The sequence below is a fragment of the Leucopleurus acutus genome (genome assembly GCF_964270905.1).
Source record: "Leucopleurus acutus genome assembly, chromosome: 15".
NCBI lineage: Eukaryota > Metazoa > Chordata > Mammalia > Artiodactyla > Delphinidae > Leucopleurus > Leucopleurus acutus.
The window spans coordinates 7,796,849-7,854,855 of record NC_139157.1 but is presented as its reverse complement, the minus strand read 5'-3'; the positions used below and the strand labels follow the sequence as shown (position 1 = coordinate 7,854,855).

The 58,007-nt window shown below is 48.7% G+C and overlaps 2 protein-coding genes across 4 annotated transcripts; one reads left to right on the top strand and one right to left on the bottom strand.

Annotated features, from left to right (window-relative positions):
* The first annotated feature begins 8,744 nt into the window (after nt 1-8,744).
* LOC309972258 (solute carrier family 22 member 1) lies at nt 8,745-42,020 on the top strand. Of its 3 annotated transcripts, none has more exons than XM_082855872.1 (11): nt 8,745-9,254; nt 14,082-14,185; nt 19,680-19,834; nt 22,184-22,352; nt 23,524-23,638; nt 23,876-23,982; nt 27,545-27,759; nt 31,102-31,210; nt 37,633-37,745; nt 38,928-39,027; nt 41,544-42,020. In XM_082855872.1, the coding sequence occupies exons 1-11, from the start codon at nt 8,844-8,846 to the stop codon at nt 41,650-41,652; spliced, it is 1,707 nt and encodes a 568-aa protein (XP_082711998.1). In that variant the 5' UTR covers nt 8,745-8,843; the 3' UTR covers nt 41,653-42,020. The 3 variants fall into 3 exon arrangements, with proteins under 3 accessions (XP_082711998.1, XP_082711999.1, XP_082712000.1); XM_082855873.1 differs by having other exon boundaries at nt 37,633-37,790; XM_082855874.1 differs by lacking the exon at nt 37,633-37,745.
* Nucleotides 33,252-34,189, bottom strand: LOC309972265 (ribosomal protein eL42-like; the record flags this gene model as incomplete). Its single annotated transcript, XM_082855880.1, has 1 exon — nt 33,252-34,189. Exon 1 carries the CDS (start codon nt 33,570-33,572, stop codon nt 33,252-33,254), a length of 321 nt encoding a protein of 106 aa, XP_082712006.1. The 5' UTR covers nt 33,573-34,189.
* Nucleotides 42,021-58,007: the final 15,987 nt, after the last annotated feature.

Here is a 58,007-nt window from a genome sequence, read left to right as displayed (position 1 = left end):
TGTTTATTTGTTTTGTTTTTTTTTTTTGCAGTACGCGGGCCTTTCACTGTCGTGGCCTCTCCGTTGCGAGGCACAGGCTCTGGACGCGCAGGCTCAGCGGCCATGGCTCACGGGCCCAGCCGCTCCGCGGCATGTGGAATCTTCCCGGACCGGGGCACGAACCCGTGTCCCCTGCATCGGCAGGCGGATTCCCAGCCACTGCGCCACCAGGGAAGCCCTCTATTTTGTTTTGACCAGTTTGTGAATCAAATTCAGTGAAATTCATACTGTTACTCTGATACTCGCGGAGTTAGAGGGAAGCACAGCTGAGTGGGGTCTTGTTGGCCGTCGCCCCTGGACAGGGTGACAGTGCAGGTCACTCGACAGCTGCTCTCAGCGCCGTCCTGGAGAAAGCGGCCCGGGGAGCAAGGCTCATTCCACCAGAGCAGGGAAGTGACGTGGGCGCTGGGTCCCATGGGGTGGGTGCGTAGAGGGTCAGGTCCCAGGCAGACCCTGTGACCCTTGGCTTCAAATTTTAAAAAAAGGTTGACAAAACACAGAGAATTTGAACATAAGGACAAAGAACTTTTTTCCCGCAACTGCGAGAGTGAGCTGCCTCCCTGGTGCCTTGTCATCCCAGGCCCCTCAGGATGTCACCCCCCACGAGCACAATGCACCCTCTGGACCCAGAACACCCACGTGGTCCTGCCAGTTGTCATGGCAACACCGTTTTCACTAAGAGGACCCCGTTCAGAATCCTGTCCAGTTCAGTTGCCCTGTCTCTTTTGAGTTTCCCTCAGTCTGGAAAGTTCCTCAGCCTTTGACTTTGGTGACCTTGACACGTGAGGTCACCCTCCTCATCCTGACGGCGCTCTGACACGCCTGATGGTCACTCTCCCCTCAGGGACGCCCTCGCCCACCCTGTCGCTGGGACGAGGTCTGTCCTGCTCTGCCCACCTCACGGCTTTGAGACTCGTTCTAGAAGCACAGGGCAAGAGGCGAGGGGCTCAGGATGAATGAAACCACACCTGAACTAGAAGATCGCGTTGGCATGCAGACGGATTGTCGTATAGTGGCATTTCCCGAAGTGCGCCCCACGGAACACTTGTTCTGTGTGATTGTGACAGATGTTCTGCAAAAATTGGAAACGACTTATGTGCAAGAAAGTTTGGAAAATGCTGAATGAAAGGTAAATGCCTTTTCTTGCTATGAGGCTTCCCAGAGAGTCTTTAGAAGAAGACACTGCTGGGCGAAATTACAGTAGGAAACGTGGCCGGTGAGTCTCCGAGCAGGGGAGCGGCACGCGGCAGTCCCTGGATGCTGGCCCGTGTCCCCTTGGGGGACCGGGCGGGGTGTGGACAGCCCACTGAGGGTGCTGTCACCATGGGCATGGCTTTGTCGTTCTCTGGACAGTCCCAAGGAGCAGGGTCGTGGGTTGTCTGTTCGAGAACACACCGCTGCTGATTAACGACCACAAGGCCAAGTGGGCACCCACTACCTCAGACCTGCCCTCCCCAGAGGAAGCCTCCGCTGCCTCCCCCACCCTTGCCCCCGCCATTTGTGTCCCCCCAGTACTTCTCTCTCCTTGGGGTCAAGTTCCCCAAGAAGTTGACCCTGAGCCCTGATCTTGAAGTACAGTTGACCCTTGAGCAACACGGGTTTGAACTGCACGGGTCCACTTAGACGCGAGCTTTTTTCAATAGATACCACAGTACGACATGCTCTGTGGTTGGCCGAATCTGTGGATGCAGAGCTGTGAGTGTGGAGGAGGGTGACTCGGCTTGAGCACCCCCGGATTTCAGGACACGTGGGGGTCCCTGGCACCAGCCTCCTGTGGATACCAATGGACCACTGTACTGGAACCACTGAAATGGTGCTCTGACCCCATCCTTCATCTATTTCCCCTCATTTGAATACTGGGGTATAGACGTTGTTACGGGTTGAATCTCGTCTCCCCAAAACCCACATGTTGAAGTACTAACCCCAGTACCTCTGAATGTGACATGGAGACAGGGTCTTTACTGGGGTGATCAAGTGAGGTCAGTGGGGTCAGTCCTAACCCACTAGGGCTGTGTTCTTATAAAAAGGGGAAATTTGGACACAGGGACAGACGGCACCGGGGGAAGAGGTGTGAGGAGACAGGGAGGAGCCCGCCATCCACGGGGCAAGGACGGAGGCCTGGGACAGCCTTCGCTCGGCCCTCAGTAGCAGCCAACCCTGCTGACACCTGAATTCTGGACTTTTGGCACCCAGATCTGTGAGGCCATGTATTTCCGTTGCTTAAGCCACCCAGCCCATGGTGCTTTGCTACAGGAATTAATCCAGAGATCAGAGGCCCAGCCTCTGGCCTCCAGGAGCTCACAGCCTCCCAGAGTGGCCGGGCAGTGATGAGACTCGTGGAGGGCGACCCCATGGCTGTGCCGGGCGCTGGCCCCTAGGCCAGGCTGCCCTACGTGACCTTTCACTACCTTTCATGCCCGTCATGGCCCACGCCAGTTGCCTTTCCTGGAATTTCCTGAAAACACTATGCAGAAGATCCATGCAAACAGTCCTGAAAGTCTTTCAGGCCAGGTACCATGAGAGATGCTAGCACACCTCCTGAGTCACGATGCAGGTTACAGTCTTGCCCACAGGTGCAGGGCCCTGGGGTGGTAGCTGGCACGGATACACCTTTAACTGTGTGCCAGGCAGTTGACAGATACCAACTCATCTAGTCCTCATGGCAACCCTGTGGAGTGGATACTCCTGGCATCCCATTTTGCAGATGGAAAACTGAGGCCCTGAGGGTTAGGCAGTCAGTCTAAGGTCACAGCTGGTGAACGACGGAGATGGCATTTGAACCAAGTTCTTCTGGCTCAGGATTTGCGCCCTTAACTGCCTGTGTATACTAGCCCCTCAGAGGCCAGTTCACGGGTGGGAATGAGGCTAGAGGAGGCCGGTGGGTAGGTTGTGAAGGGAGGGGTCAGGCTTGGCGTTGGCTTTGCATCCAAGTAGCTCCTGCAAGTTAGTTAGTTACTTAGCTTGGCTTCTCAGGTGAGGAGAGTGCTTCCTGCTTTACCGGGTTAGCATGGAGACTGAGAAGTAACAGCTGGTGCTCGGTCCGCGCTCAGTGTATCAGCAACATTCTTGGTGGGAGAGAAGGGCCCACAGACTGGGGCTTAAACAACAGAAATTAATTTTCTCACAGTCCTGGAGGCTGGAAGTCTGAGGTCAAGGTGTTGGCAGGGCTGGTTCCTCCTGAGGCCTCTCTCCTTGGCTTGCAGACGGCCACCTTCCTCCGGGTATTCACATGGTCGCCCTGCCCTCTGTGTGTGTCTGTGTCCTAATCTCCTGTATATAAATAAGAAACTCTATGTATAAGTTTAGGGCGCAGCCTACTGACCTCATTTTAACTTGATTACCTCTTTAAAGACCCTGTTTCCAAATTCTGAAGTACTGGGGTTAGGGCTTCAGCATGTGAGTTTGGGGTGAAGGAGAGCACAGTTCAGCCCCTAACTGGGAACAGAAGCTACAGTCCACTCAGGAGGTGGGGAACACAGACGCTTTTCAGGCCAGGCTTCTGGGAACCTCTGAACACCCTTTAGGGGCACCCCTACGTGTGTACACACATGCACACATACACACACAGTGCTGGCACACCCGTCAAATTAGATCCAGTCATAAATGTAAGAACTGTTTCTTGAATGCTTTCTATCTGCTGGGCACAGTGGACCTTGGCAGTTGTGAGCAAAATAGAGTGTTTCTGAGTCCCATGGTCCTGAGTCTCTTCCTTTAACTGTCTTTTCTTTTTTAAATTTAATTTAATTTTTTTTTTTTTTTGGCCCCATGGCACGCGGCATCTTAGTTCCCTGACCAGGGATTGAACCCATGCCCCCTGCAATGGAATCAAGGAGTCCTAACCACTGGACTGCCAGGGAATTCCCTTAACTGTCTCTTCTTTTTTTCTGTTTTGGATTTTCACCAGAGACCAGTCTGGGAAATGCATGTTATCCAAGAGGGGGAAGTTGTGCATTTCTGCACAGCCAGGAGGAGTCATCGGACTCCCTCCCCTGCTGTCATAACAACAGCTCACCCCGACCCAAGGCCTGAGCTTTAAGTCCATCTGCTGTGTCCCGCCTGAGTTGGTTCGGCCCACAAGCTAAGCATGGGGTTTATGTTTTTAAATGGTCGAAAAAAATTAAAAGAAGAAGAATATTACATGACACATGAGAATTGGATGAAACTGAAATTTCCATGTGCCGAAATGAAGCTCTGTGGGGAGCTGGGCGCACGTGTTCATTTACGTCTCATTCAGGGCTGCGTTAGCGCTTGGACTGAAGGGGAGCAGCTGCAGAGACCAGACGGCCCAGAAAGGCCGCTATGCCCAGGCATTTACCACGGGGCCCTTTACAGAAAAGCTTGCCTCCCGCCCCAGGCTTTCTGATCCGCAGAGCCGCGCCATGGGGTGGGCAGGTGCGGACCCATTTTGCAGTCGTGAGGCTTAAGGCTTAGAAGATGAATAGCGCACAGCTCGGTGCTGACGGAGGCAGGCTTTGAACGGGCTCGCTGACTCCAAAGCCCCTCTCCCATGTGCTGTCCACACGCTCTTTGGACGTGGCCCGGTTCACAGCAGCGCCCAGACTAGTCCCCTCGGTTAAGGGCAAGCCAGTCCTTCCAGATGCTCAGGCCAAACGCCTGGTACCTCGGGACCCCTCCCTTGCTCTCATACCCACACCCAGTCCGTCAGCAAATCCTTTCCTCTCTACCTTCAGTCATATCCTGAGTTTGCTTCCTTCCATCCCGGCCTCTTGCTCAGGCTCAGACTGTCTCCGGGGGCCCGCAGGGTAAAGCTCAGTCCCGGCGGGGCCTGCAGAGCCCTGTGCCCTGGCCCATGGCCCCTCCGGCGTCCGTCATTTTGCTCCCTACGCTGGCTCTCCGGCAGTCCTGCTGGCCTCCTCGCTAAGCCCGCCGGGCCCCTGCTCTTGCCGGCCCCTCTCTCTGGAACACTCTTCCTCCATCCACAGGGCTCGCCCTTCTCCCTCCCTCAAGGCTCACATCACCTCTGAGAGGCCATCCCTGATCACTGGTTCTGCGGTCACAGCCCACACCTTCCTGCTTAAGACCTTCTCCGTCGCTCTTCCCACCTACTGTGATACAGTCTAGCATGTCCCTTGCTAAGTACAGACCTCTGCTCTGAGATGTTTGTTTCTTCGTTCACTGCTGCGTCCTCAGTGCCCAGAGCAGAGCCTGGCAGACAGTAGGCGCTCTACTTTGTGCAGTGGGGGAGTGAGTGGGTCCCTTTGCGGGGACAGGGCGGTGGGTAGCTGAGGGCTGAGCGGCTTCCCTTGGACAAGGCTTCCACACAGTGTCTCGAGGCTACCCCGCCCTGGAATGTTGGAGCCTCATCAGGGATAGAACCGAACCGGCTCCTGCCTGCACTCGTGGGCTAGCCCACGTCCCAGGAGCCCCAGCCTCAGTGGTGGCGTCTGTGCGCACCCGGCCCTCTGAGCTCTGGAGGTGGGGAGGGTAAGTAGGGATTTAATAATGCCCTGCTGCCTGTGTCCTGGGACAGGTGAGGACAAGAAGACTGTCATGGGCAGCTGAGGCAGATGCAGGCCATGGGGAGGACAGCCCCGGTCCCTGGAGGACAAGGTGGAGGCCGAGGACGCCTCTGCTTTGTCCTCTGATTGAGACCTGGGTGGGAACATCCTTCCCGGCAGCCTTCTGTGTCAGTGGCTTGGGTGCAGGCAGAGCAGAACCGTCGGAGCTGGCCGCCGGCTTTGGGGAGGAGCCTGGGGTGTGAGGGACAGTCCGTGCCCCTAAGAAAGGCTGGGCCTTTGATGGCCAGGCTGGAGCCTCACGGCGGCCTCCCGTGCTGCTCCCATGCTTCTGGCCGTTTCCGTGCTTCTTGGTGTAGTTAACACCTGTCCCCTAATGGCCTTACTGAGCGGTGCTGCTTTGGAAGAAGGTGCCGGGGTCAGGGGCTGAGAGGAGAGGTCTGCTCCACCAGGACGGTCCCCTCCTGACAGCACGGAGAGGGAAACAGCGACCCTGGGGTTCGGTGCCGGGGCAGCGGCGGCCCACCCCGTCCCCGCCCCACTGCAGCACAGCCCGGGGGGCGGGGGATGCCCAGTGGCAGCAGGGTCAGGAGCTCCAGGGCCGGGATCGCAGGGTGGCAGGCAGGCCCGTTCTCCCACAGCCCTTCTGGAAAGTCAGCCCGGTCGTGGTGAAATCACGCCACTGTGAGGGTCACCTGAACCTCGGGAGCCCTGGTGGCCGGGTTTTCACCTGCAGATCTAGGCTTGCCCCTAACGCCTCTTCCTTCTCTGTTTTCCCGGAGGGGAGCCCGGCCTCTCTTCTTACCTCTGAGGCCTCAGGAGGTCCCAAGGCCTGGGGTGAACAGTCCTGGAACAAAAGAAGCATATTTGCGTGAAATCTGTGTTTCATTGGCCGTTGGGCAAGTTGAGTGGCAGCGTAAGAGTCCTGGAAACTTGGTCGCTGGTCACTGGCCCTGGGGCTTTCGAGCCAGCAGCGTGACAGTGGACAAGGGACTGACCTCTGGGGCCTTGGTTTCTTGTCTCTAACACGTGGATAACTCGAGGGTTCTCGCAATATCACGTAAATATCAAGATCAGCGAGGAGCCTGGCCGTCACCCGAGGGGCCAGTGAGGACGGCGGCACCGGCCTTTCCCAGCTGGCGCTTACCCACGGGCCTTGTCGCTTCTGCCCTCTGCGACCTGAGCCCAGGAGGACCCGGCCACCCCGATGTGAGCCTGGACCAGGGGCTGGGAGACCGGGGGAGGGAGTGATGCAGGGCAAGGGGAGGGCCTCCCTGCTCTCCGGTCCAAGAGGAAAACAGAGCTCCCAGGCCACGGAGAGCCGGAGGGCGCTCTCTCCCCGGAGAAAAGTGGGTGTCGGCCTGGCTGGGGAGGCGGGGGCAGGGAGGGTCCTGCTTCCTCCCCAGGCTGTGTTGGGGGCAGGATCGCACCCTGGCTGCTTCCCAAGCCAAGGACTCGTGTCAGGGGAGCCCGTGCATTTGGGGCTGGTTGTGTTAGAAAAACCCAGTCGCTTCCTCCAGTGCAGGGAGAACCCAGCTCTCCCTTCTCCAGGGAGTCCCCTTCACTCCTCACACAGGACACTTCACTTTTGGTCACCAAATGTGGGGTGTCTGCCCCACGCCAAGCACTTCTCTGCAATACCAGCTGAGTGTCCCACAGTGTAGCCCAATTCTGACGCCATCTACCTGGAGAGAGCGTCAGACCCTGCAGGTTAAGGGCTCGGACCCATGACACTGCCCCTGCCCCTCAGATGCCAATCACTGTTAGGTGCCCAGGTTACCCACACGTCTGTCCGACATAGCCGTAAATCAGGGTCCCGTGACCTCTTCCCCCTTTGGATTCAAGTGATTTGCTAGAGCGGCTCAGAGAAAACAGGGAAACATTGATTCGTTCACCAGTTTATTAGAGGATGTGGTGAAGGATCGGAAGACAGCCGGAAGAGGAGATACACAGGAGAGGTCGGGGAGGCTCCCAGTGCAGGAGTTGCCGTCCCCGTGGGGCTGGGGTGTGTGGGTGTGTTCACTCCGAACCCCAGCTACTGAGATTCTAATGGACACTTCACCACGTCGTCAGCACGATCCCCAGTTTCAGCCCTTCTCCCCGCTCAAGAGAATGGGGGCAGGGCTGGAAGTTCCAAGTCTCTAACCACGGCTTGGTCTTTCCTGTGGCCAGCAGCCATCCAGGAGCACACCTGGGGCCACCTCGCTGAGCGGAAGACACTCCTATGGCTAGGAAATGTCAAGGGTTTCAGGGGCTCCGTGCCAGGAACAGGGCGGGTGGGGGGAGACTAAGATATAGTTTCTATTATCTCACTCAGCGCCTGGCCTGGGTGTGCCGAGGCCCTGCCTTGGGGAGGTTTGCCCCCAGCACTCTTCCTTCCCTCCCCAGCAGTGAGCGCTCAGTCCAGGTGAGGGGGGGTGGTTTGCAGAGCTGCAGCTCCCTGAGGCGGGCTGTATTACCAGGCCAGCCGGTGGCCAGCTCCCATTGTCCACGGAGTGAAGAGGCGGGAGTCCCAGGAACGAGACGGTGCATGGGCAGCCCCTGCATCTGTTATCTGTCCCTCCTGTGTGCACAGGGAGGGACCTGGCCTGAAGGTCCGGGCTGAGCTGGGGGGAGGGGGAGGTGTTTTCTGCCTGGGGCTCTTTGAGGTCTTCTATCAGCACCTCTGGCCGGGGCCATGGAGGTCTGTGCCCAGATGGCCCCGTTGGCCCTCTTTCCTGGGGATTCAGGGTGCAGTCCAGCAGCCGGGAGCCTGCCTGGGGACGCAGTGAAGCTGGGTGAAGTCCCACGTGGGTCCCAGAGAACACGGTCGTCCTACGCTGGGACAAGGAGGTAGGGAGACGGGTCTGTCTGGAGGGCTTGGCTCTCCCATCACCCCAGCCAGACCCTCACTCCACCCTGCATCAGATGCCAATCACAAGTAGTAGGTCCTGTAGCTGTGCCCGGTGGCCAGCTGCTGTCTTTGGTTTGTCTGGGTGATAAAGAGTTTTGAAGTAGGTAATCCCTTTGGAAGAGAGTGCGGGGAGGCTCGCAGCGCCCTCGCTCACTGCTCTTGCGCTGTGAACTCCAACTCGACAGAATTAGGCCCTCAGCCCAGGGGACTCCCTGGCCCAGCAAACAGTTTGGCCCGTCATCCTCCCGCCCTTGCCTGAAACCCGTACCGCAGGGTGAAAGATTATTTCCAGTTGGTTGGCTTCCAGGGCTGTTACGCTTAGACAGCAAGTTGATTTCAGACCAGCCCATTGCACAGAAACCCACATGAGACCCTGACCCTGGGCCCTGCGGCCGAAGAGGTCTGGTCAGAGCTATGAGGGTGGTGCTTCAGCCATGCTCACCGTGGACGACGCTCTGGAGCAGGTCGGGGAGTTTGGCTGGTTCCAGAAGCAAGCCTTCCTGACGCTATGCCTGCTCTCTGCCGCCTTCGCCCCCATCTACGTGGGCATCGTCTTCCTGGCCTTCACCCCGGACCACCGCTGCCGGAGCCCCGGGGTGCCCGAGCTGAGCCGTCGATGCGGCTGGAGCCTGGCCGAAGAGCTCAACTACACGGTGCCGGGCCCCGGGCCCGAGGGCCAGGCCTTCCCCCGCCAGTGCCGCCGCTATGAGGTGGACTGGAACCAGAGCGCCCTCGGCTGCGTGGACCCGCTGGCCGGCCTGGCCGCCAACAGCAGCCTCCTGCCTCTGGGCCCCTGTCGGCACGGCTGGGTGTACGACACGCCCGGCTCCTCCGTCGTGACCGAGGTACGCGCAGGCCCTGCGCTGGGCCGAGCCTGTGGGTTTCAGGGCCAGGGAGGAAATAGATGACGAAGACTACAGGGTTCAGCTTCACGGCAGGAAAGAGGGAGCGGGGCTGTGTTCACTGAACTGTAGCATCAGCAGGCTCCAGGCTGGGCACTCGGGATTCTTCCCTCGTTTAATCCTGCACAGACTCTGGGTGTTAAAGGAAGAAACTGAGGAGAGACCATCGAGAGCCGGGCTGAGCTGGGTTGTTTGGACGCGGGTCTCTGGGGAGACCGGGGCTCCTCTTCTCTCTGCCCCGCTGGCTCCTCGGCAGGCCTGCGGAATTCACCTGGGGTCTAGCTTCCCCACTATTAGAATTGTGAAGCGCCTCCCCCTCGCCCCCACCCCCCCACCCCCTCCCCCGCTGCATTCAAGAGCCATGGACACGTGACAGCTGGACACTGGCCTCTGAGCTGGGTGGAAGCTGCCCTGCAGTCAGACAGAAACCCAGCCGTGCCCCGGACTGGCTGAGCGAAACTGAGTAGGTTACTCAACCTCTCTGAGCCTTAGTTTCCTCATCAGTAAACCAGCGATGACAATGCCCTGCCCTCACAGGGGTCAGCATGAAGGTGTTGACCAGACAAGCCGAGCTACGCTGGGTGTCCCACGGACGGCCCACGGGGGATGGGATGGCGGCAAAGGCTTTGCCTGCACAGTTTAATGAGTTATCTTTGTAAATATTTTAGTAAAAAGGCACCAGGCTTTTTTTCCTTCACGGACCCTGTGGAAAGTGTTGTACCGTGACAAGCGTGGGCACTGGGAATCTAGAAGCAGACCAGGACGGGGAAGTATTGTTCTCTGTGTCTGCAGTATACTCTGCTTGGAAAGGGTCAGATGCAAGAATTCATCCACTCACTCCTCCATCTGTTCATTCAGCAAACGTATTCCGAGCTTTTCCTCTGTTCGGGCACTGGGTGTGATGCCAGGAGGGAGACAGAGAAGAAACCTATGAGGTTTAAGGAGTTTGCAGTCTCCAGGGAGTGAGGGACAGATGGCAGTGGTGAGAATAAGACCGGCATCCCAGACCATGTGTGGGAGATGCGGAGGGGCCAGTGGGCTCTAAGGAGGGGGATCTTAGCTACTGAGCTGATCATGGGGGTCTTCCAGGAGGAGGTGGCATTTTTTAAAAAATTGAAGTATAGTTAATGTACAATGTTGTGTTAGTTTCAGGTGTACAGCAAAGTGATTCAGGTATACATACCTACATATCTATTTTTTTTCAGATTCTTTTTCCTTTAAGGTTATTACAAAATATTGAGTATAGTTCCCTGTGCTAGACAGTAGGTCCTTAGGAGGTAGCATTTGAATGGAGCCTCGGGTGGTATTTTGAGCAGTAAGGAGGGGGAACAGAGTGGGCGGGGAAGCGTGAGCCAAAGCTCAGGGGAGAGGGAGCCGGTGCTACATTCGGACAGCAACGAGCTGTTAAATTGATTGGAATCCAGGGTCCAGTAGAGGAGTCCCAGGGGAGAATGGTGGTACCAGCTCACCTTCAGGCCAGAGCACTGAGTCCTTACGCAGGTCACCAGATGAAATACAGGACGCCCGTTAAATTTGAATTTCAGGTCAACAGCGAACACTTTTTTCAGGATAATTAAGTCCCAGGTATTGCACAACATTTGCTACAATTGTTGTGCAATACCTGGGAATACAACCGAGGCTGAGAATGCAAATACTGCAGGGGGCATCCTTATACTAAAACAAGAGTTGTTTATCTGAAATTCCAATTCAACAGGGAACCATGTATTTTTTTTTTTTTTCTCTAAATCTGGCCACCCTGCCTTCGTGCCAAACAAGGGAGCTCGCTGGTCAGGCAGAGGACAAAGACCGTCCTCGCTGGACCTTGGGGATGGTCCAGGCGCTGATGGGCGTGGGGCTGGGGGCTTCGTCAGGCCGGGAGAGCCTGAGGAGGCCGAGACATGAGTCCCGGCGGGACTGTCAACCAACATGGTTGTCACAGGAATGAAAAGAAGAACCGATTTAAGAGATACAGGCCCGGCAGGGGCTGGGGGCCAATTTGCCAGAGGGCTCTGGCTGGGAAGGAAGGGGAACCGAGCTCCTGAAAACTGAGGCTGGAACACAGGGCAGCGGCAGTCTGTGCAGGTGTGGGAGCCTGGCCAGGTGGTGGCCTGAGCGGGACCGTGGACTTGGAGAGGAGGGGACACAGAAACGACGGGCCAACCGTGGGCTTCCAGTTGCCCTGTGATCCAGCGTTGGGGAGGCCTGGGAGGGCGAGCTGAGGGGCTGTAGGGTAGAGCTCATCTGGGGACCTGCGGAGTGTGAGGGCCGGTGGGGCCCGGCTGGAGGCGATGAAAGGCCATGAGAGCGCGGGCCTTGAGGTCAGCAGCGGGAGCACAATTTCTCCCGGAAGGAGTGGGCTTCCCTCTAACTCTCCCTTGCCACTGCCTCAAAACCCCTTTTGCCCCCTCTTCTCATCCAAAGCTGAAGCTTAATTTGGGGAGAATTCACCTTTGTTGTTCATTTCTGCAGAAATAATCTTTAACTTGGCCTTGCCTTGGACATTGGAACCGGCTTAGGGGAGGACGATGAGGCAACCTGTTTGAATACCCGGCTCCGCTACCCCCCTCGTCCTGGGGGCGGAGGTCAGGGTCCATCTGGGGCAGGAATGTGCTGTTTCCACCCTCGCCTGCTCCCAGGGATCACCTGGATTCTGATCCATATCTGCTGAGACAGGATCCACGGGAACCTGTGTTCTAACGAGGACGCTGGGCGATTCTGCACTCGGGCGAGCTTGGTGAATACCATGCTGCTCTGTAGGTTGTATTCCCACCACACGGCCTGGTCCCAGTGAAATTCCAGCAGGGACGGTGACCCGGCCTAGGACACCCCATCCTGCACTCCCCCTGTGCAGCCCCAGGCTTTCCCCAGGGGCCAGACTTGTCTTCCTGGTGGCACAAAAGTGTCTGGGGGCAGTGGCAGGGTTTGGGAGCACAGGGCCAGGCAGGCTCACGAGCCTTGCAGATGCCTCCAGACTGAGACCCTCAGCGCAGCTGGGGGCAGAGTCCTCGGGGAAGGCGGGGTTAGCAGGGAAGGCCGGGTGCCCCTTCCTTGAGCTCCGTGAACACTCTGGCTTCTGCACGTCCCCGGGGAAGGATGGTACCCAGGGCATTTCAGGAGGGGTGGCAGGGACATCTTACAAAGATGCTGACTGCAAAGAGTAGAACAAACCCAGGGCAAAAAAACCGGTGCCCTGCGGCTTTGGTGAAATCTAGAATGCACAGAAAGTCGTCTTGGCGGAGTGGGCGGAGGCTGCAAAGAGGCAGCTGCCGGTGCAGACCTGGGACAGCTAGATAACACCCAGGAGTGGCCTCCCCCGCATTCTGCTGACAGGGACCAGGGAGCAGGAAAGCCAAAGATCTGCAGGAGGAGCTTCCTGGCGAGGGCGTTTTCAGCTGAATTTTAAAGGGAATAAACACCCGGACCGGCAGAGAACGGGAGCGACTGGTATCTCATCCTGTCTCTCAGATCTGAGCTACTCTTGCGAGCAGACAGCGGGCTCCGGGCATGAGACAGATGGTAGCGCGAGCTCAGTATTAGTTTCTGAAAGTCCAGTGGTAGCAAGGAGTTTTCCTGTGTTTTTTTAACAGTGCTCATGACAGATCCCCGGGACCAGGAAAAGGGCATGGCTTGTGTAGGCAACTTCAGATTTTTAAAGGTGGTGGGTACAAAGCCTCCACTGAGAAAGTTAAATGGTTTATTATCTACCAAACCATGTGCACATGATTCGTCCCTGCAGTGCCTGCACTAGCTCTGTGACGGCGACAGGACGGGCACCACACACCTATCAGACTGGGAAACTGGGAGACTAAGGCCCAAAGTTGCTAAGTGACCTCCCTGCATCACACCCCACAGTGTCGCCTGGTGGGGCGGAACCATGAATCCAAAGTGTCCCTGGACACCACCCAGCTGGTGCTGTGCCAGGAATGGGGAGGCGAGGGCCCCGGCTGCTACCCCCCAGCCCCTCTCGCGTCCCTGGGGCGCCGTCCTGCTTTCTGCACCGCTGAGCTCTAAGCGGTGATGCTCCCGCATTCGGGCCCCCCAGCTTGCCCAGGCGTGTGGGCATCACCACGCGTGTGCCAGGCATGGAGGGAACCCCGCACACACCAGTGTCCTTCCCCAGGGGACCCGCTCCTGCCTCTGCCTAGGTCTTTCCCCCTCAATCCCTCCCTCTGAGTCTCCTGCCACCCCTGGGTCCCCCTCACCCCACTCCCTGCACACTGTGCAGCACACAGGCTGCTCCCTAGAAGCTCCCACCGCCGGGCCTGTGTGTCTTTGCTCAGCGATTCTCGTGTTGACACTCACAGCTCCATCAGTCATGACCAATTTACATAATTATGGGTAGAATTTACATAATTAAACATATAATTAATATGTACTTAATTAAGGGCCTTGACCAACTCTGGAAGACATTTATTTTACCACATTTATGTCTTTGGATAATTACTTTGCTGTATTTCCTTTAGAAACCTTCCCTTTTGGCCATGCTGTCTTTTGATAACTGTCAGCGGCCCTTGACAACAGCCTGTTTAGTGTATATTGAGGGTAAAGCCACGATAAAGATATTAGGCATATAATGACATTGACTGAGATTCACCAGAAACCTTGAATTTGTCTTATGAAAATGTGGTAAAGAGGAAAAGGTGTGAAGCACCTGGGGGATCCACATTTTGTGTTGTACGTTTACATTGTCCGGAGGGAGGATGGAAGGTGTAGTTTGACTTACAAACGGTCTTGTGTTTCCGGCCCCTCCGACCGCGGTGTGACCCGCAGTTTAACCTGGTGTGCGATGACTCTTGGAAGGTGGACCTCTTTCAGTCCTGTGTGAATGTGGGCTTCTTCCTGGGCTCTCTGGGCGCCGGCTACGTTGCAGACAGGTACGTAAAGGCCGATCCGACTGAACAGCACCAACACCGTGGAGAGAACGGACTTTAGGGGCCAATGGCGGGAGAACGCGGCCAGTGGGAATCTTTGCAGCAGTTGAGGGAGACAAGACATGACAGCGAGTGCTTTGGACTTTGTGGGGCAGCAGGACGGAGGCAGGTGGGGATTTAGGATGGGTTTCAGAGGTTGAAACTGCACGCAGAGTGTATAGCTGGGGTGTGGGGCTGAGAGGAAGGGGGACAGAGCCACTGTTTATGCTTCTAGCTGATGGGTGGAGGCGGGCAGGGCCATTTTTTGAGATGGGACAGAACAGGTTAGGGGCAGCCTCGGTTGCTGCTTTTTGGGGTGAAGTGGGTGGGAGCAAGCAAGAGTTCTGTCTTGGGGCTTCCCCGGTGGCGCAGTGGCTGGGAGTCCGCCTGCCGATGCAGGGGACGCGGGTTCGTGCCCCGGTCCGGGAAGATCCCACATGCCGCGGAGCGGCTGGGCCCGTGAGCCATGGCCACTGAGCCTGCGCGTCTGGAGAGGCCGCGACAGTGAGAGGCCCGTGTACCACAAAAAAAAAAAAAATAAATAAAAGAGTTCTGTCTTGGAAGTGGTAAGATTGGAGATGTGTTCAGAGTAGCCTGTGAGACAGAGAAGAGGTGCCAAGAAGGCAGCTGGATTATGAGGTTTGGGCTAGAGTTAAATACTTGGGCTTTGTCACCGGCAATTGGTATTTAAAGCTATAAACCATGTCTGAGATAAGCTAGGAGAGGGCATATGGAGAGAAGAGCCACATGTAGAAGTTGGTGGGCAATGGCAGTGTCAGTGGAAGGTTGAAGGTAAGTGAGAGATGAGAGAGTGGATTTTTGTGTGTGGACGACTCTTCCCCACACACCCCCCCACCCCGTATTTCCTTAAAGCACCCCGTATTTCCTTAATTTCATCTTTACATGTGGGAAGAAGTTGGAGTGAATTTTTCAGTCACAATAGATTAGAATATTTTTAGCATTTATTTATTTATTTTCAGGAGTAGATAATTTTCATGTATGAGTTTAAAAAATATATATTTGTTTTGTTTCTTAAATTCCACATATGAGTGAGATCACATGGTATATGTCTTTCTCTGTCTGACTACTTTCACTTAACATAATACCCTCTACGTCCATCTATGTTGTCACAAATTTATTCTATTCTATGGCTGAGTAATATTGCATTATTATATATATATATATATATATATATACACACACACACACACACACACACACCAAATCTTTATTCATTCATCGATTGATGGACATTTAGGTTGCTTCCATATATTGGCTATTGTAAATAATGCTGCCATAAACATAGAGGTGCAGATATCTTTTTGAATTAGTGTTTTTATTTTCTTTGGAAAAATACCCAGATGTGGAACTGTTGGATTGTATGGTAGTTCCATTTTAAATTTTTGGAAGAAACTCCACACTGTTTTCCATAGTGGCTGCATCAATTTACATTCCCACCAACAGTGTACTAAGGTTCCCTTTTCTCCACATCCTTGTCAACATTTGTTATTTATTGTCTTTTTGATAATAGCCATTCTGATAGGTGTGAGGTGATATCTTGTAGTTTTGATTTGCATTTCCCTGATTATTAGTGATGTTGAGCATCTCTTCATGTGTTTGTTGGCCATCTGTATGTCTTCATTGGAACAATGTCTATTCAGATCCTCTGACCATTTTAAAATCTGGTTGTTTGTTTTTTTGATATTGAGTTGTATGAGCTCTTTATATATTTTGGATATTAACCACTTATCAGATATATTGTTTGCAAATATCTTCTTCCATTCTGTAGACAGCCTTTTCATTTTGTTGATAATTTCTTTTGCTGTGCAAAAGCTTTTTAGTTTGATGGAGTACCATTTGTTTGTTTTTGCTTTTGTTTTCCTTGCCTGAGGAGACATATCCAAAAAATATTGCTAAGACTGATGTCAAAGAGCCTACGGCCTATGTTTGCTTCCAGGAGTTTTGTAGTTTCAGGTCTTACATTTAAGTCTTTAATTCATTTTGAGTTTATTTTTGTATATAGTGTGAGAAAGTAGTCTAGCTTGATTCTTTTGCATGTAGCTGTCCAGTTTTCCCACCATCAGTTATTGAGGAGGCTGTCTTTCTCTTATTGTATATTCTTGTCCCCTTTTTCATAGATTAATTGACATATAAGTGTGGGCTTATTTCTGGGCTCTCTATTCTGTTCCACTGATCTATGTGCCTGTTTTTGTGCCAGTACCATAGTGTTTTGATTACAGTGGCTTTGTAGTATATTTTGAAATCAGGGAGCCTGATACCTCCAGCTTTGTACTTCTTTCTCAAGATGGTTTTGGCTATTTGGAGTCTTTTGTGTTTCCATACAAATTTTAGAATTATTTGTTCTACTTACATGAAAAATGTTATTGGTATTCTATGGTATTGTATTGTATTGAATTCAATACACTGTATTGAATCTGTAGATTGCCTTGAATGAAGTATTCTTCCAATCCATAAGCACAGTATATCTTTCCATTTTTTTGTATTGTCTTCAATGTTTTCATCAATGTCTTGTAGTTTTCTGAGTACACATCTTTTACTTCCTTGGTTAGATTTATTCCTAGGTATTTTATTTTTTTTGATGCAATTGTAAATGGGATTGTTTCCTTAATTTCTCTTTCTGATAGTTTGTCATTACTGTATAAAAATGCAACAGATTTCTGTATATTAATTTTGTAGCCTGTAACTGCTGAATTCATTGATTAGTTCTAATAGTTTTTTTGGTGGCATCTTTAGGATTTTCTACATTAGTATGTCTTCTGCAGTGACTGTTTTACTTCTTCTGTTGGATTCCTTTCTTCTTTCTTTTCTTTCTTTCTTTCTTTCTTCCTTCCTTCCTTCCTTTCTTTCTTTCTTTCTTTTTTTGTCTGATTGCTGTGGCTAGGACTTCCAATATCATGTTGAGTAAAAATGGTGAGAGTAGATATCCTTGTCTTGTTCCTGATCTTAGAGGAATTTCTTTCAGCTTTTCACCACTGAGTATGATGTTGGCTGTGTGTTTGTCATATATGGCCTTTATTATGTTGAGGTATGTTCCCTCTATGCTTACTTTCTGGAGAGTTCTCCATTATAAATGGAGGTTGAATTTTGTCAAAAGCCTTTTCTGTAACTATTGAGATTATCGTATGGTTTTTATTCTTCAATTTGTTAACGTGGTGTATCACATTGATTGATTTGCAGATATGGAAACATCCTTGTATCCCTGAGATAAGTCCTGCTTGATCATAGTGTATGATTTTTTTTAATGTATTGTTGTATTTGGTTTACTAATATTTTGTTGAAAACTTTTGCATCTATGGTCATCAGTGATATTGGCCTGTCATTTTCTCTTTTTGTGGTGTCTTTGTCTGATTTCAGTATCAGGGTGATGCTGGCCTCTTAGAATGAGCTTGGAAGCATTCCTTTCTCTTCAATTTTCTGAAATAGTTTGAACAGGATAGGTGTTAACTCTTCTTTAAACGTTTGGTAGAATTCACCTGTGAAGCTGTCTGGTCCTGGGTTTTTGTTTGTTGGGAAATTTTTTAAAAAATTACTGAGTCCATTTCATTACTGGTAATTGGTCTGTTCATATTTTCTATTTCTTCCTGATTCAGCCTTGAGAGATTGTATATTTCTAGAAGTTTATCCATTTCTTCCAGGTTGTTCATTTTATTGGTGTATAATGATTCGTAGTAATCTCTTATGACCTTTGTATTTCTGTGGTATCAGTTGTAACTTCTTTTTCATTTCTGATTTTATTGATTTGAGCCCTCTGTCTCTTTTTCTTGATGAGTCTGGCTAAAGGTTTATCAATTTTGTTTATCTTCTCAAAGAACCTGCTCTTAGTTTCATTGACTTTTTCTATTGTTTTCTTAGTCTCTATTACACTTATTTCTGCTCTGATCTTTATAATTTCTTTCCTTCTACTAACTTGGGTTTTATCTGTTCTTCTTTTTCTAGTTCCTTTAGGTGTAAGGTTAGGTTGTTTATTTGAGATTTTTCTTGTTTCCTGAGGTAGGCTTGTATCACTATAAACTTCCCTCTTAAAACTGTTTTTGCTGCATCCCATAGGTTTTAGATCATTGCGATTTAGATCATTAGTCATCATTAGTCATCATTGCGATTTAGATCATTAGTCATTTAGATCATAGTCATCATTTAGATGACTCTTTAAAACAAGATGGCTGTGAAGGAAATGTGGAAGTGGAGAGGTGAAGGGTCCAGGAAGATGAGAACAATATCATGGAGAGAGCAAGGAACCAAAGGGGCTCAGTCAAGGGCTGGACCCAAGTGCAGTGGGTGAGGCTGCCTTTGGGAGGAGACACAGGAGAAAATGGATGCTGGTACTAGTATGTCTGAACATTCTTGGGTAAGAAGATGTGGGCTTCAGACAAGAAGTGTCTCTATATAGAAGTTTGAGGCAAGAAGACATGGAGTAGATAAATGAAGTAGACATGCTGGAAGCCAGGAAGGAGGATGACAGGGAAAGGCAGAGGGCTTGCTGGGCCTGGTGGGGAGAGATCCTGGGTGTGGGCAAGTTCAATGTAACCACATAAGAGGTTGGTCCCTTCCTTCCTTGCCTTACTGCCAGAGAATGTGGGATAAGATTTAAAAGATCGAATCAATAAAGCACAATTATGGGATGAAGTTTTAGCAAATAATTTGCCCATTTTATTCATGAAAAAGGAAGGGAAAACCGCTTTTCAATAGTTATCCTATTAGGGGCTTTCCTGGTGGTGCAGTGATTAAGAATCCACCTGCCAATACAGGGGACATGGGTTTGAGCCCTGGTCTGGGAAGATCCCACATGCCGCGGAGCAACTAAGCCTGTGTGCCACAACTACTGAGCCTGCGCTCTAGAGCCCGTGCTCCACAACAAGAGAAGCCACCGCAATGTGAGGCCCACACACTGCAACAAAGAGTAGCCCTCGCTCACAGCACCTAGAGAAAGCCCACACGCAGGAACAAAGACCCAATGCAGCCAAAAATAAATAAAATAAAATAAATAAATTTATTAAAATATATTTATACTATTAGAACTGAAGGTTTTCCCAGAAAAACTAGTATGACCATCGATAAGACTAACTATGTGGGGGAAAAGCCTGGCTTCTGGTGCACCCTGTTAATAACAATACAGTCTGTTAAATACAAAGGTAATGAGAGGAGATGAGCCTGAGAAGTAGGAGAGTCAGTGAGGGAGGCCACTCATCCTTGACTGAGATGCCGTGTTGCTGAGAGCGCTCAGGATTCCTCCTCAGTGTGGCTTAATGAACCCCGCAAGAGCCGCTGGTCGCTGTTCACTGAGGATGGACCAGGTCAGGCTTTGAGGAGGGGCAGTGATCAACGGACTGCATGGTCCCTCAGAAAAACTGTCTTGTCTCCCACGAGAGACACTTGCTGTCCCATCGTCCCTGTGAACACTCAATACTCACCTCACCTCGCTGTCTCCTTGCCTCTGAAGGTTTGGTCGTAAAGTATGCCTCTTGGCCACCACCCTCATCAGCGCCATCTTGGGCGTCCTGACGGCCGTTGCTCCAGACTACACGTCCCTGCTGCTCTTCCGCCTGGGGCAGGGGCTGGTCAGCAAGGGCAGCTGGACGGCTGGCTACACCTTGAGTAAGCATCTGCTGGCCTGAGGTTTCCACACACTTTAAGGAGCCACGGAAGTCAGGTAGTGGGGTAGAATGGGATGAAGCCAAATGTGGAGGTGGGTTTTTTGGGGGAAGAGGATGTTTGCAGGGTCTAGAGAAAGTGTGGTCATTCTAGCTGTATTTGTTGTCTGCGTGACTAGGGCTGGGCATGCTGTCAGGATGGCCTCCTTCTCTCTCTCTCTTGCACGCTCTCTTTCTTTTTGTTTGAGAGACACTTATATAACCACTTTAATAAATCAGTGTTTCCTATCAACTAATCCATTTGGGAAAAGAAGATCACATGTGATGTGGTTACAACGATGGGGGTGTGCAGGAAGGGGAGACAGGTGGGAGAGTATTTTAACATTTTAAATATGAAAGAACCAGCATCTTTCAAAGTAAATACAACAAACTCAACTGGTTTGAAGGACAGTAAACAGGAGAGAAGACATAGAGGAAATAAAAGAAGAGATAAACATAATGATTTTTAAAAATGAAGTGCAAAGCAATGTAATTCTATATACTATTTTTTTTTTCAAATTTTCTCTGAAGGGTAAGAATAGAAAATGAAAAATACTTCCTTAGAAGAAGGTAGTATAAGAACCATCTGTGCTTCCCTCGGCCAGTTTTCGGGCACATCAGACAGCAGTGAGGATAACCCACATCTCTGCCATGTCTTGCCGTCTCTGAAGACGAAGTCCTATGGCTTGGCATCCTGAGAAATAGTTCACTAGAGCCGAGAAAAATCATATTCCTCCCTTGAGAAACCATGAACACGCCGGTTAAGTGTAGTGAGTTCAGCACATATTTAGTGAGAGCCCAGCCACTTATATGCTGAACGTGCACTCCTTGGCCCGTGGTGAAGAGGATTAATTTTGAGGTCAAATCTACACCCAACACTGACCGGCTGTGTGATCTTACAGACAAGTTCCATAACCTCTCCGTGCCTCAGGCTCCTCCGCATGGGAATGACAAGGCTGTGAGGTAGACGAGGTGCCCCAGGTGTAGCCTAGAGGGATGCCCGCCCCAGACTCCTCCCTGCAGCGCGCGCACCTGCTGCCACTTGGCAGGCAGGGGGCGAGATAGGGTGCCTAGAGAGATAAGGCCCCCGTCCTCCCTCAAGGAGCTCAAAGGCTAGAGAGAAAGGGAGACCCACCGGGAATCCCATTTACCCGCGGTGGAGCGAGAGCTACCCCTGGCCTCGTTCTTCCCGCGGCTGTCCCCGCTTGCTGTGGGCCACACACCCCCTGGTCCTGTGCACGCTGCTCCTGCGCAGTCCCCTGTATTGACTCCTCTTCTGCTCCCCGACCCCTCAACGTGGCAGGACCCAGGAGACTGTGCTCCCCCATCCCCCAGTCTGTCCCACCTGTGCCCCCCTCCCCAGCCCTGCTGTCCCCTTTACTTTCAAAATCCCTCCGGAACCCCATTCATCTCACTCCTCTGCTGTCTCCACAGCTCGCAGACACCAGCGTCACCTCACCTCCACGGTGGTCTCCCTGTGGCACCTACAGGCAGCAGCACAGTGAGCCTTTAATAGACGTGGGATCGCGTCACCCCTGTGCCGCGGCGGCTCTGCGTTTCCCGCAGTGGAAGCCAATGTTCTGGGCAAGCCTATGAGGCCCCCCAGGAGGGAGCATTGCCCCACTGACGGGGGTCCTCGTCCACAGGGCCACCGCGCTGCTGTTTCCTCTGCCTGGAACTCGCTTCGCCCTTCTTTGTTTGGCTAAACTCCCTCAACTCTTGCAGGTCTTGGCTCAAACGTCATGCACGAGCTCCACCCCACTGCTCTCTGAAAATCTGCACCCCCTCCACCCTGGACTCTCCTGAATCCCCTCGGGCCACCTACCTTCTCTCTCCGCACAGCGTGTTATGACCGGCTGTGACTTCTCGCTTGTGTGTGTCGTCCACCACCTCTCACGTGAATGCGGGCTTAGGAGGGCAGGACTCTGCCGACTGAGCTCACGATACATCCAAACACCCACAACACGCCCAGGTCCCTGGCGGGCACTCAAAGACCGTCGTGAAATTGACGAGCGCTCCCGGGGGTCGTGGAAAATAGTCCAGCTCGGCCTGGAGCCGATGGGAGGAAGGCTCCGGGGAAGAGAGCCCGGCAGACTGAATCCTGCCGCGTGAAAAGGAGAACTCCAGACGGCAGATGGGGGGTTTGCAAAAGGGGCGGCTGCAGGAGAGCCGGGACTAAAGGACTGGGCCTCGTGGGGAGGAGACGGAAGGGCGTTTGGGGAAGGAGCCCCGGAGGCGCACGGAGGAGGCGGGGGCGCGCCGCCCTGGCTTCTCTCCTCGGTGGAGCCCAGCAGTGACGCTTCTCCTGTTTCAGTCACAGAATTCGTGGGCTTGGGCTACAGAAGAACGGTGGCGATCCTCTACCAGGTGGCGTTCACGGTGGGGCTCGTGCTGCTCTCCGGGCTGGCCTACGCTGTCCCTCACTGGCGCTGGCTCCAGCTGGCCGTGTCTCTGCCCACCTTCCTCCTCCCGCTGTGCTACTGGTACTGTGTCCTCGCGGGGACCCCGTCTTCCCGGCGGCCGGGGCGGCCCTACCCGCAGGCCTGGGGCTTACAGCCACCTGTGCCGTTTGGGGAGCTCTGTCACATTCCCCCGGGGGCGCTGCCCTCAAATAGAGCTTCTTTCAACTCGCGTCCCCAAGATAGAGGCTGGGATGCTACGAGTCAGACAGAAGGGCACCGAGTCACAAAGGAGGCATCTGCTGTCTGTCGAGTGAATGAAGGGATGAAAGGATCTTTGGGGAGTGTGCACATTAAACCGTTAGGAACAAAACCCGTTCAAGTGAGCTGTTAATCTTATTAGCTGTAAGCCCTTGGCAGGGTGAAGGGAGGGGCAACTAGACAGCTGAGTTTTTATTGTGGGGGAGGGAAGCGGGGGTCGGTGGGGGGGGGCGTGGTAGCAGAGAGAGAGAACGATCGCGTCCATGCAGCTTTCGTCACCGTTTTGCTGAGGGCAGATCTTTTCCATGGGAGGCATCGAGTCCACCCAGTTTCTCAAACCTGCGGCTCTAAGTACACTCCCGTCCAGGAAGAGCCTGCTCCCTCCTTGTCAGTGTGAAACAAGGGGCCCTCCAGTGACGGGACCCCCTGGCTGAGTCCCGATGTCCGGGCTGGGTGAGACTATACCTGTGTGTTTTCAGATGACCAGAGATTCCCAATCTTTGACTTTATAACATCCCTGCCCCATTTGAAATAAACACCATGGTGTACTTGATGCTAAAAAAAAAAGTGACTATAGTTTATTTTGTTTTGGAAATATTTTGAGACATGTTCCACAGCCCCTGTCTTACGAGGAGGCAGCGGCTGTATCGCAAGGGGTGGGGCGTGTGGAGCATCTATCATGTGTGAGAGATTTCCTGGGGTGGGGAGCAGGGCTGCTGGCTTCCAGGAGAGCATGGGACCCCCGCCCCGCCGGATGAAGGCTACATAGGAAGCGATGGTTCTCTTCTGGTCCGTAAATCCTAGCAGGTGGCACTAAGAGCACGAGTGACTCACAGAGCTCCTGTGTGGGCTCTCTGGGCCAGCACACAGTGGCCCCAGATGCTCGTCCACCAGACGCTTGAGGAATCACAGTCCCAGCGTGAGCCCCTGATCGGGGCTTAACATCAGATGAGCTCCGCAGAGAATGAGACGTCGTGATGATGTGTGTCCCCAGGTTTGTGCCCGAGTCTCCCCGATGGCTGTTATCGCAAAAGAGAAACACTCAAGCAGTAAAGATAATGGACCACATAGCCCAGAAGAATGGGAAATTGCCTCCTGCCGACCTCAAGGTGACAGCCTAGCAGAGGGTTTCTCCCGTCACTGAACCTTGGGTTGCATTTATCACTTAGAGCATGCCTGTGGGGCTGCCTTGGGAGGCAAGAGGGCACTGGTGACATTTGGGGTGATGGGTGTGGCGGGCAGCCATGCGAGGACCGACCTCGGGGCGGGGGCCGGGAAAGGGGACCCTGATGGTGTTTCCTGCTCACGGCAGCTTGGGTGCAGCTGACGCCCTGACTCCTTCCTAGATGCTGTCTCTCAAAGAGGATGTCACTGAAAAGCTGAGCCCCTCGTTTGTAGACCTGTTCCGCACGCCGCACCTGAGGAAGCACACCTTCATCCTGATGTACCTGTGGTAAGGGCCCTTTCCGACGCCTGTCCCCAGATGGAACTGGTGGGCTTACCTGCATACCCGGGTACAAGTTAAAGACAGTGGAACAACTCAGGTGGAAAAAGAGAAGCATGAAAAGGAATTTCCAGATGGTTTTCCAGTGGTCAGAGAGCCCTTAAAAAGACACCTGATTTCTCCCTTGAGGATTGCGTAGTAGAGGAAGGGCCTCATTTTAGTAAGAAGAAATTCTTACGTAGGAGAGGTCAACAGTAAGCTGGACGGAGGGTTCTCAAGGTTGCCTCAAATCCCACACGTCTCGTCTTTGGGGAGTAGCCGAGTCTTGACATAGCGTCAGGAGGTGGATGAGATGTCAGTGGCTCTTGGGGCTTTCACGGAGGAAGAGCCCTTCCTCGCATCTAAGACCTTTATAGACCCCGATGAGAGTATCAGTGCTTTTTTTCACCCCCCAATTAGGAAACTCACATCCACATCCAGATTCACCCATGTACCCCCGGCACACCCCCGGGGCTGCATCCACCTCCCAGGTAGCTACCTGGAGACGGGGTCTCCGCGCTCTTCCCTCAAGGGGCGCCGGGTCAGCTCCCGACATCAGGGCTTTCTCCTCAGCACGAGGGAGGTTGTTCAGTTACTCCCCGGATGCCGGGGCTGAGTAGCTGCACCCTGGGCTTCCCTTCCACTGGAGTCGCTCTGCTGCCCTGCCCTTGTGTGCCCTCCCATGAAATCAGGGTTCCAACTAAGAGGGCAGCCCCTGGCACCCTCAGTAATTATTTGCTGAAGGTGGAATGAATGACCATACTGTTCCACAGAGTCCATCCCAGGTTCCTTAGATGCCAGGCTAACCTGACCCTGTCCCGGCAGCCCCGGTCACTGTGTCTCCAGGCAGGCCCAGGAGTCCTGTGCCCGCTACGTGATGGGCCTCTGCAAGCACCCCGGGTGCCCGGTGCATTTCTCATGATGCTCAGTGTTCGGCTCAGCAATGTCTCTTCGGTGTGGAGGCCCGGGACGCTGCAGATAGGAAGGCTTGCCCCCCTCCTATATTACTCCACGGCCCACTCCCATCCCCTGAGCACTCCTGCCAAGGTGGCGGTTTTGTCCCCTCTGCTGTCTTACGCCCCTCCACGCAATCCTTGGGCAGATTCTGCTCTGTCTTGAAAATATACTGAGACTCTGCCATTCCCCGTCACCTGCTCTCTCAGGTCCCCCTGGGAGTGTCGTGATCTCTCGTCCGTGTTGTTGCAGTAGCCTCCTCGCTGGTGGTCTGCCCCCACTCCTGTCCCCCCAGGAACTGCCCACAGAGCAGGCAAAGGTCACGGCCCGGGTCACCCCCTCGTCCACATCCTCACCGGCTTCCTAGTCCACCGAGAAGAAAACCAGATTCCTTGCTACAAGGCCTCACGCGCCCTGGCCCCTGGACCCCTTCTCCTGCTGTCCCCTCCCCTCCCCTCCGCCCCCCTCCACTCCATTCATCACAGCATCTCGGAAGGGGTGCCCATCACTTCCTGGCTGTGTGACTGTCAGGCAGCTTCGTGATCTCTGTGACTCAGTTTCCTCATCAGCCAGTGGATGTAATGATAGGACCTACTCACAGGCCTGTTGGAAGAATTAATGAGATAATATGTATAAAGGGCTTATGCCTGACAACTACAAATTGCTGTTTTGTGTTTTAATGTGTGCATGCAATTCGTGGGTCCTGCCAAAAGATGGCAGCCCTGCACATTTGTTAACTGTTGCTAGTTTTTTGTTTGTTTTTTGGGGGTCTTTTTGGACAGAAAATTCAGGGTTCTCCATTCCTTTCTCTTGGATCAGTCTCTTTGTGGGTTAAAGGTGACCGTTCCCATTTAACTGGCTAAGCTAACCAGCATGGAGGACCCTACCGGGCTCATCTTAACTCACTGAGTTGCTGCCAGGGCCTTCCTTCTTGTATTCTTTTATTTTTTTAATTTACATTTAAAAAATATTTATTTATTTGGCTGCGTCGGGTCTTAGTTGTGGCACACAGGATCTTTGTTACAGCATGCAGGATAAGTGGGCTCAGTAGCTGTGGCGCGTGGGCTTAGTTGCCCTGCAGCATGTGGGATCTCAGTTCCCTGATCAGGGATCGAACCTGCGTCCTCTGCACTGGAAGCCGGATTCTTAACCACTGGACCACCAGGGAAGTCCTCTTGTATTCTTGACCCTTTGGTTCAACCAAGAATAATTTAGGACTAGAAACAAAAGCATCCCATGCTTCTCTGGGCGCAGCTTTATAAAACCAGGGGGTATAGTAATGAGAAACATACGCTGTGATCTCAGTTTTGGAGCTGATGGGCAATTGGCATTTCTATAAGAAAATAATTTCTTATCCACCTATATCTCTTCTCACAGTGTAAATACAGTCGACCCCCCATATCTGCAGGTTCTGCATCTGGGCATTCAACCAACTGCAGATCAAAAATATCCGAAAAAAATTCCAGAAAGTCCCCAAAAGCAAAACTTGAATTTGCTGCATGCTAGCAACTATTTACATAGCATTTACATTATATTAGGTATGATAAGTTATTAGAGATGATTTCAAGTATACGGGAGGATGTGCATAAGCTCTATGCAAATACTACGCCAACTTATACAAGGGTCTCGAGCATCCTTGGATTTTGGTATCCCGGGGGCTCCTGGAACCAATCCCCAAAGGATAGTGAGGAACAGCTGTACCAGTAGAATCATTCAACGTTCCAAAATTATGTAGTTTGACCAAAAGTGACACATGGGACTCTCTGAATTCCCCCCTGAGTGGGAGTGGCTGTGCTGGTCCCCATCGGTCTGTGTGCCATTTTCTGTGACACTGCTGTTCTTTCCTCCAATATGGATGAAGGGGTCGTGCAGCGGGAAATGAGGTAAAAAGAGTAAGGGAATAGTGCCTGTTAAAGATGGTGTGATGTGTGGAGGGAGGACCACTGTGGAGCTGGAAAGACTTGGCCGACTTCTCCACCCTGGTGTGTTCTGGGTCCTTGCCCTTGGAGAGACAACAATGACAGCAGTAAAATCTCATCTTCACCGAGTGCCCACTCTGTGCCCGGAACTATACTGAGCACATCTTGTCCATTACCTCAATGAATTCTCAAGACAACCCAAATTCACAGCTGAAGGAATTGAGGCACAGAGAGGTTAGTTAACTTACTTAAGACCACACAGCTCATACAGCAGTCTGATTCCTGAAACTGCTCACTCACCACTGCCTTCTCCTGCCCTTCCCCTTGGAGGCCGTTGGAGCATCTGATGAGGTAGGGCATATGCAGTGCTCAGGGCAGGACCAGCACCCAGGTGCGCGGTAAACAGTAGCTACCATTGTTTGCCATTTCTCGAAAACGGGAACCTATCCTGTAAGTCACACCCTCCCATAAATTGTGAAAGGAGGGTCTCATCGAGGGCCCCTCAAGGGCCCCTTTCTTGATTTTGATCCCCCTCTTCTCATATCGCTCTAGAACATTCTACACCCAGCTCGCGGTGTCCTTTATCCTCCCAGCCAGAATCCTAAATCTCCCCTCCTCCGGGGAGCTTGCCTTTGACCCGGCCTCTCCTCCCTGCTCAGGCTCACCAGCTCCGTGCTCTACCAGGGCCTCATCATGCACATGGGCGTCACCGGCGGGAACCTCTATCTGGATTTCTTCTACTCGGCTCTGGTCGAATTCCCGGCGGCCTTCATCATCCTCGTCACCATCGAGCGCTTCGGCTGCCTCTACCCGCTGGCTGGGTCCAATCTGGTGGTGGGGGCAGCCTGCTTCCTCATGATCTTTATCTCACACGGTGAGTGGTCCACTTTCATCATCTTCCGGGTCATTGAATCGTGGGAATGGTGTGTTAACTCTTTCATAAGCCTCTGGAACAGACACAAAGACAAGGCATTACCTGAGTCTAGAATCATGTTTTAAAACATTTACGTTGAGGTATAACATACGTACAATGATCCCATTGTGAGTGTTCAAGCCAGTGAATTTTTACACGTGTGTACGTCTGGGCACCACGACCTACGAAAAGGTAAAGAACATTGCCAACATCTCGGAAGGTTTCCTCACCCTCCTTGACCATCAGTATTCACCACCCCTGCGTGGGGCACCACTACCCTGGTCTCTGCCACTGCAGATTAATGTTGACTGTTCTTGAACTTCATACAAACGGAACCATACCACGCGTGCTCTGTGTGGCCTCACTTCATTTGCTCATCCTTACGTCCACGAGGTTCGTCCACGTTGTCACGAGAGTGAAGTTTGTATGTCTTCCTTATCGTGAGGCATCCCAGTGTATGAATACCCTACTATATATCCATGCCACTGTTGATTGACAGTTGTGTGGCCTCCAGTGTCTGCCTATTGGGATTAAGGCTGCAGTGAACATTCGGGCACATCTTTTCGTGGACAGTCATTTCCCTTGCTACGAGGGGGACGTATGTTAGTTTTAGCAGATATAGCCAGACAGCTTTCCATACGGTTGGACCAATTCACGCTCCCACCGCGATGCGTGAGCACTCCCATGGTTGCACGTCCTCACCAATGCTTGGTGTTGCTAGCCTTTCTAACACCAGCCATTTTGGTACCTGTGTGCTTTACTCCATAATTCTTAGCAATCCAAGATAAGCCAAAGGAGGTTCATTTGGGTGGTTTTAATTTAAGTACATAAATTGCCTTTCTCATCTGTTACTTTTGGAAATGTTAAAAAAATACGAAGGCAGATTTGCTATTTTCTCAGTTTTTATTGCTTGTGCTCTGAGCGCATTGGTTTGAGTCGTTTGGGCAGGCTTTTGGATAGGATATTACGGGAAGCGTCCTGTAAAATCTGTATTCTCAAGAGCCAGGTTCTATAGATCAGGCTGGAAATTTAAAGAGATGGAAGAAGGTAACTCAAGTTTTTTTCTCCCTCCTTTCGTGGAGAGAGAACAAAGAAGACAGGAAAAGAGGCAGAGTGCATCTGAAATCGATCTTACCCATTCTCTCCCCATCTCCCTTTTCCTGGAATCCTGGTAAAATGGAATGAATGGGCAGATTTTGATTTTGATTTTTTAGTAGCAGCATGGAGTGCTGAGAGGGAGCCTGAGGTCGAGACTGTTGACCACCTCAGGGATAAACCTTAGGTGATGCCTAAGCTGAGAGGGGACTCAGGCATCACCCCCTCTGTCCTGCGCCCCCCGCAGGACCTCCTCCCAGTGCCCGCCCTCTCCGCTTGCCCCCATTTAGTCCCCATCACATTAGATGATAAACCTTCACTGCCCCCCCCCCCCCCCCCGCAGCAAGGAAATATTTCAGTCACTTCTACGCACTCGATGTAGCAGGCACCTCGGCCCTAGGATCTCAGATGTGAGCAAAGCAGAGAAAGTTTCTGTTTTGTGGAGCTTATGTTCTAGATGAAAAAGAGAAGGAGGGAGAGGGACGGGGCGATAATTCTTTGTCTGGTGGTCACAGGTGGCCTTAGGAAACCTGAATGAAGTGGGGACGAGCCACGTAAGCATCCGGGGAAGGAGCTTTGCAGGCAGGGGAGCAGCAAGAGCGAGGACCCCGTGGATGGGGAGAGCGGGCACTGGAGGAGGAGCGGCGGGACCCTTGTGACTGGGGCTGGGCAGGCGGGGGCGAGGACGGCCAGAGTGAGGTCAGGGGTTAGCAGGAGATGCCAGCGTGGATTTTATCCCGATCGTGGAAGGAAACCACCTGGCTCTGCACAGGGCGGCCACGCGGCAGGACTGTGGCTCTAACTGGGCCCTCTGGCTGCTGAGGAGAGGGGCCCGGGCCCTGACAGAGGCAGGGCAGTTCTCTGAGGGCAGGGATGCTGTGCATGTCCAGTGGAGCATCTTGCCAAATCGATCAAAGGCCACAGAGTTTGTGACAAGGGCCCCCCTCTAGATATCTGAGTGAATTCCTTTATCTTCTATCTTTTGGGAGCTGGGAGGTGTGGTCCCTCACTAAAGGCTTGACTTGGGTTCTCCACCAGGCGGAGGGCAGCTGAGACCTGGAGAGACTATGATGGCCCTGGGCTGTCTGGGTCTTAGGGCCACCGGGTCCGCTCTCCTGGGAGCCTCATGCTGGCGGAGTGAAGGAAGCATGCCTTCCATGGGTAGCCGGCTCGTGGGGACAAGGGCCAAGATGACACGCTGTCTGTGACCCCAGAGGCTTTGTTGGTGAGCTGGCCTGTCTCAGGAGCCACTGGTGGTTTAGGGCTCGGGTAAACACCTACCAACGAAGTGAAGTGGATGATGGTGCCCCAGGAAGGAGAGGGCTTCCTGTACCTCCAGCTAATCAAGAACCGAGAGCAGTCTCCTGGGAGGAGACGAGGGTTCGCTTTCCTCATGTTCTCAGACTGTTCTGAAAGGTGTTTGGGTTAAAAAATGTGTTGGGAAATGAACACTAGACTGAGGATGAGAAATCTGGTCTACCAGCCCCAGGACTTCTGCCCGAGAGAACCATGCTGTTGAGGACCTATTATATTTCAGGCACCGTGCCAGCAACCACAGTATCCACGATAATTAAAAAGCCAACACTGATGGAGTGGTCACGGTGCACATCTGACACGTATTATCTCTAAATCTCACAACAACCTATAAGCTGGGTAAAATTATTCCCATTTTACAACTGAGGAGACTGAAGCATGAAGAAGTAAATCGTGGACTTCCCTGGTGGCGCACTGGTTAAGAATCCGCCTGTCAATGCAGGGGACACGGGTTCGATCCCTGGTCTGGGAAGATCCCACATGCCGCGGAGCAACTAAGCCCGTGAGCCACAACTGCTGAACCTGCGCTCTAGAGCCCGTGAGCCACAGCTACAACTACCCAACACAGCCAAAATATAAATAAATTAATTGATTAAAAAAAAAAAGAAGAAGAAGTAAAGCATTTGCCAGGTCCCACCGCTGACGGGAGGCCCAGCTGAGATTCGAAAAGCACATTCGTCCCTCTGCCCAGCGGGGCCTCCCCTCATGCGTCATCATCAAGTCCCGAAACCTTTCAGGACTCAGTTTACGTATCCACGATGGAGGGGTCAGATAAGACAATCTTTCCGGCCCTTCCAGCTCTGAAGTCCAAGGTTCCAATCACGGCTTTTCCTGGCAACTCCACGGGCACAGTCCTCACTTGCTCTCCACGCCCTCTGTGTGTTTCTTCTCCAGATCTGCACTGGTTGAATATCGTGGTAGCTTGTGTTGGCCGAATGGGAATCACCCTCGCGTTCCAGATGGTGTGCCTGGTGAATGCTGAGTTGTACCCTACGTTCCTCAGGTGAGTGCACGGCGGTGTGGGCTGGGTGGCCGCTGGCAGAGCTGGGGCCAGCCAGGCTCGGTGAGTACCATCCACCAAGATGCCCCAAGGGTGGATTGTTTGATCCTGAGATGGGGGCTGGGCATCAAAGACAGGGCCCTCGCCTAACCTGGTAGAGAAGGTGAAATGCACAGGTTCAGTGGACTAAGGGTCGCATCGTGCCCTGTACGGAGGGCAAGCGCAAGAGAAAGGCATCTGGCACAGAGGAGAGAGCCCTGGGCGGCGCGTGGGAGGCTGAGGTGCAACCCTGTCCTTAGCGCCGACCAGTTGTCTAAACTTCCGCGGCTCCACTGACACCTCTGGACATAAGTTGCTTAAGAGCAGTTCATATTTGTACAGTGACATACAGAGCATTGCCAGACATGGGCTGCGGGTCATCCTATAATATCACTGTGATCCCCATTTTACATATGAGAAAACTGAGGTTTACAAAGAGAAAGAGACCTTCCAAGAGTCACACAGCTAGAAAGTGGCAGGGCCCAGACAAGAACCCACTTTCTTTCTTTCTTTCTCTCCCTCCCCCTTCCTTCCTTCCTTCCTTCCTTCCCCCCTTTCTTCCTTCCTTTCTCTCTCTCTCTTTCTTTCATTGAAGTATAGTTGATTTACAATGTTGTGTTAATTTCTGCTGTACAACAAAGTGATTCAGTTATGCATAATATGTATATATATACTTTTCATATTCTTTTCCATTATGGTTTATCACAGGATATTGAATATAGTTCCCTGTGCTCTACAGTAGGACCTTGCTGTTTATCCATTCTATATATAATAGTTTGCATCTGCTAATCCCAAACTCCCAGACTATCCTTCCCCCACCCCCTCTTGGCAACCAAGAACCCACTTCTTTCTGACCTTGAAGCTGATGCTTTTCCCATGATGACTCTGTAAACATAGCAACAGGCCTAGATGACTCATTGCTTAAAGTCAGGTTTGTTGAAGTAGAATTTTCTTAGAGCAAAATTCCCCCTAAAAGGTACAGTTTGATTAGTGTTGATTATACTCGTTTCACCACCATCACAGTCAATGTAATATAGAGACATTTCCGTCACCTCCAAATGCTTCCTCATATCCCTTTGTGGGCCATCTTCTCCCCTCCCACCTCCAGTACCTGGCAACCACTGGTCTGATTTCTCTCCCTGTGGTTTTGCCTTTTCCGGAATATTACATAAATGAAATAACATAGCGTGTGGCCTATTGTGTTTGGCTTCTTTCACTTGGCATCACGGGACCCGTCCACGCTGTGGCGTGTATCAGTGCTTCGCTCCTTCTTATTGCTGAGCAGTGTCCCATGTGTGGAAGATGTGCCAGGATGTGTCTGTCCATTTCCCAGCTCGTGGAGGTTTGGGCTCTTTCCAGATTGGGGTAATTACGATACAGCTGCCAATAAGAATGCACATACAGGTCTTTGAGTGGACATATGTCTTCATTCCTCTTAGGTAAAAACTTAGGAGTGATTAATTACGTGGGACTGAGTGAACTGATGAGGATGATTATAATTTTTGTGACTTTCTGTTTGAATAAAAAAAAAATCCCACAAGGACTCAGAGGCAAAAAATATACAAATCAATTTTCACTGCAAAGTAAAGGAGCGGTTACACTGGAGGATTCCTGGACTGAATGTCAATATTAAGACATAGTATGAGTGTGTTTCGTGTTTGGTAATTGCAGTCATTGTTGCTTTGTGGGTCACGTGGTGGATGTGAGTTTAAATTCATGAGAAACCGTCCGAATGTTTTTCAAAGTGGCCGCCACCAGCTGCGCATGAGACAGCTGGTCGTTCTACATCCTCATCAGTCCTTGGTGTCGCCAGCTTTTAAAAAAAGAAGTAATTCTTGGAAATGGTGGTATTACTGTGACTTTTTTTTTTTTCTCCAAGGAGAATTTTATTGATGGGACTAGTTTATTTCCCTTCCGAAATAAATAAATAAATAAGCAATGGAAACTAAACGAAGTAAACAATCTCGAATGTTTATTGTCTTCATAACAAAACAAAACATGAAGCTCAGAACTGGATCACTTGGCCCTTTCTCTTCTTGTCTCCTCCCAGCTCCAAATGCCTGCATCTCCTAATAGCCAGCATCCTCTTAGATCTGCAGTTCCGCTCAACGCATTCAAGCCTCAGCACAATGTTCTTTGTCGTTTTAGCCTTTTTCCGGAAGATCGGCTTAGTCGGCCCACCATAGCCGCTCTGCCTCCTGTCATACGCCCGCCTCCCCTGGGCACACAGAGAGTCCTTGCCCTTCTGGTACTGTGTCGCTTTGTGGGGTTGGTGCTCGCCACACTTCTTACAGAAAGTCCGGCGGGTTTTAGGGACGTCCACCATGCTTGCGAGGGCACTATCGGCACGGAAAGAGCTATTATCGTGAGTTTGATTTACAGTGTCCTAATTACTAATAATGTTGAGCGTCTTTGCATGGACTTGTTATCATCTGTATCTTAGAAGACTTAGTTTAAATGAAGAGAATTTTTTTTTTTTTTTGGTGTACGCGGGCCTCTCACTGCTGTGGCCTCTCCCGTTGCGGAGCACAGGCTCCGGACGCGCAGGCTCAGCGGCCATGGCTCACGGGCCCAGCTGCTCCGCGGCATGTGGGCTCTTCCCGGACCGGGGCACAAACCCGTGTCCCCCGCATCGGCAGGCGGACTCTCAACCACTGCGCCACCAGGGAAGCCCCAAATGAAGAGCATTTTTATTGTAAAAGTAATTAACCACTTTATTTAAAGCTTTAATTCTGATCTTTGTTAGAATTTGGCAGATTTCCTTAAACTCGTTTTTCCTCTGTATAAATTGTTTCTTCTCCCCATGTCATCAGACCAGTGAAGCCTAAGAAATATTCCAGCTCCCCATATCCCCCTCTTACAGCGGGACAGCTCTCAGAACCCCTCCCTACGCCAGAAGACACGAGGGTGACTCTGATTCACTCTTTCCTCTCTCCTGCCCATCCCTTCGTTAAAAGGCCCTCTCTCATATTCTCATCTGGAAAAGGTTGCTTGGAATGAGTACAAACAGACGAAGACAAATGAAGGAGAAAAACCTACATCTGGCAGTTCTGAGCCGAGTCTAAAATAGCCGGGCCAAACAATTCCATTGTCATGGCCACTGGACCCAGGGGACTGACTCAGAATGTAAACTGCCTAAGGTACTGAGTGCCTGGCGCTGGGTCGAAGAAGGCCAAGTGACATGTCCTCAAGGAGCCCTTGACTGTTTGTGCAGGGAGTCAGTTTGATGAGGATTCTCAGTAATTAGGAAGGGAGACCAGGTGTTCAGAAATAACTTAAACTTGATCCACACACACCACACACAAAAGTAAGGCAGTCATGAAAGTTTCGATAGTTTCAATCAACTGAATCGAATTGAAATTGGAAAAAAGGGATTATTACTTTACAAACGCTTCAAGTGCAAACAGTTTCTAGTTAAACCATTTTGACCCTGCTTCTTATTCATAGGAGGCTTTAGAGTTGAACGGCATCCTCCTTCTAACTGTCTGCAACACGTACTGTCAAGAGCATGCTTTTGGCGTCAGTACGCTCTGCCTTGGGTTGAAAATCATCCTCCTGCTTCTACCTCATCACTATATTATGAGCTCCTTGAAAGCAGGAACTACATGTCATACCTCTCTGTACCTCCTGACACTGTGCTGTAGCCATACTAACCAGTCACCTGGTGCTTGTAGAATGCACGAATGAAGTATCACAGATGTATGAACTTTAAAGAAGGGGCCTAGTTCTTCACTTCGTCTAGCGTCTGTGTGCTTATCAAATTTTTCTCTCTTTTTAAGACTTATTTTCTTAAAATTGTAAAAAAAAATAAGGGTGTCTTCTTTTCCTCCTCTTGGAAATCACACTAATGCTATGAGAAGAATGAGAAACAGAAGAAAAAAAATGCAAATGCCATTTTTGAAACTAGGATGACCCTGAAAGACAATAGTGAACAAGAAGGGCTGCCTAATGCAGTGAGTCTAAGAGGGTCTGGAAGACTCCAGGGAAGCTCCCTGTGACGGCAACTTGGAGACAAGGGCAGTGGTTTTCCAAAGCAGGAAGTGTACATTGAAGGGTCTAACCCACAAGCCCTTGTTGCAATAACAGGGAGGATGCAAGGCTGGGGGCATATGCTTCCTCCCCTGGGTGTTGTGTGGCTGGAGATGAGCCAGGGAGGGCAAGGCTGTGGGAGAACATTCAGGAACCTTTGAGGGAGCAGTGTGCTGTGAAGTGGGGTGGAAGAGAGAGACCCTGCAGGGTGAGAAGTCCTGTACTGTCAGCCCCTGTAGACTAGGGATAAGAGAGGCCAACATATCTAATCACAGATGACCCTGGTCGGGAAGAAAACTTCTAGTAGCCTCGAACGCGCCCCTCCCCACAAATCCCGCTAAAACAGCTGATGCAGAAAGAAATCATAGTACTGAAAGAAGAAGAATAAATTAAAAAGTAACTTGCCCAGGAGCTATACAAATATATCATGAGATGAAAGGGGGAAGGGAAGAGGAAAAGCAAATGGCAAATGAAGAAAATGCACAGGGATAAATATTGTCAGAAAGCAAATAAAAAGTGTGGCCAAATATACTACAGCTAAATGCAAAATATTAATGAATCAATCATCTCTATAAAATAAGAGTGTAGGGCTTCCCTGGTGGCGCAGTGACTGAGAGTCCGCCTGCTGATGCAGGGGACGCGGGTTCGTGCCCCGGTCCGGGAAGATCCCACATGCCGCGGAGAGGCTGGGCCTGTGAGCCATGGCCGCTGAGCCTGCGCGTCCGGAGCCTGGGCTCCGCAACAGGAGAGGCCACAACAGTGAGAGGCCCGCGTACCGCAAAAAAAAAAAAAAAGAGTGTAAAGCAGAAATGCAAGTTCTTGGGAGACTTTGTGATAAGACAATAGATGAAGTCAGCTCAGGCTAAAAAAAAACAAAAAGAAAAATTAAAATATTTGACAAATGCAAACTACTTTGAAAGCATTACAAAGGAGAACTGATATAGTAAAGGCAAGACAGGCCTAAGAATTGCAAAATAAGATTGAAATAAACAGAATTTAAAAGGCTTAGAGATCATGTTTAAACATATGTTCCCCAGAAGATAATTGAAATAATGAAACAAAAGAACTTCAAGAAAAAAAAAAAACTTGAAGAAAATGTCTGAAAATAAAAGAATGCTTGGATTTATAATTTGGAGTGGCATATGCTGTGTAACAGAACAAACTGACCCAGAACACACACACACAACATCAAGAAAGGCACATCACAAAAACCTTAAAAAGCAGTCAGGGAAAAAAGACATCAGAAAAAGGAACAAAGATAATAAGGCCAGTAGATTTCTCATTGGAAACAATGCAAACAAGAAGGTGGCAGAACAACATCTTTGATATACTGAAAGAAAAACTGTCAACCTAGAATTCTTGACTCATCAAAAAATAAACTTTCAAAAAATGGATGGAAAATAAAACCTTTTTCAGATATATAAAAGCTGAACAAATTCGTCGCAAGCAGACCTGTGCTACAAGAAATGTAAAAGTCTTTCAGAGATAAGGAAAATGATATCAGGTTGGCAAAAAAAGACCCAACTGTATGCCGTCTACAAGAAACTAACTTTAAATTTAAGAGCAGAGATAGTTTAAAAGTAGAAATATGGAAAAGATATTCCATGTGAACACTAATAAAAAGAAAGCCAGAGTGGCTATATTCCTATAAGACAGAGTAGACTTCAGAGCAAAGACTATTGTCAGGGATGAAGAGGGAGGTCATTTCAAGTAGACAGTTTCCTTACATTTCCCCTCTGGCTTTCTTTGTCCTCCATTTCTTAATATCCTCTCTTTATCCTTCCCTGTCCCTCTATGTGAAAGAAAGAACTCTAATGACACCAACCAATTCTCCAATCTCCAAACAATTCTTACAATCCAATTCTGACATTAACTACCTGGAATTAGTGCTGACTTCACAGGTTAAGGCTTCGTCCCACATGACTGCCCTTACTTTAGATGCTAGTTGCAAGCCCTGCATTGTACACCTACACTTCTGACCACTGGCTAGAAATCAGATTCCCATGACCCCCTCCTTGAGTTCAGTAATTTACTGTAATGGCTCACAGAACTCAGGGAAGCACTTACATTTACTGGTTTATTATAAAGGATAGAAACAGCCAGATGAAGAGGTACACAGGGCAAGGTCTGGAAGGGTCCTGAGCACAGGTGCTTCTATCCCTGTGGAGTTGGGGTGTGCCACCCTCTCGGCACATTATGTAGGTGTGATTGATTAAATCATCAGTGAGTAACTCCATCTCCAGCTCCTCTCCCCTCCCTGGAGGTTTGGGAATGGTGTGTTTGCTTTAAAACGAGTTTATCATTTGGAAAATTGATTCACAGAGATGTCATCTTTTTTGTTCTCTGTATTTTATCAGGAACCTTGGAGTGATGGTGTGTTCCTCCCTGTGTGACTTGGGTGGGGTCATCACCCCCTTCCTGGTCTTCAGGCTGATGGAGGTTTGGCAGGGCTTACCACTCATTTTGTTTGGTAAGACTTCGTGGAACATTTATCATTCCTTGTTTCCAGCTCAGTGTGAATACTCGAGAACTATTTGATGAGCAAATGGTACCCCCCAGCGAGTGTACAGAAGGGAAGGATGGCCCCTGCTCTTTCATTGGCTCCTGGATCACTCTGTCTTGCCTCACGGGGAAGATAAGATGCTGTTCCTAGAAGGTGGGGGCCAGAGGTTTATGTCCTACGGCTCTGGAGTCCAATAATTCATTCTATGGAATAGAATCGGAGAGAACATTTGACATAGCCTCCTGGTTTCTTACGAATTTGACTCCCAATTTTTGTGTATTTAACATGTAATTGCTAGAGGTTTGAAGATGCTAGATTATCATCCCTGTTCTGCTTCCAGATCTTAACAATTGACAGCAGACACAGGGGGACAAATGGGAATCAAAGTTTAGTATCAGCTTTGTTACTGATTATATTGGGTTAGAGAAGGAGGAGGGGACTCTCCCACCTCTTCCCAAACCTACCACTCGGTAGAGGGCAAAACGGCTGCCCATGTAGAGAGTTTCCATGCCTGGGCCCAGGCGAACCCATGAGGGGCGACGGGGAGTGATGAGTAACAAGAGAGGCCCACACTGCCCACATACATGTCACCTAGGCTCCATATCAAATGTATATATGGTAACATAATGTTTATATATAGTAACTGTAATATAATGTTATAGTTTATATATAATGTATGTTATAAAGTATTATATAATTATATATTATTATATATTACAACAAATTATTGTATATAACATATTATAGTTACTGAATATAAATGATAATATATAAATTATAGTTAGTATATACAAATACTATATTATATTATGTTAAATTAATATAGTATTTTGTATATATAGTAACTAGTCAAAATTGAGTCCCATATTGTTTTTGAAGTACCTGAATCAATAAATCCCCTTAATACTTAAACATCAGTTACTGTGGAACGATATACTTATGTGGAAGTAAAACAAAGACAATATTCCCTTTTCTTACTCTGCCATTTCCCCAGTTATTCTATTGCTTTAATTTTCTAGATGTTCCCAGCTTTTTAAAAGTGACCCTCACACGCGTGTTACCTAGGCATCTCTTTAGTTAGCTGTCATCGTATGTAAACGGTATTGACCATGCTCTAATGGCTCCATGTGAAATCTGTCTCATCTGAAGCGGCTTTGGGGCTAGTTGCCGGGGGAATGACGCTGCTTCTTCCGGAGACCAAGGGGGTCGCTTTGCCAGAGACCATCAAGGACGCGGAGAACCTGCGGAGGTGAGCTCTGGGCGCTGGGGCAGACAGTCATCTGGTCTAAACTGTGAGATAGAATGATTCGTCTGTGATACTGGCCACATGGAGCACCAAGGTCCCTAGGTCACCCCTCGAGTTAACAGCTGTGAGTTGGAAGTTATTTTTAAATCAATCTTCTGTCTTTTTAGCGATTGTTGGTTCAGATTCCTTAGTGACTTTCTTCACAAAAGAGAATGACTTAAAACTTTCATTCCTATGATGGGGACAAGTGCTCAATGGAGTCCCAGGTCCTACCCTTAAAGCCATAAAAAAGGAAAGGAAGGGGCTTCCCTGGTGGTGCAGTGGTTGAGAGTCCGCCTGCCGATGCAGGGGACACGGGTTCGTGCCCCGGTCCAGGAAGATCCCACATGCCGCGGAGCGGCTGGGCCCGTGAGCCATGGCCGCTGAGCCTGTGCGTCCAGAGCCTGTGCTCCGCAACGGGAGAGGCCACAGCGATGAGAGGCCCGCGTACCACAAAAAAAAAAAAGGAAAGGAAGAAAGACAAAGCATTTGATGATGTGGTCGTTACAGGCTCGGTTCTCTGGATCCCACAGTAAGGACACACGTGTCCCTGGAAGTAGAGAATAGACTCCGTGGACTCATTAAGGCCTGGGTTCAGTCCAGGGGTGGTCGCCTACTTGGCCAAGTGACTTTGGGAATGTCATGGAACCCTATAACCTTCATTTCCTCACCTGAAGAATAGCCACGATAATACTTGAGAGGGTTGCTGTGAAAGTCCAATGAGATAAAGTAGGTGATAGCGACTAATCCATTGCCTGGCACATAGTAGGTATTCAATAAATCTTAGATTCTCTCCATTCTTCTTGCATATGGTGTGATTTCCTCAGTGACTCTCAAACTTAGTATGCAGAAGAATGCAGACTCCTGGGCCTTCTAGGTTTCTGACTTGGTAAATGAATGGGGGAACCCGGAAACCTGAACTTTTAATGACAGTCGATACCTGTTCAGGCCCTCTGTGCTCCTCGCTTTGAGGAAATCTGCATTTCTCAGTGCTGATAAGGGACAGACACTCTATTTTAACTGTAAACACATCTTGTAATTGCTGGCAATAAGCTTCTTGTTGGTCCCAAGTCGTAGACATATATAGCTAAGGTTGACTCTCTGATTTTAAAATGTTTCGTTATAATTTGTTAATAGGCACTTTGTCATCTTTTAAGATGTTGTGTTTATCCCTTCACTATATCTTCATAGCCATTCCTGGCCTGCCAGGTGAGGCCAGGGGCTTCTGCTCTGAGCCCAACACCTCCCTGTTCACCCTGTGTTCTTGATAATGCCCTGCACAAAGTATAATCATCACTTATTTCATTATCTGCTTTCTCCGCTATCCTAATTCCATAAATAGTGGCCACAGTCTATTGCCGGAGAGATCATTTCAATGACACCTTCTTCCCTACTTTCCAGGAAACAAGGCCAGGGAATGGGAGTAGTGGTAGCTCTAGCTAACAGAGGGCTCATGGTGCGTCAGCTTCACTGCGTTTCAGGTGCCTTCTCACTCCATCCTCCCAAAACATGGCGAGGCAGCTCCTGTCGTTAGCATACCCATTCTACAGATGAAAGACATAATGACAGATACCCTCAAAGTCCCCAGCTTCAAAATGGAATGTTGACTGTCAGGTGATGGAGTGAGGCAGCAACACAACAGGTGCTCTATGTGAAGGGTTGGCAAACTCTTCCTGTTAAAGGGCCAGGGAGTAAGTATTTCTGGCTTCGGGGACATTGTCTCTGTTGCTAAGTTCTGCCCTTTCAGCACGGAAGCAGCCACAGACAGTTCACAAACGAATGGGTTTGTGAGTTCCAGCACAACTTTATCTATGGATGTTGCAATTTAGGTTTCATCTAATTTCCAAGGGTCAAGAAATAATATTTTATTTTTGATTTTCGAAAACTATTTAAAAATGTGAGAAACTGTTCTTAGCACACAGGCCATAGCAAAACAGGCAGAGAACCAGAACTGGTCACTGGTGGTCTCTGCTGACCCTTGTCTTCTTTGTCACCTGCTGTTCTTGTTCTCACCTCTTCTTTTGAGACTTATTCCTGGGTACAACTTTGCAACAGTTTCTTAATCAAGCCATTATGTATTTTATTGAATTAATTAATTTTGATTAATTAATTAATTTATTTATTTTTGGCTGCACTAGGTCTTTGTTGCTGGGCACAGGCTTTCTCTAGTCGCGGTGAGCGGGGGCTACTCTTCGTTGTGGTGCGTGGGCTTCTCATTGCGGTGGCTTCTCTTGCTGTGGAGCACGGGCTCTAGGCGCACGGACTTCAGTAGTTGTGGCACGTGGGCTCAGTAGTTGTGGTACACGGGCTCAGTAGCTGTGGTGCACGGGCTTTGTTGCTCCGCGGCATGTGGAATCTTCCCAGACCAGGGCTCAAACCCGTGTCTCCTGCACTGGCAGGCGAATTCTTAACCACTGCGCCACGAAGAAAGTCCCCCATTATGTGTTTTAACTTAGATTTTAAATTTTTGATTGCTACAGGAAAGCAAAGCCCAAAGAAAACAAGATTTACCTTCAGGTCCAAACATCAGAATTCAACTCACAGGCACCCGAGAGAGATGCTCCGCTGGGGACCGGGTGGCAGAGATGAGGACAGAGTTATCATCTGAAGAATTGCTCAGAAGCCCTAAGCTTTTCCTCCTACTTGCCTGCCCCTAAGTCAATATCAGTTCTAAAGAACACTGTGCTTTGTTTTGTTTTAGTTTCTTTGTTTTAAGTGTCTCAAAGCCCTGGCTGTCTTTTATCTCCTTATCCTTTCCAGTGAAAGCTGTTGGTGGTTACCAGGCACTTAATTATCTAAATTATTTGGAAGGTCCAATAGAATTTAAATACTGTTATAAAAGAGACCTCTGTAACTGGTTTCCTAGAATAAGTATTGTTTTATTCACTCTCTGAAAGAAAATGTCTTTGTATTTGTAGGTGCCTGTGTTGGCAAAAGTATTTCAACATGTAGATTTCTTGGAGGGCACTTTTTTTTTTTTTTTTTGCGGTACGCGGGCCTCTCACTGTTGTGGCCCCTCCCGTTGCGGAGCACAGGCTCCGGATGCGCAGGCTCAGCGGCCATGGCTCACGGGCCCAGCCGCTCCGCGGCATGTGCGATCTTCCCGGACCGGGGCACGAACCCGTGTCCCCTGCATCGGCAGGCGGACTCTCAACCACTGCGCCACCAGGGAAGCCCAGCACTTGGTTTTTAAACATGGTGGTTCCTCCAGCAAACTCTCCCCGAGTCCCGCTTACGCATAAAACATGCTCCTCATCCAAAGACCAGCGGTACTGTGTGCTTTACTTTAGGGAAGACGTTTCTGCCACTTACATTCTAAGAATACTTTATTCTATTTCACTCTTGCTTTTAGTTCTTGTTGGAGATACTAGAAGGTGAACTCATGCCAACTATGGAATATCACAGTAAATATAGCAAAGAGAGGAGTTCAGTTTACTGTGAGTTGGTAGTAACTGGTTCAAGGTCTGGTTCAAGAAGTGATTTCATTCCTGGAGTACACAAAAACTTTACTTACATTTCTTTAAGTGTGAGACAAACCACAAAGACAACATACTGGGCACCCTTCGGAGTACATTGGGGGAAAAGAGATTCTAATGTGAATTGGTGGCATGATCAAAGACCTGTGGTCGGGCTTCCCTGGTGGCGCAGTGGTTGGGAGTCCGCCTGCCGATGCAGGGGACGCGGGTACGTGCCCCGGTCCGGGAGGATCGCACGTGCCGCGGAGCGGCTGGGCCCGTGAGCCATGGCCGCTGGGCCTGCGCGTCCGGAGCCTGTGCTCCGCAACGGGAGAGGCCACAACAGTGAGAGGACCGCGTACCGCCAAAAAAAAAAAAAAAAAAAGTTCCTCCCCTTTCCAGGCCTAGATTTCAGGCCCTTCATCCTCCAGCTCTCTGACTTCTTCTCCATGTGCTGACATCCTCTCTGACTCCAAGCACTGGCGCTCATAATCTACCCTCTACAGTTTGCCGTCCAGTCCAAAGGTCCATACGTCTCTAACTGTCCAAAGAATGTTTGGTTTTTAATCTGCTCTGCTATCGTAGCCCCAGACATTAATATTAGTAATAAAATCTAGAATAGCTCTTCATTAAAAGAAGTACCCTTTAAACATTTGGTCGTTGACCTGCGTACGGCCAGCTTTTGTGGCCTAATCTTAGTCTCAGTCCAAATTTGAACTTGTGGCCAAGTGTCTTGGAAATACTTGTAATTTCGCTCGTGGTTGAGGCTGCCTCTGCCCTGCCTGCTGACAGAGTCAGTGGGACCATCTCATATGCACTCCAGGTGCCCTATTTTAGTCTCCCGTACACACTTGCTTGAAAGAAATTAAGATCCAGAAAGAGTTGCTGTGAGTGAGAGGCCCATGTACCGGAAAAAAAAAAAAAAGTAGCGAAAAAAAAAAAAACCAGAAAGAGTTGCTGTGGCTAGGCCTATAGGGACAAGAAAAATTCAAAATTCAAAAGTGGGGGGAACGTTTTTGCCAAAGAGCAAAGACTGTCAGGGATGACTAAGGTCACGCTAAAAAGACAAAGATGCCTACATATGGAGGGCTCGTAATGGCCAAGCAGGGACAATTTCAACATCATGAAAACAGTAATTAGAGTCTATTGGAACAAGCTGAGACTATAAAAACAGTCACAATCCGTGATAATACTTAAAAGGAGCAAATAATAGGAATTGAGCCAAGGAAAGAGCACACATGAGTTTCCACTAAAGTTTATGAGGCATTGTGTTAATTGTTCAACACAACTAATATGAATTTGCTACTCGCGGTTAGATTAATGCCAAGGTTAACAATCATAAATCAGAAACAGATGTAGAAGGAAAGAAAACATGCTAAAAATATATAACATCTATGGTTTTATCATTTTAAATTAAAATATGTGGGCCATCCAGAATTAAACTGACCTGGAAACCAAGGTCAAATCTTTCAGGGACTCATTCCAAGTTGAGAACGATAGGTTAGGAATAGAGCATGTAGACTTGCTTGGTCCACATGGGAAAAGATGACCCGAGCAGGATGGAGGGCTGGCAGATGGAGAGGGGCTACAGAGGTCCATGGGCATTGCCCCAACCATGACTCACGATGCCAACAGGTGGCTGCTGATGTGGGCCTGGCTGCCCAACAAGCCAGTTGTGTGTTGGGCAGAAACAGTCATGGAAGTATCACCTTCAAAGGTTAAAAAAATAATAATAATATTTCAAAGTGATACAATTTCTTAATTCATCCTGAAAAAATGGCAATTACAAGACTGTTCCTTCCTACCTTATCTATCACACTCTAATAGTAATTAGAGTCAAACCTTCAAGTGGCACTATAAATCCCAGGCCAGCGCCCTGAAAAATTCTGAAATTTTTGCAGACATGGGCTCTCCCCACTTCCTCCTGCTCTTGTGGACATGATCAGGGAGGGTGAAGACAGTGAAGGGGCCATGGCCCAGCGAGACCTGGTGAAGCCCACCTTCACGGGATTGCGTCGCACCCCACGGAGAAGCAAGTCCAAACTGTTGCCTTGATGATTGAATTGGAAGAGAACAATCAGACATGTGCACTTAAAACAATATGTATTCGTCTCCTTTATTTCAGAAAATACGAGGGACTCACTTGATGATAATCCACTAACAATTAGCCGGAAGGCTAATAGGGGAGGGGCAGAATAAGGTGAAAAACCCATGACTAAAATAGATGACTAATAAGGACCTGCTGTAGAGCACAGGGAACTCTACTCAATACTCTGTAATGGCCTATATGGGAAAAGAATCTAAAAAAGAGTGGATATATGTACATGTATAACTGATTCACTTTGCTGTACACCTGAAACTAATACAACATTGTAAATCAACTATACTCCAATAAAAATTAAACACAGAAAAAAAGAAAAACCTATGACCCAATTCAAGGGCATGGAAAAATATTGTCCAGGGATCTGGGAAATAAAACTGATGACCCACTGTCATTTGAAATTGGGAGACTCTGGAAGATTTTTCTTTTTCTAGTACGGTCCCTGTGGACCAGCTGCTCCTGACATGGTTGTGATTGTTCAAAGCTGGAGACACAACCCACTGCATCTGACCACTGGAGTTCCAGGTCCTAAACCAAAGGCCGCCCTCTAACAAGAAAGATGGATTTCCATCTCATCCCAAAGGCTCATGGAAGACATACAAGTGGCCCTTGAAATCTTGTTCTGTGCTGGCTTTGCTCTAAAGGACAGTTGTGCGATGTTGGACCACCACTATCTGTGGGAAAAGGCTGGGTAATTCTAACATTTGGTGCAGGAACCTGGTTAATTCAGTCAAAGTAGCATAGTTTCTGGCAATGCATGTGTGAGAGCCACTGCACAGAAGGATGCAGAGATGCTAATTAATTGTAAGTTAAAGAAAAATGACATACTTGGTACAGACAAAATAAATCAACACCAAAGAAATACAGTGAATGAATTAATGACCCTAGGTAAAAATGCTCTTACCTAGGAATTGGATCATCATCCGATAATCATTATTGTCAGGCTGCACAAATGCACCTCTCTCACCCATATCCCCAGACTTTTATTTTGTCTTGGATAAATAAAGACCAAGATCAAGGCATGCTATGCCTCAAGAAGTGTCTTAACTGCTTCCATCAATTGATCAATCCATCAATCCAACCATTAATTCACTTAGCAGTCGTTAACAAACCATCTATTATGTGCCAGACAGTTTAGGTACTGGGGATCCAGTTAGAGAAGAAGAAAGACAAAATCTCTTGCTCTTATAGAACTTAAGTGCTAGTTGGGGGAGACAAACTAAACCAATAAACAAATGATTTAAGTAATTTTCAAAGGAAGTGAAGTCACACAGGACAACCGGATGCAGAAAGACTTGAATGTAAACTCCCCACCCCCTGGGCTAATTTAGTTTAAATAATTCTGTAAAAAATGTTTTCCTCTTTTCTCAGATAGAGAATATGTATACATTTATACCTTGGTTCCTGAAAAGTGTATATCCCTTCTCTCTTCTGAGGAAGGATTAAAAATACATGTAAATCGTTTTATTTGATGTTCTTTTCTGCCCCCTGGTTGTAACACCCCTTCCTAAATCTATTTAGACAGAGAATTGTGTCTTAGTTTACTGTTCTTGTCCAGTAAGATTTGTTGACATTAAAACTCTGGGAGGCTGTGAGTGAATTTCTTTATGAAGCTACAAATTCTGCCTTCTTAACTTTCAATTGCTGGAGTGGGATGGCCCCCAGTTCCCAAGTTTCAGCTCTAGGCAGTGGGCACACCATTTTATTTGTCTGCTTCTAGTGGGAACAACAGCTCCCACTGTTGCTGTAATTTTGGGAGCAGGGCCTCCCATCTGCTCTTGTAATTTTCCAGTTCCCATGCAGAAGGCTGAAAGCAGCTCAAGTAATATTGAGATACTGTTTAGGTGTCACATTTAATCAGAAAAAATGGGTGGGTGGAATCCTTTAACCAACATCAGACTTTAAAAAAAAAAATTTATTTATTTACTTATTTTTGGCTGTGTTGGGTCTTCGTTGCTGCGCGCGGGCTTTCTCCAGTTGCGGCGAGCAGGGGCTGCTCTCTGTTGTGGGGCGCGGGCTTCGCATTGCGGTGGCTTCTTTTGTTGCGGAGCACGGGCTCTAGGCCCAGGGCCTCAGTAGTTGTGGCGCATGGGCTTGGTTGCTCTGTGACATGTGAGATCTTTCCAGACCAGGGCTCGAACCCGTGTCCCCTGCTTTGGCAGGCAGATTCTTAACCACTGTGCCACCAGGGAAAGCCCCAACATCAGACTCTTGATGCCAGGACATTTCCATCTCATTGTGAGCCAGAGAATCAAAGTGCAGTCTGGCTGGAGATGGGGGGCAAACCCATTTTGCAGTGAATTTAAACTGTTCTAATATCCACTTGTCTGTACCCCCAAAGTTTGAAGAGTGACCCACACATTCTGCTTGTGTGAATGTGGTGGTGACATTTCCATTTAATAACAAGAAACACACTCCAGGAAACTACCTTAGTTATTAATTCTAGGGGGAAAATGTAGATTTCATATTCAAAAAAGAAATGAGCAGAGAAAATGTAAACAAATATTAGAAAGATTTAGGAGTTCAAGCCAAAGTGACAAACACAAAAAGTGAGCTATCAGCAAATGTTTCCTTTTAAAAGAGTTCCCCCCACAAAAAGGAGAAAATTCAAGAAAATCTCTAATTCATGTCCTCTCCCAGTTTCTAGAAGATAATGAAGTCATTAAGAGGGAAAAGATTTTTTTTTTTTTTTTTTTTTTTTTTTTTTTTGCGGTTCGCGGGCCTCTCACTGCTGTGGCCTCTCCCGTTGCGGAGCACAGGCTCCGGACGCGCAGGCTCAGTGGCCACGGCTCACGGGCCCAGCCACTCCGCGGCATGTGGGATCTTCCCGGACCGGGGCACGAACCCATGTCGCCTGCATCGGCAGGTGGACTCAACCACTGTGCCACCAGGGAAGCCCGGGAAAAGAAATTTTTAATAGATATACAATAAGTCCTCTACATATGAACCTTCAAGTTGCGAACTTTCAAAGAGGTGAACGTCGGTTCCATCAAAGTCAGGCGAGCGTGACATTGCAGCCTGCCCTCCATCTCCTGTTGCTGACGATCCTTCAGCTCTACCATCTCCCACCTTCTTTCCCTCCTCCATTCAGTAACTCTTCTTGCTGTTCACTCGATGCCAGCCCCTGGATGCCCGCTGTTGTACTGTACTACTGTACCTTTCAAGGTACTGTACTGTAAGATTAAAAATGTTTTATTTTTTGTGTTTGTTTTTATGTATGTTTTTGTGAAAAGCATTATATACCCATTACAGCACAGTACTATGTAGCCGACTGTGTTAGTTGGGTACCTAGGCTAACTTTGTTGGACTTAGGAACAAATTGGACTTCGAACGTGCTCTCGGAACCCAACTTGTTTGTATGTAGGGGACTTACTGTATTACTTTTAGAAGAAAAATATCTGGAACACCAACAGAGGTAACAAAGAGCACACTGAATACTACAGAAAACCAAATTAGTGAATTAGGAGATGAGCTTGAGAAATTCTGCTAGAACGAGAAGTGTGGCAATGGTGAGCAGCAGCTCATGCAGCTCAATATCAAAAAACAAACAACCCAGTCCAAGAATGGGCAGAAGACCTGAATAGACATTTCTCCATAGAAGATATACAGACTGCCAGCAAACACATGAAAGGATGCTCAACAGCGCTAATCATTAGAGAAATGCAAATCAAAACTGCAATGAGATGTCATCTCACACCGGTCAGAATGGCCATCATCAAAAAATCTACAAACAAGAAATGCTGGAGAGGGTGTGGAGAAAAGGGAACCCTCTTGCACTGTTGGTGGGAATGTAAATTGATACAGCCACTCTGGAGAACAGTATGGAGGTTCCTTAAAAAACTACAAATAGAACTACCATATGACCCAGCAATCCCACTACTGGGCATATACCCTGAGAAAACCAAAATTCAAAAAGAGTCATGTACCAAAATGTTCATTGCAGCTCTATTTACAATAGCCTGGAGATGGAAGCAACCTAAGTGTCCATCATCGGATGAATGGATAAAGAAGATGTGGCACATATATGCAATGGAATATTACTCAGCCATATAAAGAAACGTAATCGAATTCTTTGTAGTGAGGTGGATGGACCCAGCGACTGTCATATGGAGTGAAGTAAGTCAGAAAGAGAAAAACAAATACCGCATGCTAACACATATATATGGAATCTAAAAAAAAAAAAAGAAAAAGAAAATGGTCAGAAGAACCTAGGGGCAAGACAGGAGTAAAGATGCAGACCTACTAGAGAATGGACTTGAGGATACGGGGAGGGGGAAGGGTAAGCTGGGATGAAGTGAGAGAGTGGGGTGGACATATATATACTACCAAACGTAAAATAGATAGCTAGTGGGAAGCAGCCGCATAGCACAGGGAGATCAGCTCGGTGCTTTGTGACCACCTAGAGGGGTGGGATAGGGAGCGTGGCAGGGAGGGAGACGCAAGAGGGAAGAGATATGGGGACATATGATTCACTTTGTTATAAAGCAGAAACTAACACACCATTGTAAAGCAATTATACTCCAATAAAGATGTTAAAAAAAGAAAAAGTCAAGGAAAGCAGAAACCCTCGATGCAATGCGCAGATGCAGAATATTCGATATGACGTCTCCTTTGTTTTACCCCTAAGCTTGGGGCTTCGTCTGAGTTCCACAGAAAGCAGAGGAGTGCTTTGCTGGGGAATGGAATCTGGGCGAAGCTGGCAGTGTGGGAAGAGGAAGTGGGGCAGGGAGTCCCTTCCAGATGGCAGAGATATGGTGATATCCAGAATTACTGGATCGAGACAAAAGACCTTCCAATCTAATCACACCAAAGTTACCCCACAAGCACGGAGACAATCCTGAACACCCCTAGAAGGTGGGGAATTCCAGCAATGCCCTCCAATTTACATCAAGTACATTCCGGTTGAATTATCTAAAAGTGGAAAATAAAACCATTTAAAATACTAGAAGATGATATAGGCCAACATTTATATAATTTTGGTTTAGGCAAGACCTTCTACATATAATACCAATCAAGAAACCATAAAGGAAACCACACATAGATTTGTCCACTGAAATTTTAAAAATATTTCTATGTGTGAAAAATCCCAAATAAGAAACTAAAAGGCCAACGATCAACTCCAAGACACAAATTGAGGATTCCATGCCAATCAAAGTATTAATATTCTTAATATATAAGAGGCTCTTGCCTATTAATAAGGAAAAGTGGAAGATCCCAAAGGGAAAATGGGCAAAGGACAAAAATAGTCACGTTACAGTCAAAAGAAAATTGCCAAGAAATATGAAAACATGCTGAACCTCACTGCTCAAGGAAACACAGGGTAAACAGCCATGAGGTGTGACCTTTTGCTGATCAACTTGGCAAAACTGTGTGTGTCAGTGGTGCGTGTGCGTGTGTGTGTGTGTGTGTGTGTGTGTGGGTGGGTGAGAGAGAAAGAGTGAGTGAGCGAGAGAGAAACCGTGTGTGGGGATGCAGACACGGAAAAGCACACTCTCCCGGGTAGTGTTGGTGGAATTAACTTGTAACACATTCTGAAGGACAATTTGATACATGCGGCAAAAGTCTTTAAATGTACATCACATAGCTAGTAAATGGAAAGCTCTCATCGCTACACTATCCCAGCTCTTAAGCACTCCTGTCTACTGCCTCAGCTTTACTGCAGTTGCAGACACAAAGTAACAGCAGTAAAGACAAGTCAAGCCTCTCTCTCTCTCTGGCCTTCTTCACTTCTCTCTGACACTGTCTTCCCTCTTTATCTTCTACTGTCTCTTCACCCCATCGCAATGACTTACCTAGTTTGATCTGTTGGAGAACCCTGTCTAATCGGTTTAATGGGACTTCCTTTCCTTAGGGACACTTGACCAATCCCCCCTTCTCTGGGATGCTTTAGAAAGAATCACTCACTAGTTGAACTTGGCCACGTTCTCTGGAGCCAAATTTAAAAGGAGGGAGGGCGAATCTCTTTTTTAGAGTTTCCCTTTGTCCTCTCATTAAATTAATTACTATTCCCACTGCACTTCACATTGAATAGCGTTCTCTTGGCCCTAGAAGAGAGAAAACCGTTACGTGTTTGAGCTGAGATGATGATGTGTCAGTGTCTCACCCGGGGCAGTCTATTCCCACGTAGGAAAATTAGAGACAGCAGGGCTTGGCTTTGGAGGAGTCCCCAGAAAGCACCAGTGGCTGCTCTCCTTTGAAGACCCAGGAACAGATGTTTTCCTGGCCTCCCAACTCAGCACGGCTCAAAGAAAAAAGCAACCCACATTGTCAGCTGTGGGAAAATATTTTTGTGTATTTTGTACCAACCCATGTTGATAAGGGGCCTAACAGAGCCTGTGAGAGGGGATGGAGCTTTGGGACCGTCTCCCGGTTACGGTCTGAGTGTGAGGGTCCCAGCCAGGGAACATGGGACAGGCGCACAGGATGTAGGGATGTGGCGAACGCTTCCCAGGTGGGAGCAGCCTCCCAGACAAGAATCAGCCAATATCCTAGTTATTCATGATGGTTGAGGCTCAGAGTCTAAATGGTTATTCAGAATAGGGAATTAGAAAAAGAACCACAGAATAAACCCAAAGTAAGAAAAATGAAGATAAAGATAAAAGCAGAAAGTAATGAAATACAAAACAGAGATGAAAAGAAAGAGATTGAAATCAACTATGCTTCAATACAGTTAAAAAATATATTAAAAAAAAATAAAGTAGAGATTGATAAAAGAAGACCACAGACCCAAAATGGAGTCACTGACGCTAGGTCAGGCCACCAAACCAGAGCTTAATACCTACCTTAAGTGAAGCTTCAAACTCCCCCAGAAATACAGCCTTAACCTGTCAAACAGGGATTTTCTGGTCAGTACCAGTGAGGGAATCTGTCACATGGGCCCTCTCCATCCCCCAAAGGAAGGTGAGGTAGCCCACCTAATAAGACCCCTCTTTCACCAAAGGAAGTTGACCTAATCTGAAATAATCCTATTTTCTGTTTATGACTTCCTTGTCCTGCCTTTAGAAAGTTTCCCTTTCTGTCACCCTTTGGAGCACCCCTCTATACAACGGATGGGACACAGCCTCATGTATGAATTGTTCAATAAAGCCAATTAGATCTTTAAAATTTACTCAGGGGAATTTTGTTTTCTAACAGGATGCATACATACGTGAGTGTGTGTGTGTGTGTGTGTGTGTATATGCATGTGTGTGTATGCATGTGTGTGTGTGATAAACATTAAAAGCAAGGAAATGAGAGAGACAAAATCTGGAACAGTTGTTGCCTTTGGTGTGATGGCGGCTGGACCAGGAATGGATTCGGGAAGGAAACTTTTATCAGTGACCCATCTGTCACATATGTACTTTTGTAGGCAGCAAATACTGACTAAGAAATATATATATATTTTAAACTTTATTTATTTATTTATTTAGGCTGTGTTGGGTCTTTGTTGCTGCGTGTGTACTTTTTCTAGTTGCGGCGAGTGGGGGGCTACTCTTCGTTGCGGTGTGCAGGCTTCTTATTGCGGTGGCTTCTCTTGTTGCAGAGCACGGACTCTAGGGGCACAGGCTTCAGTAGTTGTGGCTCGTGGGCTCAGTAGCTGTGGCTTGCGGGCTCTAGAGCACAGTCTCAGTAGTTGTGGCACATGGGCCTAGTTGCTTCGTGGCATGTGGGATCTTCCCAGAGCAGGGCTTGAACCTGTGTCTCCTGCATTGGCAGGTGGATTCTTAACCACTGCGCCACCAGGGAAGTCCCTAACAAATATTTTTTAAAAATACATGCATTACAGAAAATTGAGGAAATGCGAAAATTATGAAGAAGAAAATTTATTATTATTCCTACTCTCAATCTTTTTTTTTTTCTTTTGTTTTTGCTGTACGCGGGCCTCTCACTGTTGTGGCCTCTCCCGTTGCGGAGCACAGAATCCGGACGCGCAGGCTCAGTGGCCATGGCTCACGGACCCAGCCACTCCACGGCATGTGGGATCTTCCCGGACCGGGGCACGAATCCATGTCCCCTGCATCGGCAGGCGGACTCTCAACCACTGCGTCACCAGGGAAGCCCCCTACTCTCAATCTTAACGCTATTTCTCTTTGAACCATTTTTGGATCGAAGCGTTTCTAAAATGTTTTCTTGCTTTCTGAAAGAGTACTTGAAAATACTTGAAACTGTTTTTACGATTTCTGGTTGTTTTGTGGACAATTACTGTGTGGTGCTCTAAGCTACCGACAGTCTCAGGACATCTAGACCGGCTCCTGGACATTTGCCCCTTTGTGAAGTGTCCCCGGGCTGCCGAGCATGTGCAGTTAGTTTCTAGTGTGTCTGTTTTCTTAGATTGTTATGGGATAAGTCACACTGCTAGACTCTTCTGAAACGCCTCTTTAGCCTCTGGCCCCACATCTAATAGCCATCCTTTTGCTTTCCTCCCTAAATCTCTCTCTCATCGGCCTCCCTCTCTCAGCCCCTCCTCGGGCCAGCACTTGGCGGCTCCACATGCCTCCTGCTGCCCAGCCCAACTCTCCCTGCCCGACTCTCTGCCCACAAGGTCAAGGTCAACACCCCTGGCCACTCTGCCTGCCTGTCCACTTCCTGCACACACTGAACCTCAACCGCCCAGGGTATTTTCCCCAAACCTGCTGCCATCTCCACATGGAACGCACTTCCTCCTTTGTCTGCAGATTCCTGGAACTGTAGCTAAGTGTCAGCTCCCCAGGGAGACCTGTCCCCATTCAGGAAGCAGGCCCAGCTCTGACTTTGGGAGCGCAGGCATTTCCTTCCTGTTTGTCCCCAGGCACACTCTCCACACTGTGCTGTCATTACCGGGTCACTTCCTCCATCGCCCATGAAGTCAAAGCCCACATCCATTTTGTTCATCTCATCCCGACGCCTGGGGTCATGCTGGCGCTATTATTCAGTAGCCCGTAACTCCCAAGTAGAAAAGACCTGCACACTCGGACTGCACTGTGGTTAGTAGTCCGTGGTTAGCCCTCTAGTGATGAGGGACATGTCCCTCTAGTGATGAGGGACATTCCAGGCACGGTCCTACTTACAGTACCTGTTCGTTGTGTTTGAACTGGGCCCCTGCTGGGCTATGACCTCCGGGGCTCAGCGTCTGGGTAGGCTCACTCCTCCTACGGTTTCTGACCCTTGTAGCTCTGCCTGACATGAAAATTATCACTGAACATCTGTTTGGGGGTAAATACCTGTAACATTCCACAAGTTTTCCTGGGGATGGGAGTTGGCTTAGAAAATATGAATATTTTCTAAGCCAATATATTGTGCAAGCAAAAGATGAATATGGACCTTTTCAGAATTCTTCTTCTTATCAAAATCTAAAGATGATAAACATTTTTGTCATTGGCAGTAAAATCTCAAAAAGAAATGCTGGCTACAAGGAACCCTCAGGACATCTGGAGCTGGGAAGGGAGTTCTGGGCTGGGGTCAATGACTTGGAAATCCCAGCCAGCACCTGGTGTTCGGGGTCATTGCTTTTTAGGAGTTTCTGGGCACATGAGCACTGAAGTGATTGAAGGACCAATGGCACTGGGATGGAGACCACTAGTTTCTACAGCACAGCCAGGCTGGTTTCCAGGATTAATGCCCTCTGCCCCCACGGGTCGCTCCCCAGGACAGCCCTAAGATTCTGGGTCACAGAGTGCCTCTTTTTCGATGAGGCACCAGAGGGGAGATTGCTTGGTGTCAAAGGGCCCTGGATTGGCCGGGAAGAGTGGGTGTGGGGAGGGAAGAGAGGCGGCCCAGGGACAAGGGCACCCGGAACGTGGATGCCTCAACTTCGCCAGGACCAGTCATGATAGAGGTGGTATGTTTGTGAGATTTATGCTTGAGGAAAAGCACTCCTGGTGCAAGATGTGTTGGACTCCAGGCAGGGAAGACACAGAGCGAAGGCGCATTTATATCACACAAACCTGAAAATTACAGCAGCTGGAGAGCGATGGATGTGTACGCCTCTCACTCCACATCTTCCCGCCTTAAACAAATTGTTGCCAAAGACATCTGAAGGTGAACTTGAGCCCAAGACCCATTTGTCTGGTGACATAACGTAGAGTCAGACTCGTTTGGAAAAGAAGTCTTTGCCACGTCACCTTTGATTCCAGAACTTAATGGGGGTCAGTCCAGCTCACGGCTTCAGAGTCCTTGTTAATCATGGATCTTGTACTAAAAGCTGCCGGAAGGGAAGAGGGAAGAGAGTTTTATTCTTTGGGTGCAGTTCGGGTGGTAGTGTTTTATACACATTGTCCTATTCGTCGAGTCTTGCGTGAGAGAAACAAAGAAGACTCTATGTTTTGTTTAAACTCCCAGCATTGGGCTTAGGAGAAGCTCTTGAAACCAGCCTCTACCGAACCGCTTTACAGGATTAGCCCTCTGTGATGATTTTGTGTCCAGATTAAACATGATACCTGGGTGAGTCTGTGAGGGTGTTTCCAGATGAGATTAGTGTTGGAAGCGGTGGACTCAGTAACGTGGACGGCTCTCCCCAGCGTGGGTGGGTAGCATCCAATCCATGGAGGGACTGAGCAGAAAAAGAAGCAGGGGAAGGGAGGGTTGTCCCCTGCCTGCCACCCGCCCTTCCTGCCTGCTGTTGAGCTGGGACATCTGTCTTCTGCACTGGGCCTGGGAGTTACTGCATCGGCTCCCCTGGTTCTCAGGCCTTCAGACTGGGACTCAGTGGCACCACTGGCTTTCCTGGGTGTCTGGCTTGCTGACAGTAGATTGTGGGATTTCTCAAACTCCACCATCGTGTAAGCCAAAGTTTCCTTTCGTGTATGTGTATATCTTCCACTGGTTCTGTTTTCTCTGGGGAACCCTGACCGGCACACCACCTCTCTGTGCAACTGTAACTGAGCAGGACCCTGTGGGGCCTTTCTGGGACAGACACCCTCCCCCATATCCTCTGCTGTAGCTCCTCTCTGAAGTGCCCAGATAATAGTATCTCATGCGTATTTCCTGAGTTTTTCAGATGCTAAAAACCACCACCAAATGGAAGAAATTAACTACTTGATGATCACGTAGCCCCCAGACCTACTGGCGCCTAAGGACTGACATTGCTAACCCCTGTGACACTGCCCTGTTCCCTCAACATCAACCAGTCAGAGAATTGCGCAAGAGCTGATCACCAAACCTGCCACTGCCCCCCCCCCCCAATCTTGTCTTTAAAAATGTTTTGCTGAAATCCTTCAGGGAGCTGGGGGGGGGGGTGGTTTGGGGGGCATGGGCCACCCATTCTCCTTACTTGGCCCTGCAATAAAACCTTTCTCTGCTCCAAACTCTGACGTTTCGGTTTGTTTGGCCTCACTGTGTGTTGGGCACACCGACTTGTGTTGGGTAGCAAAACCAGCCGATGACTCCTCAGCTCGGCTAGGTGGCCACATTCTAATGTGCCCACCCAGCTGCATCTCCTAGTTGAGTTACAGGCTGATGAAGGATCAGTTAGATTTGTTCCTAAATCTGTTTTTTCTCATTGAACTTGGTATTGTAATTACCTAATTTGATAACATCATGTAACCTGATGAAATAGGAAGGTGAAATGCATTTTTATTATAATTTGATTGAAGTAAATTAAATGTCTTCTTGATATTCAGTGAAATGAGTGCCTAAAAATATCATCTAAATGTGGGCAAGTCAAATGTTAGAAAAAGTGTAGTAAGAATCTGGGATTTTGGATTCAGGTTGTTTCAAAGTGTTTTGAGTTCTGGCTCTAGTCTAAAGAGACCCAAATTGCAAATCATAAACAATGCATTAGGCTTATGCAAGAAAGAGCACGTAGAACTCCTATCAGCAGGCCTACACTTAAAGAAAAGATCTTCATCTGTCGTTGAAGAAATAGAAATATGTTCTTTTTGTTTTAGGTTAAATTAAAATAATAGTGTTTGATGACTGGGATGTTAGGTAATGGGGATTCTGCTGAGCACATCTTACAACATAGATAGAGTGGTCCCCTGCCCTTCCATTCACAAGCTGCCTCTCCCATTCACAAGCTGCCTCTCCCAGTTTACACAGCCAACCCATTTCTTTTCCTCAAGGGTGTTGGGGCTTTTTGGGATCACCACCCCCAGAACACACCCCGCGGCTACTGGGTCCAGCCTGGAGGTTGCAGCCCAGCCCACCTCAGGGCATAGGGAGGGATCCACAGGGGGCCATGTCCACGAGCACACTGACATAATGTCAGCTCTTCTTCTTTCCAAACTGCCACTTTTCATCTGACTTCTTGACTGTTTGCCTGCCTACAAAAACATGCTGTTGCATTCCAGGCACACAGAAAAGGGAATGCGGATTTTAGAACGTTAATTGTATTGCCCTCTCTGTGCTCTTATTATGTTTTTATTCCAATGTTTCTTTCAGTTTACAAGAGGTGGAATTCTACCTAGGTGTCAGCAGACTTTCTCCATAAAGGGCCAGATAGTAAATCTTTTAAGGTTTGTGGGTCAGAGAATCTTTGTAGCAACAACTCACTCTGCTGCTGTCACTGCAAAGCTGCCATAGAGGGTATAGAAGTGAATGGGTGTGGCTGTGTGCCAATAAAACTTTATTTAAAAAACAGGCAGTGGTCTGGATTTGGCTTATGGACTGAACCCTGTGATTACAGTAAGAGTTCTTAACTGAGCGAGGGATTGGTAAAACCTGTGAAAGTGTATGCAGATTTGGGGTATGTATTTTTCTGGACAGAGGAACTGTAGTTTTCTTTGGATTTCAAAGGCATTTTGATAACTAACGTTAAGAAACAGTGCTATAGAGAAATGGCCTCTTCTGGGTCCCCATAGGATTTAATTTTTAAAAATATTGTACTTTTAATCATTTATTTTCAAAAATTTTATTTTGAAATAACTATAGATTTACAGGAAGTTGCGAAGATAGTACAGAGAGGTCCTGGGTCCCCTTCACCTAATTTGCCCCAATGGTTACATCTTACGTAATTAAAGTATAATATCAGAACCAGGAAACTGACATTGATGCAGTATGTGAATATGGATCTATGTCATTTTATCACTCATGTAGGTTTAGGGAACCACTACCGTAATTAACCACTAATCTGTTCTCCATCTCAATAGTTTTTCTTTGAGATTGGCTTTTATCACTCAGCATAATGCCCTTGATATCCATTCAAGTTGTCCGTGTATTGTTGCTTTGTTGCTTTTCTTGTTGAGGAGTATTCCTTGGTATGAGGGGCATTTTGGTCATTTGCAGATTTTGTCTATTATAGATAAAAACTGCAATGAGCAATTGTGTATGGAATTTTGTGTGGATATATGATTTCCTTTCTCTGGGATAAATGCCCAGGAGTCCAATTGCTGGGTGATATTGTGAGTGCATGTTTAGTTTTTTTAAGAAACTGCTGAACTATTTTCCAGAGTTAATCATTTATTTTTAACAACAGTATGAACATGCCATGGACA

Bases quoted from the DNA above. Each gene is read 5' to 3' on its own strand.
- LOC309972258 (XM_082855873.1), top strand. From the start codon at position 8,844: ATGCTCACCGTGGACGACGCTCTGGAGCAGGTCGGGGAGTTTGGCTGG. The intron at 23,983-27,544 runs GTAAGGGCCCTT...CTCCCTGCTCAG, and splicing joins TTCATCCTGATGTACCTGTG to GCTCACCAGCTCCGTGCTCT. The intron at 37,791-38,927 runs GTGAATACTCGA...TCTCATCTGAAG, and splicing joins TTCCTTGTTTCCAGCTCAGT to CGGCTTTGGGGCTAGTTGCC.